The sequence below is a fragment of the Acomys russatus genome, chromosome 24 (assembly GCF_903995435.1).
Source record: "Acomys russatus chromosome 24, mAcoRus1.1, whole genome shotgun sequence".
NCBI classification, from domain to species: Eukaryota; Metazoa; Chordata; class Mammalia; order Rodentia; family Muridae; genus Acomys; species Acomys russatus.
Genome location: NC_067160.1, coordinates 32,460,267 through 32,529,630, shown reverse-complemented (window position 1 = coordinate 32,529,630; position 69,364 = coordinate 32,460,267). Strand labels below are relative to the sequence as shown.

The 69,364-nt window shown below is 40.9% G+C and overlaps 1 protein-coding gene across 1 annotated transcript; it reads right to left on the bottom strand.

Moving 5' to 3' along the window:
- Positions 1-15,304: 15,304 nt before the first annotated feature.
- On the bottom strand, positions 15,305-53,814 carry Stam2 (signal transducing adaptor molecule 2). The gene is made up of 14 exons (XM_051166167.1): positions 53,662-53,814; positions 38,390-38,474; positions 37,431-37,506; positions 37,224-37,322; positions 36,148-36,294; positions 34,961-35,030; positions 34,021-34,207; positions 27,817-27,911; positions 25,768-25,850; positions 25,546-25,633; positions 24,056-24,110; positions 21,463-21,625; positions 18,329-18,495; positions 15,305-16,382 (listed from the first exon to the last, which is right to left on the bottom strand). The coding sequence occupies exons 1-14, from the start codon at positions 53,699-53,701 to the stop codon at positions 16,154-16,156; spliced, it is 1,584 nt and encodes a 527-aa protein (XP_051022124.1). The 5' UTR covers positions 53,702-53,814; the 3' UTR covers positions 15,305-16,153.
- Positions 53,815-69,364: the final 15,550 nt, after the last annotated feature.

Below are 69,364 nucleotides of genomic sequence, written 5' to 3'. Positions count from 1 at the left end.
TCAAGACCTAGCCGATGAACATGATATTCTCCACAGTTGAGTGGAGAGTGAGATCTGACTCACACGAACTCTGGTGCCCCTTTTCTGACCACGTCCCCTGGATGGGGAGGCCTGGCGGCACTCAGAGGAAGGATAGCAAGTTACCAAGAAGAGACTCGATATTCTAAGAGCATATATAGGGGGAGGAGGTCTCCCTCAATCACAGACATAGGGGAGGGGAGAAGGGGGGAAGTGGGAGGGAGGGAGGAATGCGAGGAAACAGGGGAAGGGCTAACAATCTAAATGTAATATGAATAAATTAATAAAAAATGTAAAAAAAAATCAGGGTTATAAAAAAACAAGATTTAAAACTATGCTTGGTTAATGGGTTATTAAAGCTGCACCTCCATGTGTGCAGATAACAGAACTTTTCTTGCAGGCAATAAACTTTATAACACTAAAACAACACACTTGGTATTGATTTAGAGACACTGAATTGTTTACACTGTTCAAGTTTGGTTTTTGTCTTCTAGAATTTACAATTATGCTCTATGGCTTCACTGTTTTAAAAGGTACTTTATTTTTGATATTGCAAAAAGAGCTTTTAAAAATATTTACATTTATAAGGCTATGGGACATTTTAAAGTTTATCAGGTATTTTATTATAATGTCTTTATTGATATATGATCTTGAGGAATAAATAAACCAATTAAAAACTAAAAATGTGGGCCACAGCTAAATACCAGAGATTAAAGAATTCCTGTCTTATGGTGCAATGAGACAATGACCTTAAGATCTAACAAAGAACTTAAAACAGTTTCTCAGCCTTTTGGGGGAAGTCAAAAGACCTTTTTATGGGGTTAGCCTAGGATGCCTACAAATCAGGTGTTTATTTTATGACCGATGTTGCCACAACAACAACAGAAATGCATATATTAAAAAGTTACACATTTAAAGGGAAATAAAAATCACTGTTCATGAGGCTAACAGAGACAGATTTAAAGATGTATATATTTGGCAACCTTGTTTTTACCATCATTATTAGAAGAGCATTTTTTATAAGTTGGGCCATACAGGAAAGTTATGTTCTATAATGATATGCCATATGGAGGCCAGGGAAGTTCCCAGACTCTGTGTTTAGGGATTTTGATGTTGATGAATCTTCAATTCAGTGGTTGTCATTTTATTAAGATGATTGAGACATGCAAGTTAAATGTTGGTTGCCTCATGAATGATTGTATTCTTTGGAATATTCATGACTGTGACTGTGTTTATTGTCATGATTGACTGTCAGGGTAGGCTTTATTTGGCCATTTATATTTTTTTTCTTTCTTTCTTTTCCTTGGTTTTTTTTTTTTTTTTTTTGAGACAGGGTTTCTCTGTGTAGTCTTGGCTGGCCTGGAGTCGCTTTGTAGACCAGGCTGGCCTGGAACTCAGAGACCCACCTGCCACTGCCTCCCAAGTGCTGGGATTAAAGGCGTGCACCACCACGCCCGGCTCTTGTTTTCAAAGTTAAACAATAACTAAATTATTGCAGATTGTTGAGGCTAACCAGGAAATTCAAGTTGATGATCAGCCACCTTATGGACATCAGGTTGTTTAATACATTCAGAAGTATATTTATAATGAAGTCATGCTAAGAACTGATGCAGGTAATTACAAGATTGAGCTTTATGTAGTCTCTTGTTTTATGCTTTCATGGTTAAGTCTAGAATGGGTACCTACATACATACACCATTTGTTTAACTCAGCTATACTTAATAGACTATAGTCCTCAAACCTGTCAGAGAATCTGTAGAATATGGCATTTAAATGTTTAATGAAAAAACTTACTGTGACAGAGACCCCTAGCTCCTAGTGGTGACCCTAAAGTCTCCAAGAAAATAGGGACACAACGTCAAAGGACTCCGCCTGTATTGTGGTGCACTAACTACCGGGAATGATTAACCCAATGCCTTGCCCACTGCCAGGGCCCTGCCTAAACCACGGACAAGTAAGACACCAGAGATGCCTCATTTTGCCTAGGTTAAGTAAGGTCCATCTCCCCAGTTACTCCTCCACAGAGAAGCCTCTCAGATTTGCTGGGCCTGGCAGCTGAAGACTGATGCTGCCCCGGGACCTACGCCCACAACGAAACAATTGACACCACATGAGCCTAATAGGATGGCCAGCTAGGTAATAAATTAGGTACATAGCCCATTTGAATTATTTTTCCTGCTATAATTTATCGTTTTCAGGTCGCTGATGTGTTGAGGTCTAGACTAATAAAAGAAATAACTTTTTACTGTTCCTTTATCTAAAATGAACTCATTTTACTGCTTCTGGTAATCAACCACCTGTGTCTCACAGTAAATAGCTGTATGAATGCATACATATTTATTTATATAGTGAGTTATAAAACTTAAGGAAATTATAAGGATATAAAAATTTAGGGTGTAAAAAGATGTTTTAAGGTTGATAAATACAAATTATAAATATTGTGGATGTAAAAAAATTCAATGACGATAACTTAGTTAAGGTATTGTTATATTAAGACTGTTCAGAGCTTTAACATTAATCAAATTCAAAATTTTTCCCCAAGTCAATCTTTTTCCTTCTGTAAACTTAAAAAGATTCTTATAAGATTCAGAGAATGACTTGAATCCACCTGCCACAGGTCAAACGGATTCCAGATAAGTACACCTACCTATTCCTGAAAATGGGATTTTTTTTTTCCACCTTGGTCATGGGATTCTTCACCTTTCCCAGTTACTAGAAAATGTTAATTCTGTACCTAGTCTATTTTTGTCTTGGCAGGTTTTCACTTGGCTGACAGACTCTATCCAGGGATCACCTGTGAACTAAAATCCTGCTGAGCTCTGGGCTTCCTGAAAGCTGATACAAACCAATCCAGCCGATGTGGTTACTCTCTGCCTTCAACTGGATCAGCTAATCAGATGCTCCTGATAACTGCCCAGATTCTGACTAGCATTTCATTTTTCCTGGGCCCCAGTAACAATGTCCTAGTGTCTGATACAAAAGAGACATAAGGGAGAAATAAGTACCTATAATGCCACTGACTTGCCACCCTCATCACGAGTCTGATAGGGACCCCTCGTCCTGTTCCTCCTGGTTATGCTCTATGCCATCTTGGGTGATACACTCCATTTCATGCTTCATTCAAGACAGTATTAAGAGCTGGGCATGGTGGCGCATGCCTGTCATCCCAGCACTTGGGAGGCAGAGGCAGGTGGATTTTTGCGAGTCTACAGAATGAATTCCAGACAGCCAAGGCTACACAGAAAAACCCTGTCTCAAAAAATGAAAACAAAACAAAATTATTAGTACTGTCAAACTTACTATAGTAAAAACACAGTATAACCCCCTAGCTTCAGAAAAACTTAAGTCAATGATTTGACTTACGGCAAGAACGCAAGTGGAAAATGTTGAGACCTGCTTTAGCCTTTAGCCTAACTATAGCCATTTTGTCTTCGGTCTCCATTTTGATCCTAAGAGGAAATTAAGTTCAGGTTTGCAGGCTCTGCCTCCCAATGATTAACATGCTGACACATTGTAAGGTCAGGATAACCTCTTGTCATGTCTCTATGGTTTCATTTACCAAACTTTGTATATGCTGTTGCCTTGATATTCTGTAAAGCCCTCAACTGCAGGACCAATCAAATTAAAGGTCAGTTAAAAATGATTTGTCTAGCTAGTCAAAATGATGTAATGCTGCCCTCCCCTAGCCTTCTACACCTGGTTGCAGTGTTACTTATAAAAAGCCTGCCTTAGAAGAGGACCAGCCTCAGAGTTTGGTTCCCAAATCCACTGTGTCTCTGACCATGATCAGTGCTGGGGTGTGTGTTCAATAAACCATCCATATCTGACTAAGACTGGTGTCTGAATAGTTTGTGTTGGACTACAACAGAAATCATTCACAAGAAGTCGCAGATTGTATGATTCCTTTTCTCTAAAATGTCCAGAATAAGAACAATCCATAGACAGAAAATAGGTTAGAGATTGCTTAAGACAGGAGAGCTTCAATAAATAGCTGCCAGGTTGTCAGGTTCCCTTTGTTTGTATGTGTATGTATAGTGTGTGTGGTGTGTGCACGTTATGTGCTCTACTGTGTGGGAAAAGTGCACGTGGAAGCCTAACATTCAGTGTCTTCCTCAAGTTTTCTCCACTTTATCTACCGAGGCACAGTCTCTTGCTACACCCAAAGATCACGGAGTCAGCTAATTAGCTAGAAAGCCTGGCCCAGAAGCCCCGTCTCTGCCTCCTGTGCTCTACTTCCATGTGGGTGCTAGGGATCGGAATTTTGGCCCTCATGCTTGTCCAGCAAGCATTTTATCCACTGAGCCATATCCCTGGCATCCAAGGGCTAAATATTATAAAGATGAATGTCGTCATTATTGCATACATGTACGTATACTAAAAGCCATTGAATCATCTGGGCACTGTGGCACACTCAGAAACCAGAGGCAAGATAAGTGTTTGAGTGTTTGAATTTGAGAGCAGCCTGGACGACACACATTGTTTTGAACAAAACAAAAGTCTCAAATTGTATTCTTTAAAATGGATAAATTTCAAAGTATGTGAATTCTACTAGTTAAGCTGTTATTAATTCTTCAGATCTTAAAAAATAACTCAGAGCTAAGAGCAAACAGAAGACAAACCACCTCTAACGCAAAATGTACCTACTTTGGGTGTAATGAGGTTTTTAGATACACAAGGCTAAAGCATGCCTGATCCAAGAAAGCAAAACACTGCTTTGGGGGCTAACTTTACATTAAAGCCTACTTGGTGACAGAATTTGGGTTTTGATTAAAATTCAATTAACATTTAATTTCAAAACTTTTTATCAAATTTTTGAGAATTTCATACAGTGTTATTTTGGTCATATTCAACCCTCCTCAGCCCCTTCCAAATCTAACCCTTTCCTTTACCCAACTTTGTATCTTTTATTTATTTATTTTATTTTAACCATAGAGTTCAATTTGTGCTCTTAGAGGTGTGGGCCTGAAAACTGATTGACCTACTAAGGGCAACACCCTTAAACACACTCCCTCCCCTCCCCCTCCCCCCTCTCCTGACAGGTGTCGGTTGCCAACAGCTCCTCGGCTAAAAGTGGGTTCACATCCACTTGGCCACTCTGTGCTGGAACTGTCTAGCTTGAGCTTGCCCTGTTCCACTGCTGTGAGTTCATATGTACCACTGTCCTGTTATACCCAGAAAACATGGCTTGCTTTCTTTTGTTCCTTTCCTTTGTAAGAGTTGACATGGTCATGGTGTCTCTCCGCAGCAGTGACACTCTAAGGCACATGTGCAGTACAATATCATAGTTTCTGATACTATATTCTAAGAAATGAAACCAGGGCACCTAGGAAAATTGCTGATTCTAGGACTGGGACAGAAAATACAACAAATAATCTTGGAATGTCTCGTGGTACCAGATGGTAAGGGAGTATTTTAAAAACAAAAGCTCAAAGCCAGGCATGGTGGCACATGCCTTTAATCTCAGCACTCAGGAGGCAGAGACAAGCGGGTCATTGTGAGTTTGAGGTCGGCCTGGTCTACAAAGCAAGTCCAGGGTAAACAAGGCTACACAGAGAGACCCTGTCTCACAAAACCAAAATATAAAAAATAAAAATGAAAACACCAGAACTACAATGATGGGATCAAGGGGATGCAGGAACAACCTAAGATCTCTCAGAGGTCAGTGATGGGACAATATGAGCAATAAAATAAAACAGGATTGAATTAGGCATGATGACAGACACCGGTCACTACAGCACTCGGGAGGCTGAGTCAGGAGAACCGTCATGAATCAAGGGCCAGCCCAGGCTAGAATGTAATGTAACCCTGAGTGTAAAATAGTCCTTCAAGACATAATAAATGGTTCAATAAATGAATATGTAAGAGACAAAAGAAATCTTCAACACAGAGCTACAGACAAATGCAGCAGGCTAAGGTACTACCCTTGTGTAGGAAACTAGGTAATGAAAGTCTCTGAATTACCTTCATAATAGTTCTATGACTCTATTTTATTTATTTTTGTTTTTTTGAGACCGGTTTCTCTGTGTAGCCTTGGCTGTCCTGGACTTGCTTTGTAGGCCAGGCTGGCCTCAAATGCAGAAATCCTTCTGCCTGACTGCTGGGATTACAGGTATGCGCCACTGCACCCAGCTCTGTATGACCCCCTTTAAAAATTTTTATTTATTATGTATACAGTATGATCAGATCACATTATAGATGGTTGTGAGCCACCATGTGTTTGCTGGGAATTGAACTCAGGACCTCTGGAAAAGCAGTCAGTGATCTTAACCACTGTGCCATCTCTCCAGCCCCTATGGCCCTATTTTTAAAACAAAACTTATTTTTAAAATTTTAGAATTGCAAGAGAGTTTAGTAACTTGTTTAGAACAAATTTCACAGTTGGGACACTGGGAACCTGGGACAAAGAGATGGAATTACTCAAGAGCAAGGGCAAGCTACTGTTTTATCAGGACATGGGATGCTGCTGGAGCACGGTCACCTTTTCCTCACACTGTCCCAAGTGCTTCCTGGAGCCCAAGTACCAGTCGAGGTACTTTATATAACAAGATGGTGATGATGATGACGACAATAGAGACAGCTCAGCAGTGAAGAGCACGGGCTGTTTCTTCCAGAGGACCCAAGTTTAATTCCCAGCACCCACATGGCAATTCACAACTGTCTGTAACTCCAGTTCCAGGGGATCCAACACTGTCACACAGGCATACATGCACATGAAACATCAATGCACATAATTAAAAAAAATAAAACAAATGAGCAAATAAAGTATTTGTAGAACAAAGCCTAGGGTAATAAGATGACTGTAGATTTATATTTAAAAAATCAAACCCTATTTTGTCTGGGGCCTATGGACTTAGAATACTGTTTGCTATGGTTTGGATCTGAAATGTCTCAGCCAGGTGCATGTGTTAATAAGCACTTGGTCTCCAGCTGGCAGTGGTGTTTGGGGATGTGCAACCTTTTTAGATCTAGAAGTAGCCAGGACCCACCTAAGAGTGGGTGTAAGTCACTACAGTGGGCCCTTGAGGACTATAGGCCACTCCCCAATTTAGGTCTGGCTCCCGATTCATGAAATAACAGCGAGCTGTGCTGCAAGCTGCTTGCACCTCGGATGGAGTACAGTTTGATGCCATCTTACATCTTATATACTGAGCCCAAGCAAAATTCTTTCTCCCTTAAACCGTTCTGCCATGCATAGTTTCACAGTAATAGATTCTAGAGAAAATGCACACCAAGGAGCGGGTCGGCTGCTGAGGTACATTTGACCATGTGGTCTGCAGGAAGAATGGGGCAGAAACCAGAGCATAAGAAACTCAGAAATACTGTGACTCCATCAGTCACTCTGGTGAGAGTGAGAAAGACAAGAATGTAACAGACTCTGCACAGGCTGGTGGGCGGGCTCAGCTAGTGAAAACGCTGCGTATTATGGTTTTGTATGGCCTTTTACATTTATGGCCAAACGCTACATAAATGTCCAGAACTTTTGTCTTTCTTTTTTTCTTTCTTTCATTCTTTCTTTTTAAGCAGGGCACAGAATAGGGTTTTATATCATATAGCATAGGCTGGACTTAAACCCAGTGCAATCCTCCTGCCTCAGCCCCCAAATTCTGGGATTGTAAGGTATGAAGCATCATACCCAGCTCTCTTGTTCTTTCTTACTCAAAAATTTTTCTAAGATTATTCTGCTCCAGTGCTTTGATCCACATATTGAAATTCTGTTTAAAAGGTACAAAAGCTATGGATGTTCACAATATTAAAGATTACTATCATGAAAATGAGTGACACTTTTCTTTAAAGCTTTCTGTACATTTTATTAGCAGATATTAATTGTACAAAAGGTTTTTTTCCCTGACATTTCCTACAGGTATTTTGATTGTATTCACCCACTTCCCATAACCCTCTTTTGTGTCCCTCTTTCCTTCTGTTGATACCTCCTCAGGCCTGAAAATCCCACCCATGTGAAAACATTCTTCCCTGAGTGTAATTTTGAAGGGTAGAATGATTCAGGCGGCTATGGAAACACAGCTCAAACTAAGTTGTTAGCAGAATCACTGTGAAGATGAGCAACACGCATCTCTTAAGTGATGGCTTCTATTTAGGTGCTACCTACTAGCTAACTTAACTATTTTACCCTGTATTTCTCTCAGCCAGCACGTTTCGCAGTGTTTTTTTTCTGGTAGTCATACTGTGTGTCCTGGATTGTAGTCTACTCTGTGGCTCTGACATATTCCCTGGCCCAGGCTGAAGCAGCAGCTACAGTCTAGGACATACTGACTCTAGAGAGGGCTGACACCAGAGAAATATCAGACACTTATGCCACCTACTAAGCTTCTGATCAGACGTAGGCAAAAAAAGAGGGAGCAAAGAAATCATACCATTAACTACGTAAAATCACCTATAGTCCACACATTATACAGACTGAGCCGGCTCTATATATATTTAGGAATACACTTGCACACCACCTAATGAAAAAGAGAGTCCATTAAGTTGAAAGTGACCAAGGAAAGATATAAGGGAGGGCTTGGAAGGAGGAAAGGGAAAATGATTTTAATCTCAAAGAAGAAAGATAATTGAAAAGACGGCAAATAATACCTTTAGCAAGAGCAACTTGCTCAGACAAGCCAGTCCTAACATCTGATCCCGTCCTGTACACCTGTCTTGCACACTTGTTCTCCACATAGTCATTCTGCCATTTTAGGTGTTTATTGTTTTATGTTAATGACTTCTATAATATTTAGATATATATTTATAAAAATGCTAAGATAGAGAATGATGTAAAAATGTCAAGGAATAACATTCTATTTTCCTGAGGCTGGAGAGATGACTCAGTGGTTTGGAGCACTGGCTACTCTTTAAGGCACAGGGATTCAATTCCCAGCATCTAAATGGTGGCTCACAACTGTTACCAGTGCCAGGGCGTCTGACACCCTTTTGTAGCCTCTGTGGGCACCAGGCACACACATGGTTCACAGACATGCATGCAGGCAAAAACACTAATACACATTAAAAAAATAAAATAAAAAATAAAGTTGTAGTTTTCCTAGTCTTCTGTGATGTACATTTCCTGCCACTGGTCAGAAAGAAGTGTGCACTCTGCTGCTTTCTGCCTTGGCTGCCACTCTCAGGCTTGGAAGAGAGAGTGGCATTGTTGGACAAACACTGGAACCAGCAAGGCGCATTAAAAACAAGGCATTGTCAGGCGTGGTGGCGCACGCCTTTAATCCCAGCACTTGGGAGGCAGAGGCAGGCAGATTGCTGAGTTCGAGGCCAGCCTGGTCTACAAAGTGAGTCCAGGACAGCAAGGCTAACACAGACAGACCCTGTCTCGAAAAACCAAAAACAAACAAACATAAAAACAAGGCATTGGTTTTCTTGAGCCTTAAGCTGAAGCCTGGCCCCCTTTTTTCTTCTTAAAAGGTCTTTATTAGTATTGTGTATGCATGATGTGGGGAGGTTATGTGTACCACAGCATGGGTATAAGGGTCAGAAGTCTTCGTTGTGGAGTTGTTTTCTTCTTCTACCTTTTAAGTGGGTTCTGGGGCTAGAACTCAGGTCATTAGGCTTGTGCAGCAAGCACCTGTAGCTGCTGAGCCTACTTCTATTTTAAGTGCATTGGTGTTTTGCTTGGATGGATGTCTGTGTGAGGTCGGGTGGAACTGGAGCCACAGACAGTTTTGAGCTGACATGTGGGTGCTAGGAATTGAACCCGAGTTCTTTGGGGGAAAAAAAACAAAACAAAACAAAACAAAAAAAACAGCCAGTGCTCTTACCCACTGAGCCATCTCTCCAGCCTGCCAAATGGAATTTTAAGATGTATCATAGAGCAAATATCTTTAGGCCAAATGAAATGAAATTCTACAATAAATTGTGAAATGTGAAAATGGGGGCTGGCAAGATAGCTCACAAAACGAAAGCACTTGCCACCAGGACTGAGGACCTGAGTTCTATGCCCTGACCCCACATTGGTCGAAGAACTGACTCCCCTAAGTTGTCACCTGACCTCTACATGCATGCCGTGGCATATCGATCTCCTTCCAACCACACATACAAAGAAAATGTAATAAAAAATTGCAATTAGACGCCAATAAGCAATCACATGGATAAGAGAAGGATCCCAGGCCTTGGAAAACGCCATGCAGGTCCTGGCTAAGTTCTGTTTCAATCTTCATTTCAGAATATTACACATCTGTGCCAAGCCCTAGGAATACCACTAAAATATGGCTCTGCATTCAGAAGGCTTCTGCAGACCTATGTAAGCTAGAAGCTTCAGGAGCAAATCCCTACCTCACAGGCAGTTGGCAGATAAGCTGGCAGAGAAGATCTTGAATTCTCACTCATGAAGTGACACGGCCATTCAGAGATGCTACCATTCTAAGTCATTAGGACTTTACCACAGTATTATTGCTTTATCTCCTGGCATGGAATCTGTGAGGCCAAAGCTTTTCTTTGTAAACTTTTTTCTCTCCTCCTAGGAATACCGTCCTAAGACCTGTGACCTAAATCTCATTGGGTCAAAAACTATGCATGTGGTCACCTCTGGCTGCAAAGGAGTCTGGGAAGGCAATTACCATTATTTTTGTTTACTAACTTCGATACAGAATAATTTAAATGAGGTGAGTGATTGGGAACACATATTAAGTAAAACAAATTATATTGTCCACTACAGACAGACAGACAGACAGACAGACAGACACACACACACACACACACACACACGCGCGCGCGCGCACCACCAAAAAAGTGGAAACTGCTTGAACATAGTTACGAATGAGATGCTTCAAAAGCACAGCATTGTTTGGGGCCAATGACATTAGGGCCGACCATTTAACTCATGAAATGGGCAAAAGAATTTCAGTAAGGAGAAAAATGTAACATGACCAAACAACTGTGGCATGAGGGATTTTGGGGGTATGGGTCAGTCTAGCATACAGAGGTGGAACAACAGGGAAAGAAGGCTGCATACAATCAGTGTTGAATATGGAGTCCTACGTGCTTGCCCCTTCCATACCCCTGCACCACACTCACACACACACACAGCCTTTTGTATGAAGACACACAGGCTGTGGGTGCATCTGCTTCAACACAGACCCTCTCTACTCAGAACCGGATATGCCTTGCTATCACCAATACTACGTCAGAGAGCAGTGCTGGCTACACTTTGCTGAGCTCGTTTCACTGGTGTTGGAGCTATAATCTGTGTGACAGACCCACACAATCTCAGAGCACCCATCCATTGCCATCCAATTGTGATATCAGAACCAGGTTTAATCTAAGCACTTAAAGGTGAACAGGAAAGATCTCGACTGTGAAGACAGCCTGGGCTACTAAGTTAAATCCTGTTTTAGCTGTGGTGTGTTTGTGCGTTGCAGTGTATAGCATTATCTAGCTATAAAAAGACGTGAAGCAGTGATAAATGCTATAGAGGAAGTAAACAGCAAAACCATCAAGCTTAGCCCAGTGGCAAAGCACCTAACAATCCCAGGATCTAGGCATGATCAAAGTAACACAAACAAAAATAAACACACAAAAAACATTACATTAAGTTAAAGTTGCTATGTGGAAAAGTTAAAACACAAAAATGTCTAGTTTTCAGACTCAAGGTGACTTGTAAATGTATATACTTAACTTCCATTAAAAGTATTTGCTCTAAAATGGTTAACTTTATTATGTGAATTTCACATCAATTAAAAACAAACAAACAAACTAACAACAACAAACGCCAGGCATGGTGGCAGCACCTGTAATCCCAATACTCGGGGAAGCAGAGGGAGGCAAATGTCTGAGTTTGAGACCAGCTGGTTCTGCAAAGAGAGTCCAGGACAGCCAAGGCTACCCAGAGAAACCCAAAAACCAGCCAACCCACCCCCCGATCCATATACCTAATGTCAAGTAGGGAGTTTCTTGCTTTGAAGGTTTTTTTTTTAACTTTCCTTAAAAAAAAAAAAAAAAAATCATAAATCTCCTTTGTCACCAAGCTCTGCCACTGTTTGTCTTTATATTCATGATGGGCAGAGGAGTGTACAGTAAATGCAAAAGCAAGTGACTGAGTTACTTGCAAACATTCTGCATAAAGGGACCCAATACTTAAATACAGATATGGGGAAACAAGTCATTAAAATGGGATTATAGGTTAGGAGTTTTAGATTCATCTATCATCATACGTTTTCATTATGATTTAGCACAAGTTAAAAAAACAAAAAAACAAAAACTGTCCACTGGACTACATGCACTTTTCACAATTCATATGCCAACACAAGTTAAGTAATCTTAAGATGTTCCCAATACAAGGTGCCCCTAGAACTGGCAGGGTGTGTTGTCTGTTTGCTAATTTCCCAGGACTTTGTGTTGAAGGATACATATTTTCTCCCAGTTCTGGAGGCTGAAAGTCTGTCACTGCGGCACTCACACAGCATGCTCCACCACAGGCTGGGGGAGGATATAGTCTTGTCCCTGACCCGGCATCTATGGTCCCAGGCAGTGCTTCCTTTCCTCATGTGCGCACAGCCTGTCTCCTCCTCCATGTGAGCTTGTACCCTGGGTCCTGCCTGCCCTTTCATTTTCTTGTGAAGACCCCACATAGACTCAGGCTGTACCATGTGGGAATGGTTTCTGCTCACAACCCTTAGCTAACTTTACTTCAGACTGTTTCAAGTAAGGTCACATATGACATTCAAAGTAAACATGAGTTTGGGGCAAAAGGAACACTTCACCTCACTCTCTTGCGTAAGCCACATCATTTCTTTTCTTCTTTATGGGGAGGAGGGAATGGGGGTTTCAAGACAGAGTTTCTCTGTAGCTTTGGCTGTCCTGGAACTCAATCTGTAGTCAAAGTCAGAGATCTACCTGCCTCTGCCTCTCGAGTGCTGGGATTAAAAGTGTCTGCCACCACTGCCTAACCACGTAATTTCTTTTTAAGACCCAGTTAATATTAAAAACAAACAAAGAAAGAAAAAAACAAATTAAAAACAAACAAAAACCCTCAAATTTAAACTTAGCTTCACAAATTGATAGCAATTTTTCCTCTGAGGAAAAACAAAAACCCAGAAACTTTACTAAGTATAAGATAAAGTGAAAAAACCTACAAAATCAAACTGAGTCCTCCCTTCTATCTATGAGCTAAAACCGAAGTAAATAAAGAAGAAAATCGTCTTTTGGTAGACTCATTAAGCCAATGCTATATTAATTATAATTCATTAGCCTTACAAACAGCACTGGTGGTACACCGCGACCACAGTTCAATAAACCCTGTCCTAGAACTCAGGAACCTTGCACTTTGTTTTCTCACTAAGAAAAGCTTTAAAAGAGACTCGGGTGGAGAGATGGATGAACTCTGGAGGGCCCAGTTCAACTGCTCGAACACACGGCAGCTCACAGCCTTCTCTAGCTCCAGTCTTGGGGGATCTGATGCTCTCTTCTGGCCTGAGGGCACCAGGCAAGCATGTGGTGTACAGACGTACATGTAGACAAACACCTATGTACATAAAACATGTAAGTTATTTTTAAAGAAAGGTCCCTAAGGCCATCTTCCCCCACTTTGCAATGTTGGGGTAAAATTTAAACCCTTCCACATGCGAAGAACAAACTCTACCACTGAGTTACCGCCCTAGACCGCCACATTTACAATTATTTTTCAAAGTGTGGATGAAACTTTATTATCTTCAGTATACAGTACAATCATTAGTCGAATATCAAGTACTTGAAATAGTATAATGGAAATCCATCTTTAAATGCTAAGTAAAAAGATGTGTAGGTAATTTCGTAAACAAATTACCAAATAAAAAGACAACATTGGCTGACTTTGATTTTCCAAACATATCCCACTTTAACACTCAGGAAATGTTTTATACCATAAATTCTATATATTTTTAGGATTTTTCTAATATATCAAGATTTATATGAAAAATGAAAATTAAAAATTTTTGTTAGAAAACATTAAATATGAACCCAATGTAGAAATCTGAAGGTAGACTATTCCTTTGGCAGAAAATAAATAACTACAAACATCTTAAAATAAGTACAGTTCATAGGATCATGGAAAGAAAAATATATCTTTACATTTTGCATTAATACTGAAACCAGATCAATACAGATTTAATATCATGTTATGCTATCAATAACTGCAACACAAATTTATGAATGGAAAAAATAAAATCATTTTGAGGAGGAAGAAATTTCTGCATATATTAAACTTCACAGACACCAATATACACGATTTATATACAGGTCATGTTGCATGTCTTATTATTCCAAAACAGCTGAGCTTTACTGGCGGGTCCCCATTTAAGGAGTATGCAGTATTTACACTGACTTAAAGGCTTCAACTGAATAAAGCTTTTATAATTTAGACAAGAACTAAACAGGAGAGTCGCAGATGCTAAAATAAGCTTATTAAACACAGTTTTGAAGAGAAAGGTAAGATGTGTTCATATATGCAAACGTTATCAAGAGCAGCTCTGGATTTCTAAGTTTATTTACTTAATTTTTAAAGAACAGCAAGTTTGTTTCAAAACAGTAAGGTGCCGTGTTGCAGTACACTCCTATAACTACATAACTGGATTCCCCTGAAAGGAAAATGTTGTGTGAAAACAGAACATGAGGGCTAAAGGCTGGACATGTCTGAAAACCAGACATTCATAAAACACAGGATCCCAGGCACTACTTGCTCTCCCTTCAGTGCTGGCTACTTTATGCAGCAGTATGTTTTAGAATAGTTTCTTTGAAAAAAGAACACTTATAATCAAATATCTTTAAATAGATAAATGACAAATTTTCCAAATTGTCTTCCAATGGAGTTTTAATAGAAAGATTAAGTGCTTAAAAATATAGAGAGTAAGTGCATTCATGCAAAAAAATTTAATATTAAAAAATTAAGCTTAGAACATTTTCTTAGTCCAAATATCATGTATCTGAAGCATGTGTATTTATTTTCTAGTTTGTGTTATGTAAAAAGTTGGCACGATAAAGTAGTGTGCGAAGTTTTAAGAGAAAATTGCTATGAGTTTACCCCCAGCTCTCACAGTATATGGGACACTGCACGATGACCTAATTAAAAACGTGAGCCCCTGAAAAACAGCCTGGCCGCTGTCCTGTCAGTCCTAGTCTACTGGACCACAGCTTGCTGTTGCTGCAAAGGCTCAAAACTACCTCTGAGGGAATGCACAATTCTTTCATGACGACCTGTGAAAGCTTGGCACGATGACAGCTTACCAATGCAGTGTCAATCACTCTGTAAGAAAGTCACACGCCCACCTCACACTTAACATCCAGGATGGTTTCTGTCACATCAGATTATGAGGACTGTCTCCTGACTCAAATAATCCCTAAGAAGGAACATGGCAGGAAGGAAAGCTAAAGGACAGCACCTTCATTAGACACCCAGCAAAGTCCTCGAAAAGGTCAGCAGCCATAACTCCAAATACTAGGGACAAGTGACACAGCACACTTTTTCTCAGGGAAGGCTAACACTGGGTGGGGCATCCCCAAAGATGTCAGAGGAGTGGCTAATTGTTTTGCCATATTTGCATTGACATGATTTTCACTGTTAATAACAGAAAACATTTTTGTACCTTCCAAATTGCTCTGGCTTCTATAGACAATTATATGCTAATTATTACTCAGCGTAACACTGAGAGCAAAACTGACAGTACTGAAAACACAACTGTAATTTAAGGAGCCAAAAGGAAATATGCTGGCAAGCTAAAGACTTACACTAAAAGATGTTCGCCTTTTAAAATAACAGGGTGTGGGAAATTCGAAAAAAGAAAAAAGTGCAGACAAAAATGTTTAAAGGTCTTTAGTGCTCCTCAAAATCACATCTTAGAGGAAACAAGGTTTCTTTAAAGAGAAAACTTCACACTCCTACCTCATACCACGTAGTGTCATAAGGCTACTCAGTGAGGGCCCAGAGAGTACAACAGAACTAATGGGATACATCTTTAAGCTGCCTTTGATCAAAAGATCAGCTTCAAGCAAACTAGACTGAAAAATCTTTTATGGCCTTCAGAGTGAGGTGGGGTTTTGTGCTTTATTTATTCATGGGTCTTTTTGACTGAGAGGGGAAAGTTTTAATATTTCAGATTAGAGTCCCCTAGGTTGAGTGACACAGCTATGAAGATGTTCAGCAGGCCCTGGCATGTCTCTAAAGGAGAGGCTGCTGATGGTAACTTGCTTGCGGCTGTGCGGCTGAAGGTGCAGGAACTGCCACTGGAAAGCCAGCCAGCTGTGGCAAACCGGACGCCGTGTTCTGGAAAGAAGACACATCTGCTGACATGCCCATGGGCTGTGTGTAAGCAGCTGTACCAGCAGCTGCCTGAAGATGAGGGCTCTGGTTCACGTAAGAAGGATGGGAAACAGTGTCCTGTCCAGTGCTGCAAATAAAATTTTACAAAGAAAATCACTTTAACTTTTGCTCAAGTAATGGCAATAGACCATCATGAAAACATGCCCTTTCATCTTCTTTTCAAGCTTATGTAGTCACCATACTGTTAACATAATTTTTTTTGTCTATTTGGTAGGTTTTTTGATATAGAGTTTCTGTGGGTAGCCTTGACTGTGCTGGAACTCATTCAGTAGAGCTAGCTGACCACCAACTCACAGAGCTCTGCCTGCCTCGGCCTCCCAGTGCTGCCTGGCAGGATGGAGAGCTGTTTACTATGGGAATATGAGGACCTAATGAATCCCCAGCCGAGCCCAGGTCAGGGCTACAGCACAGGCTTCAGATTCAGTGAGAAACTGGTGAAAACACGAGGTGGATGGTACTCGAGAGAGAGCTCAGCAATTCAGAGCACTGGCTGCTCTTCCAGAAGAGCCAGCGTGCTTCCCAGCACCCACATGACAGTTCACAACCATCTGCCACTCTAGGATCAGAGGACCTCATATCCTGTTTTGGCTTTGGAAGGCAGCAGGCACAGCAACAGTGCACAGACACTCGTGCTGACAAAACACCCATACACATACAATTTAAAACAAATAAATAGTGAAGATGAGACGGAAGAAGGGCCCCACACATGTGCAGCAAACTGGCAAGGTAAATACACCCACATAAACATACCTACACCACACACAAAAATAAAAAAGAAAGGAGAGAGTGGTGGCAGGCACAAGATCAAGGAGATGGGTGAGGAGAATAAGGCTTTCAAACAAACAGTGAAGAAACTCAGGGAGCTAACAATGAAGGCACAGAGAAAGGCCTAGCTACAAGTGGAAGTAAGAAATCTGATGAAAGACAAGCTGTTCCTTCTACCTGAGATGATGGTGAGCACTTATTAACTGATTGATTGATTGACTGATTGATTGATTGGTCTTATACTCACAGGGATCTGCCTGCCTCTGCTTCAAAGTACTAAGATTTTACAATTTTTCTATTTAGACCTCAAGGTTGCATGCAGTAGTTAAAATGAAGTGTTCTCTTGAGGTCTCTTATACATTATAATAGACTAAAAAATTTTAAAAAAGAGAAAAAGTGCTCACAAAGCAACAAAATATAAGACTATAAAGCTTAATTTAACTTGCTTTCTCCAAAACCTCTCACTCAAAGTACTGAAAACACTGGCAATGCAAACTGTTGTTGTCTGTGGCTCATTTACTTTCCAGGTACTCTTTAAGCTTCCTACTCATGGACTTTAAGATGAAAAGGGACCTTACAGGACAACTAATACTGAATACATATTTTCTGTGATAAAGTAAATAGGAAGATTTAAAATATGACTCTCAGAGAAATGCTTGTATAAAAATATTAAACCGCAGTCACCATCCAACCTTACCTCCTTTTATAGGTGAAAGCAGTAACTTTTTGTCATTGTTTTTAAATATTTAGGAGCACATACAGGTATATGTCTCTGGCATTACTTCATTAAGCTAACTAACCAGAGCAAGTGCTAAGACCACTACGCATCAGGCCCTATGAAGGACCACTACAGATAAAGACTTTGTCTAAGATCCTCAATTAAGAGTTAAATCTTAGCAACCAACAAGGTACTAGGTGAGGTAAAGCAGCACATTCTACTCAGTGAGAGCAGTAATGGCCATTTCAGCAACTCCACCTTAAGAGTAAGAACAGGAGAGCTGGGCACGCAGCACACACTTTTGATTCTAGTACTCAGGAGGCAGAGGCAGATGAATCTCTAACTACACAGTGAATTCTAAGACAGATACAGCTATGAAGACAGACTGTCTCAAACAAACAAACAAACAAACAAGCAAACAAGCACGCAACACAACAAAATTAAAAATTGGAAATATTACTGTAAGGAGAAGAGTCTATAGGTTCTCACTCTAAAACTAAGGAAAATTAACACAGCTCTCTAAAACTTACCTTAAATATGGAGTTTGGATGCTGTGTGCTGTTACTGAACTCATATTTGGAGGCAGAGATCTCAGCGAGCCCATAGGATCTGGCCCTAGGTTATAGCTCTGGGCAACAGATACTTGATGAATGCTAGGACCCAGGTAGTGCCCACCATGCGACTGGACTGGGTATGTCTATTAATCAAAGAGAAAACATTGATGCCTTGACCTGTCAATCATTTACTAATCTTATCTGAAACTTTAAGACATAAAGGAAATAAAATGCTTAATTATTTGGGGAACAATCTGATTCTACCAATTTTTCTACACGAACAAAAAGTGGAGAGCTTCCAACTCATGATGTCAAATCAATGAACATTTACAATGTGCTTAATTGTTCTTTGATTTTGCAGGAGTTTAGGGGGAAAGTGGGGGCTGCATCTTTCAGCAGAAGGCTGCAATCTATCAGGAGTGTTGCCACAGAGCCTTCCCTAGAAGGGAAGCCCATGATTATCCCAGGTCACTGTGAGAATGGCTTCTCCAGCTCCTCCCTGTTGGAGGAGAGGGTGATGGAGTCCAGTCTGTCTTGGGTACCCTATCCCCTGCTGTGCTGGTTTGAATGAAAATAGACCCATAGGCTCCCAGGGAGTGGCCCTATTAGGAAGTGTGGACCTGTTGGAGAAGCTGTGTCACTGGGGGTGGGCTTGGAGGTTTCAGATGTTCAAGCCTGGCCCAGTGTCTTTCTCTTCCTGACTTCTGTCAATCCAGATATAGAACTCTCAGTTCGTTTTCCAGGACCATGTCTGCCTGGGTGCCACCAAGCTTCCTGCCATGGTGACAATGAACTAAACCTCTGAACCTGTAAGCCCACTCCAATTAAAAGCTTTCCTTCATAAGAGTTGATGTGGTCATGGTGTCTTTCCACAGGAATAAAACCCTAACTAAGAAACCTGCCTTCAGAAGATAAAGAGAAAAAAGGAATTGTGAGGATAAAACAAAAAGCATCCTCAGGAAACTGCGAAAGGTCACTGGATGCTTGTGTCTACCTGTACAGCTTTCACAGTAACAGTTACCTGCTTATTCATAACGCATTCAAAAGCAATCGTGTTTTTAATGAATGCCATACAGTAGTAATCACTGCTCCAGTTTTGTTTAAAGCAAAGATCACATTAAAATCTAGAATAATAGGAATGCCAAATAAACTACATTAGGTGCAATGGCAGGCAACCCACGGCCAAAAGGCAGAGACTGTGGGAAAAGACTTTTGCAATTCACTGCTTGTGTCAGACGTAACTAAGGATGTTACAGCCCTATCCACTCTTAGGATATAATGTTTTTCAAAACAACAGGAATTTCTGATTATTTCAACTAAACTCACACATGAATTAATACAGTAAGATGCTGTGTGAAAAAGTAAACCTCAGAAAGCCTTCAGAAGGAAAAGAAGACCAGCTGTACAGACTGCAACATGGAGACCTGGCACAGGGACAAGCACCCTTTACTGATACAAAGCAGACACAAGTTGGGGTACAGTGGAGCACACATTTCTACTTCTCTCTACTTTCACAGCAGCAAAAACAGAAGTCATAATGAATAAACTTCAGGCATCTTTTTTCTTTTTCTTTCTCTGTCACGCCCCCCCCCCCCCAGAAAGCCTTTCTAAGCTCATATGTAATTTTCAAAAAGTTCAGAGCATGGCATATTTGATAAATGCTTCTTGTCTGGTATGACAGTTACCACAGTAACCATTTAAAAAAAAAAACTTAGCAATTACATTGTGTTACATCATCTAATTTATGCACCCACATTCTAGTTTTTCTCCTTGGTGTCTCCTTCACACACTCCAATGAATACCAGTTTTCGTAAATTAACATGAATTTTGCGCATCCATGCTTAATTTAAATTTAATTGGCCAAAATTTGAAAGATGCTTCAGAATGAGGATACTGAAAAAATGAAGTATTCGCATGTCAGCTGGCAGGCTCAGAAACACGGAAGATGCTGCTGCTAATGGGTAGCTCCTGGCCTCACGGCTGTAGCAGCGCTTCATTACATAGACTTTTAAGTCATGAGTCTAAGAAATGTAAAGCATATACAGGGGGAGGAGGTCACCCTCAGTCACAGGGGGAGGGGAGTAGGGGGAAAGTGCGAGGGAGGGAGGAATGGGAGGATACAAGGGATGGGCTAACAATTGAAATGTAATATGAATAAATTAATAAAATATTAAAAAAAAAGAAAATGTAAAGCATGCTGAGACTAAAAAAGCACATTAACTAGTCTTTAAATAATTACCTAAGACAAATCTTGAACGAGGTTTTTAAAGAAATATTTGACCTCCTTGTTGAATAGTGCCCAGAGGATTTACACAGCAGGCCCTATGTGAAAGGGTCCATACTTTAGAATAAAGGACCTACATGTACAGAGGTAAAGATTTATACCCCATACGTAGTACAAAGGCATACGAAGACAGAAATCCCCTAATATGCCTAACGGTCTTCTTAACGTGTTAAAAATGAACTAGAATGCATTTGTGAAATATTATATCTAATCTTTATGGCAAAGTGTCTAGACAATACTTCCTAAAACCATCAAAGTTCATGTCAAGGTCTGCATATGAAGAGCCCCCCTCCCACACACCAAAGGTTTGTGTGCTGGGAGGGCTGGCTTTCATCACGTGCTTGGTGCTGACTCTGCCAATGAACCAAGCCATCAGCGAGTCCACAGGTGAATGCTGTAAGAGCTGAGGACTTGCTGGAGACACAGGCCACTGGGGGCTTCTCAAGGTCATTTTGCTGCCAGACCTTCACTTCTCTGCTTGCCACCTGCCATGAGGACAGAACGGCTCTGCTCTACCACATGCCTTTTCAGGCCCAGGGCAACTGAACCAGCTGCCCACAAACAGACATCTGGAATCACAAAGCCAAATAACCTTCTTCCTTTTAGTTGATTTTCCTCAGGTACTCTGTCACAGTGAAGGAAACAGACACAGTTCCCAGTATTATCTTTTGGGGGCGGGGGGGGTTGTAAGCCTAACCTTTAACAGCTGAGCCATCTTTCTAGGCCTAGTTTTATAATTTTATTCATGGACAACAGCTCTTTAATATTATGCTCTTAAACATTTAACTTTTAAAAACATGGATATTCTCACAAAAGTGATGCTCACCTGCCCTGGGACTCCCGCCGAGGTAGCTGAGTACTGTGCTGAGTGCTGTGCTGGGTGGAGCTTTGAATAGACTGAATACACAGGCCCTTCATTCAGCAGCTTGTTATACAGGTCCAGAGCTTCCAACACCTTCACATTCAACTCCGACAGCTCTGAGTGCCTCCTAATGAAGAGCAAAGCATTTTCATGCAAATGTAACGACTGTTTAAGTTTAGTACATTTCTGTCCATACTTCAAAAGGCTCTTTTCACACACAGTGAAAGGACAGTCACAAAGGGTCCACAGTGAGGCTGATAAGTCTCCTAATAATATGGAAAAGTCAGAGCTACACCTCATAAATTACAATCAATTCATAATTCTGTTGCTAGAATTTAGTTTAATACTTTATAGACTTCTGTTGAAAATTCAATTACAAAAAGTCTATATTTCAGTAAAAGTCTATGCCTTAATTATAAACCTCACTAACACAGTATGCATGTGAAACCGATGTGACTTAAGTAATCAATCATGCACATTTTAACTTGCTTACATCCATGAAAGGACCAACTAAAAAGTATTTAAATATTATCAAGAAAACACAGGTAAAGCCAACATACACACAAGCTAGTCTCCACTGTTCTTTACTTATTTAGGAAAGGCAGTAGAAAATCAGATTCCAATGGTCTGGAACATAGAACAAGACAGCAGTATGAAATTTCAGTCTTTGTGATGACAAAGTGAAGCGGAGAATTTAATTTTCTAACAAGAGAGTTTTATTCTCACTCTCACCCCCCATAGGAATAGCATGCTGTTGCTGATTCATTCAAGGAAAAAATGGTTTATATTTATCTTTCAATTCCTGACAGGAACAAACAGCCAGTGAGACTGTACAGCGCTGCTCAGCACAGGAGCTGCATGCGTATGCACGGCTATGAAACACTGACAGCAGCTCGCCAACTGACTTGTAACAACCAGCTGTCATTCAACGGGAACTGACATCAGAAACAAGAGCTGAGTTGTAATTCCTTTAGCCATTTTTCTCTAGTGAGATTCTTTTTATTTAACAAAAGTAATGTTATACTGTCATATTTTCCATTTACAAATGACGTCATTGCATCCACAAGTGATTATCAATGGCAATGATTTCTACTATGAACACAGAATGCTTAATTTTGAAAGCCAATTTCACACTGAAAGGCATGTTAGCTATCTGCATTTTTATGGTCATAAATAGCACCATGCTGAATATCACAATATCTGATCACTATATATATATATATATATATATATATATATATATATATATATATATATATCCTCATATATATTCAGTATGCACTTCAAATGGCTTGGGTAAAGAATATATTTAGGTCCAGAAAAACGTGGCCTATAATCTGAATGGTCATTTTCTTTCTCAACTTTCCCGATCTGATTACTCACTAATCGTTAATAGCAGATGTATAAAACAGGTGTGTGAAGCTTTCTCCAAAACTATCATCTACTGCTAATTACCTTGTTTTTGTAAAATTTCAAAAGATTTGTAAAAGTTCGCTGGAGAGGAGCTGGAGAGATGGCGCAATGGTTAAGAGCACTGGCTGCTCTCCCTACGGAGCCAGGTTTGATTCTCAGTTCACAACCACCTGTAACTCCAGTGTGAGGGGCTCTATGCCCTCTTCTGGCCTTTGGAGGCACCAGGCACAGATGTGGTGCAGACAGATGTGAAGGCAAAACACTTACACACATGAAATAAAATAAAAATAGGTTATGGAGCAAACCATTTTTTCCTCAAATGATTCATCATGTTTGACATTCCTACCAAACCAAACCAAACCAAACCAAACAAACAAACAACAACAAAACTATTAGAAAATGTAACAAGCTAATTCCTTTCTTCTTGCATTACTTATACAGCAGTTCAAGCACTAGGGGCAAGAATGGAGAGCAACTCCTTCCCTTTGGACTTCATTCCTCAAGCTTCTCCTTCCAAATTCAGAGTGCATGGGGGAATGGCAGAGTAGCTCGGAACCCCGTCCACCACCAGCGCTGCTGCCCCATCTCAAGAGCAGCAAAACCAGGAAGACAGGGAACTGACAAGGCAACAGGAGAAGAGACAAGAGAGAAAGCAGAAGTTGCTGTACTGCACTTATCTTCTCAAATTAGGGAAATTTAATTTGTTATGTTGCCAAATGTCAGTCTTGGGTCTGCAGCCAGTCAATGCTTACCTAAAACACCCACTTTCATTGTCCTCGATTCACTTTATTCTTTTTGGTTTTTCGAAACAGGGTTTCTCTGGACTCACTTTGTAGACCAGGCTGGCCTCAAACTCACAGAGATCCACCTGCCTCTGCCTTCCAAGTGCTGGGATTAAAGGTGTGCGCCACCACCACCCCTTACTCTTTATTACTCAATTCCAGCCCCCAAAATACAGCGCCTAGTGTGATAAAATGCAAGAGTCCATGGCTCTATGCATGCCACATTACTCCCATTGATGAAAACAACTAACACTACCAGCCAGCAGTTAAGAGTTTGTAGTAACTGTAAGAGTAAACAGCAACTGCAGTAGACGGCCCAGTCCCACGAGTGGTAAGCCTGCTCAGAACAGGGAAGACCTCACCTATCAATCTCTTCAAGTTTTTCATCTATCATTGGACCCATCTGTTGGCAAACATCTGTAATACAGAATTACATATAAAGAAATAATGCAGCTTAAGTCAGTTTCAACAACCTTTAAACAAGAGAATATGCATCGTTATAGCTTATGCTAGAGAACATATGATAAAAGATCTCTTTTTAACATTCACAGCATCTTTACTATTATATATTACTGTCACAGACCAAAAGCAAGGTCAAAATTGGACTAAAGAACTCAGCATGATCCTGGAGCCATCAACCAAGTTTAAGGGCTGTGGTGGTCTTTACAAAGTGTAAAGAGTACCTACGTAACTATTAGCTGAGTAAAGCGAACTATGTGCACGTGTGCACAGACATTAAATAGGAACACTTTTCACGTATTTAAGACTTTCAAATGCAGGGCTGATAGGACAGCTCAGCAGAAAAAGGAGCCTGCTACGCAAACCTGGTAACCTGAGTTTGATGCTATGGACTCACATATGCAGCAGGGAACCAGCTCCACAGTGATCTTCTCTGGCTTCTAAATGTACACATGGCATGCTCACCCACACATACACCATGCACATACATGTATGTGTGTGCATGCACTCACTAATAAAAATATAAACGATTCATATATTTTCATATGTAAAAACAAACATAATGGGAAAATACTCCATATCTATAACTAAGCTTTCTTTTATTAAAAAAAAAAAAAGATTTGCCTATTTACTATATCTTTCCACAAAGGTAATTGTTTAGTTTTGTGGGGGTTTGGACAGGCTCTTACTCCATAGTCCAGACCAGCCTTGAACTAATGGCAATCTCCTGTGTTAGCCTTCTTTGTGCAGGAATTATATATGTGCACAATGCCTCCTGCCCATGCGCAGATCCCCAAATACTAGGGGGTAGGTTGTTTCTTTGGTTGATTGGTTGGTTGATTTTTGGTTAGAAACCCAAGATGGGTTCTTAACACACAACACAATTTCTGTTTTTGCTTTAAACTCTAAGAAACTGAAGGACACACAGTCAGAAGGCCGTTAGACAAAAAGAAGCCTTTTTATACTTTGATTTGATTAATACAATGTGACTTTTTTGTTTTGTTTTGTTGTTTGTTTTCACGACAGAGTTCTCTGTGTAGCCCTGACTGTCCTGAAACTTGTTGTGTGACCCACCTGCCTCTGCCTCCCGAGTGCTGGGATTAAAGACATGCACCACCACCACCTGGCTAGGCTGTTATTTCCAATCCTGCTTTTTCTTTGGCCAAGTTCACCAGTGATCTTACAGAAATACAAGACCCCCATCATGAAGTGGAGATGGAGTGTGACAATATCTTTCAAGTGACACTTACACCACTTTATTATACAGGTCTATTTCTCATCAGAATTTCAAATCTCAAAAAGCAAACAGGAGGCAGGAAAAAAACTTGGAGACATTCCAACAGTTCATATATATGCTAAGCAGCTTTAGGATGAGCTCATGACAACTAAGTACCTTCTAAATCCAAGAGGTCTTGGGAGTCGGGTTTTGAGTCTTTTGGGTCTATGCTCTGAAGAACCCGCAGGGCTCTATCCATTTTATCCTAAAAAGCAATAGGAGACACTAAGGAGTCCAAAGAATTAACTTCAGTGGATGGAAAGGCACTGTTCGCAGGCTTTCCCAAAGATAGCACATTTTTAAAAAATCTTGGTAGTTTATTAAACAAAAGGACAATACCTCATCTATATAAACAGGCTCAGGCTCTGATTTCTTAATCTCCTCCACATCATCATCAATTACATTCAATTTGTCCACCGTTGCTATGGAAACAAAATGAGTTTTAAGTTCAACATTTACTTTGGCAATTCAGTAGTTAATTTCTAAGTGGCCTATTATTATCCATAGGAAAAAGTGGAAGCTCCTTAGTCATCACACTTCACAATCAGTCATTCATTCACGCCACAATGATTACTCAGCACTCAGTGTGCCAAACCACCCCTCCCGGAACTTAGATACACACCAGTGAATAGATCTGAGAATCTGGTGTTTGTGGAACTTACATTCAAGAGGGATAATGCGCAGCATTTGTGAGCACTGTCAATACAGCCACTTTCCTGAAAACTGAATGTTATCACTGGGCGAAAAAATATATAAGCGATTTTTATCATTAAGCCAGTTTCACTTGTAACTGTAAGTTCCATCTACACCCTGACCTTCTATATCTATAAATAGAAAACTCAGCCTGTACTACCTATTTGAACAAAATAATAGACCTGACTTAACCTAACTTTGACAGTTAATATAGTACAAAGCTACAACAACAACAAAAGTATCTCATAAAGAAGATGTTAAAAAATAATTTATAACTATACGTATCCTGAAAACTATCTAATACAAGTTCCTTGGAGCACTGCTAGAATGTACCCAACTTTAATTATATTTTGATGGAAACTACATTATTATAAAAAACAATGTAACTAAATGAGGTCCAACAGACACTCTGATAAGTATTTGGCTACCTTTGAATCATATGCAAAGAGAGTTCAAGAAAACACAGGGGTAGAAGGAGAATCAAGACCATCTTTTTTTACTATTTAAAGACATGTTACTGAAGAGAGGTTGGGATCAAACTTAGAACTTTGCACATACTAGGAAATCATTTTACACCACACTCCTAGCTAAATATTTCACTGTTAAAACAGTACGTCAGCCTCTCCCGAGTATGGCAGGGGAAAACTCACTATATGGGGTGTCTTCTGTTTTATAAATTTATCTGAAAAGTTCCCAAGTTCCTAATGCACTAAGAAAGCCAGAGAGAAAGCAATGCACTCTGCATCTACATGAGTAAGTCTCCCCTCACCCAACTTCATTTCTCTGAATGCTTCACTCTACACATGTAAACACTGTACATGGTGCATGAAATTTCCCCCACATTCTTTCTGTAGAATGGGGAGGGTTGGCTCTGCCTCAGCAGCAGTTTGAGTGCAACCTAAAGCCAGACTGGAAGCTAGGACTCTGGCTCTCCCACTTAGCAAACAAGTTCCTCCACCTCAGCCTCCTTCATCAGGGCAGCAACAGGACTGACTTCACAGGCAGTGAACAATGTGCTGACGGTTGACCCAGCCAGCCGTCATCACCAGCAATACTCTGCAGTACTCTAAGATGCTTCTGTACACTTCAGCATGCTGCAGAGCAAACCCCTGTGCTCTCAGTGTGGCTGACTACACAATTTATAGTTACAGGTGCAGGTCATATTGAGACCGAGTAACATTTAAACCTTAAGCACTCACAAGGCCTGTCATCTTGCCCAACACTTGCTGACGAGGGCCTATGTGCTTCCCACCTTCACTATGGTTCCAAAACCATTTTTGTACAGATCAGATACAAATTGCTTCTCAAGTAATTTAAATACTAATTTTACACAATCATCACTACATACATCAGCACTCAAAGGATTTGAAATACAAGGTAAGAGCTCCTGGGCCTGACATGAGATAAATTAGTTCCTTCATCTAGTTAAGAAGCTGCAAAGACTATAGACACACAAATAAAGGGAAAGTAAATACAAATCTACTCTTTTTTTCTAGGAACTCACTACGTAGACTAGGTGCACCATGAATTTACAGAAGCAGATGTCTGCCTCCGCCTCCCAAGTGCTGGGATTCAATGTATGTGCCACCACGCCCAGCTCCCATCTACTCTTAAATGCCAATAATAAAATCCAAGGGAAAAGAACTTCAACAGATTGATGTTTCTCTGAGGAACCGAAACCCTTTGCTAACTTACCTGCGTCAGCTTCCACGTCTAGGTTGGCTGTTACGAAGTTAGAGGGGAAGAGACCCACTCCTCTGTGACTCTCCCCTTTCCACCAGTTGGCATCACTGAAAACAGAGGATGAGAACAGTCATTTGCAGTTCTCCATCCTGTCAAGAGAAAACTAAGAACACTTACAGTCCTTTCACAGTTTAGTTTCCATCTGGCTATACATGAAAGTTGTTTTTCTTCCCCTAGACAGTGGGACAGACCTATAATTCTAACCCAGAAAGGCAGAAATATTTTTTCCTCAATTAATGAAAACATAGTTTAAAAATACAAATCAAAGTAAATCTGTATCTCCATACCTAAAATTTGAAGCAATCGTCAGTGACTAAACCCCAAGCTAAACTTCCACACTAGCAGCATCTGAACTAGTTGGCAGCTTCTTCATCTGCCTATTTTCCATCCTTTCACACATAAAAAACAACTAACCTGACACTTGTGTGGATACACGTTACCCTAGAAACAGCTTTTTAGATTTATGATTAGAACTTCTGACCCTGTTCATCCCTGTTACAGTTCTATCACAAGTGCATATCACATTTAACTTACTCATTTCTGTGAAGACGAACTTTCATAGGTTATTCTAGATCACCCCCAGTCTCCCAATATTATAAACACTGAATACTCCAAAAGAGGTGGTGGTGGATGCTTTGGGGACATAGAGGCAGATGCCTCTCTGATTTTGAGGCCAGTCTGATCTATAGAGCAAGTTCTAGGGCAGCTAGGGCTACATAGAGAAACCCTGAGACTCCAGAAAACAAAAGCAAACAAACAGAAAGGACTGACCAGTAACCATTCTGGATTAGAGGGCCCATAAACAACAACTGCTCTAGGCTTGTTCAGGATAATGACCTGTAGGCTGGGTGTGATCCACGTATGTCTATACTTCTTCCTTCTTGGAAAGAACTGCATGAGTCCAGGAGTGCAAGACCAGTGCAAGACAAAATGCCAAAACAAAGAAACTGTCTCCAAAAAAAATTGATGGATGTGGGGTGGGAAAGAGGACAGGTATACAAATAAAATCACTGCTGGCTCACGGGATATAAACATGCTAAACTTTACAGATATTGTCAAATGTTCAGTAGAAAGACTGTGGGAGTTCACATTCCTTCTTCCCCAAGGAGCAAGTGAGGAAGTCATTGTTCTCCACACTTGGTAACTAACTGTCCACGCCTGCAACTCACAGCAGAGATCATACTCATCACGCTCATCTGCATTTGCCAAGCAAGCATCCGCTTGTAGGACACTGTCTCTTCCTCAAACTTGTTACTTTTTTTTTTTTTTTTTTTTGAGACAGGGTTTCTCTGTGTAGCCTTGACACTCCTGGAACTTGCTCTCTAAACTGCTTATTCTTATCTTTGCCCATTTAGCTTTGCCTACTGGATCACAGGTATTTTTTTCCACAGATTGCAATTCTTTATGCTCTTAGAATGGCAACTGCTTGTCTCAATTAAGACCACCGCGCTCTCAGACCAATTTGGTAATCCTTTCTCTGTGTCTTACGTGGTTATGCATCTTTCTCTGCCCTAAGTTACTGAGCCTATTCACCCACGGATTTGTCTAATAGTTCAGATTTTCTTTTCTGTCCATCCCCATGTTTAAGTCATTAATTCATCTGGAATCAAACTGCATGTACTGTGTGAATCAAACTTTATTTTATTATATGAATAGCCAATCAGTGCAACAAAAATTACTAAAAGTTCGACTTAAAAAAAAAAAAACCCTAATTAATAATACTCTGTCAAACAGTAAGTTGCATCTGCTCATGAGCCCATTTCAGTATCTCACTCTATTCCAACAGTCATAGAGGAATTCATTATCTACAGTTTTGTTTTCTGTGGCTTCAGTTACTTGGTCCAAACTACAGTCACAGTCCAAAACTGCTTTGTTTTTTGTTTTCTTTTGTTTTTCTGAGATAAGGTTTCTCTGTGTAGCCTTGGCTGTCCTGGACTCGCTTTGTAGACCAGGCTGCCTCTGCCTCCCAAGTGCTGGTATTAAAGGCGTGTGCCACCACGCCCAGCTCCCAAAACTACTTTGGACCATTCAATTTGTAAGTTTTAAATTACATGTCAGCCAGGTGTCATGGCGCACGCCTTTAATCCCAGCACTCGGGAGGCAGAATCAGGCGGATCGCTGTGAGTTCAAGGCCAGCCTGGTCTACAAAGCGAGTCCAGGACCGCCAAGGCTACACAGAGAAACCCTGTCTCGAAAACTAAAATAAATAAATAAATAAATAAATAAATAAATTCCATGTCATCTCCCTAGGAAGTGAATCATATGTCAATCCATCCATGAAGAGTCCATAGCCCTGCTGTTGTCATGTTAGTTTATTTACTGCATACCATCACATTTCCAAATTTTGGGGGAAATTTTTTCAAAAGGAGTTTAAATTGAAATGCAGATAATTTATGTGATACAAGAAAACCTAAATATTTACAATACTAAAGTTTATCATCTATTTGTATGTTTATAAATATAATGTGTATTTTTTATTTCTTAACTTTTAAAGAATTGTATATTTTCTCCATAAATGCCTTACCTACCTTCGCAGGTTATTCATTACTAGATCACTTTATTTCTTTTCTAGTAAGTGTGTGTGTGTGAGTATATATATGTGCATCAAATGCATGCAAGGAGGCCAAGGAGGAGAGAAGAGGCACTGTACCTTCTACAGTGGAGCTACGAATGGTTGTGAGTGGCTACACTGATCCATCGAGCAAACCCAGGTTCTCTCTAAATCCTCACAACTGCTGAGGACAATTTTTGTTACTATTGTGAATGACATCTTCTCTACATTTTCTAAGCATTCCACTGATTTTTGTACATTAAGTTTGTACCTAATAACCCTAACATAAACTTAGCTGTTTACTAATACCACTGATTCTCTTAGACTCTCTACATGATCTGTCATAGTCAGCTAGAAATAACCCTTTTTGTTTACTTTCTAGAAATTTCATGTGCTGAACTGTGGTTCTTTTATTAGTTCTTGTTTTTTTGTTTTGTTTTGTTTTGTTTTGTTTTTCAAGACAGGGTCTCTCTGTGTTAGCCTTGGCTATCCCAGACTCACTTTGTAGACCTGGCTGGCTTCAAACTCTCAGCAATCCACCTGCCTCGAGTGCTAGGATTAAAGGCGTGCGCCACTATGCCCAGCTTGAACTTGGTTCTTAAGGATGCTTTTGGTTTCCTTTTTCTCTTTGGTAGGACTAGGAACTATATCCAAAGCTTTTTCATGCTAAAAAAATTAAAATAAAAATAATTTTTAAAAAGCCCTTAACACTGAGCTGCCCAATAAGGAAGAATCTTAGGATTAACACTGAAGCAATCTCTGGGACTCTGAAGCATTTCATTTACTGAGTTTCACAAAGATATAAAAGAGTTATCCGTTACCTAAATTCTTTTTTTTTTTAAGATTTATTTATTTATTATGTACACAGTATTCTGTCTGCATGTACTCCTGCAGGCCAGAAGAAAGCACCAGATCTCATTATAGAGGTTGTGAGCTACCATGTGGTTGCTGTGAATTGAACTCAGGACCTTTGGAAGAGTCCTGAGCAGCCAATGCTCTTAACCTCTGAGCCATCTCTCTAGCCCTACCTAAATTCTTAAGATCAGGAAGTGCTGAGATGTTATATACGCTAATTTCCACATGAGAAGACTCTCAGTGAAAACAGGCCTCTTCACTTGTATATGTCTGGTCCTTGGCTATAGCAAAGAGAAAACTAACCAAGACAGGTAGCTTCTAAAGACTGAAGCTGACACTTGTCAAGATGAAAGGAAATTAGGCTGTTAAAATAAAAACTGACATTTTCCTGCATTCATTATAGAAAAATAACAGGGTGGTGGTGGCACACACCTTTAGTCCCAGCACTCAGGAGGCAGAGGCAGATGGATCTCTGAGTTTGAGGCCAGCCTGGTCTACAGAGTGAATTTCAGGACAACCAAAGGCGACACAGGAAAACCCTGTCTCCTAAAAAGAAACTGGTCATCATCATCATCATCATCTACCTTTTGTATTCTGAGATTTAAGAAGAGGGAGAGATTAAGGTTTTCCCATCTAGTTTTAGGTCTTGGGCTGGAGCTTAGCTTATTTAAAAGAGCTTCCCAAGCCTGACATCTGAGTTTGATCCCTAGGACCCAGCTGTGGAAGGAAAAAACTAACCATCTAGCCATCATACACATGACATGGCACACATGTGCCCCTCCCATAAATAAGTAAATAAATAAATAAATAAATGCGTTTAAGTCTCAGAATCAAGAGAACTTGAGCCTTTCTCTTTCTCTTCAGCTATGAACTCTAACAAAATAACTCCCCTGATGACTGTCACAATGACAGTGGCGAAAGGAAAGCAACTGCCCTTGATGGATAAAATCTCACCTAAGAAAATTATGTCTACCATAAGCAAAGAAGCAAAATCCCAGAAACTGTAGTGATACTGTCCCAATTACTTTCTTTTTGTTTTTTGTTTTGTTGTTGTTGTTTTTTCGAGAAAGGGTTTCTCTTGTAGCCTTGGCTGTCCTGGACTCACTTTGTAGACCAGGCTGACCTCTGCCTCTTGAGTGCCAGGATTAAAGGCGTGCGCCACCGTGGCCAGCCCCCAATCATTTTCTTAAAGCTTCTCTTTTACTTTGTAATCAACCCTCTGCTTAGGGCCCAGATTCCTTTCAGTATCTCACAATTTGTTTTTTAAAGTCAACCCAAGGGGCTAGGACATAACTCAGTGGCAAAGCACTACCCTGAATGCACAAGGCCTGGGTTTAATCTTTAGTGGTGAAAAACATGGAACAAAAACACTGCAAGATTGATCTGAAATAAAGCAGCTCCTGGGCAAGCCTCCTCTACCACATGTCTACACCAAATGAAGACTGGCTCTCCGTGCCCTGAGATAGCCTCTCTCATGGTTCTGTCTTGCATATCAATGTCTACAGAGTCATTTTAACTCCCTTACTTACCTAAAGTTTCACAAAGAGAGAACTGTGTCCTCATTCAATTTTTATTGTAAGTAGTCTATTACATAACATTTTCTCTATAAATAATTACAGCAGCGAAGCAAAACCATATGTATGTAGCCACTTAAAAATAGGCTAGACTGGGGCCAGCAGGATGGCTCAGCGGGTTCAGTGGAAGACGACAGTTTGCGTTTGATCCCAGAACCACAGGATAGAGGCTGACTCTCGCAAGTTGTCCTCTAAGTGCCACACCACACAGTGGTTGTATGGGCATACACAAATTCATGCACACATGTGTGTGTGTGAACAAATAAATAAATGTACTTAAACATTAAAACTATTTATCTTTACTTTAGTAGTATAGGAAAACAGGTACATGTGCAATCTCTGTTCACAGCAACAAGCTGTCTGGTTGCAAAGTTTCACCAACTTAAAAAAATGATTACATTTCTCTCTCTCTCTCTCTCTCTCTCTCTCTCTCTCTCTCTCTCTCTCTCTCTCTCTCTGTGTGTGTGTGTGTGTGTGTGTGTGTGTGTGTGTGTGTGTGTAGGTCAGAGGACAACTTGCAAGAGGCAGTGCCCTCCTTTCAGCATGTGGGTCCCAGGGACTGAACTCAGGTCCTCAGGCTTAAAGACTAAAGTCCTGACCCACCGAGCCAATCTGCAAGACCATATCCACTTCTTTGAAAAGTACAAATAAAGTTCATACAGAAATTTCAATTCTCATGCCGGGCATGATGGAGCACGCCTTTAATCCCTGCACTCTGGAGGCAGATGGACTGATTTGAGTTCGAGGCCAGTCTGGTCTATAAAGTCCAGGAGAGCTAAGTTTATAGAAAGAAACTCTGTCTCGAAAAACAAAAAACAAAAAAGAAAATTCAATTCTCTATAACCTCAACATTTGGGAAATTAAGACAGTAGCCTTAGGAGCCAGGCCAGCCTGGGCCACAGAGTGAGAACCTGTCTCTGAAAACAAACCAAAAAGACTAAAGAACAGAATTGGGCTCAAAGCAGATGTACCTATTTTTTTTTTCTTAGAATTATAAATGATAAAGAAATGAGGGGAATGCAGCAATAATATGTGAAGACTGAGGAGGATCCAGGCATGGCTTTTGATTACTTTGACCAAGGTTCTCATTGCCTGCTCTAATCTTCAAGAAGGATACTGCATATTTTCAGAATATTACACACGCACACACATAACACACAAAAAAGTAAAAGATACCTGTCATCCAAAACAACAATAATTTCACCATGTTTAAAGGTGAGTTCGTTGTCCTCCACAGCTTCAAAGTCGTACAAAGCTCTGACCCTCCGTGTGGTCTTGTTATTTAACTGACTCTCTGAAGGTGGGTACAAAGCTCTTGTCTCTGTACACTGCTGCTTCTGCTCTTGCAATGATAATTCGATAGCTAGTTGGAAAAATTTAAATGCAAAGACATCTAGAATTAATGTTAACATCTAAAGAGCTTTTAAGAAAATTAGATAATGTGTTATCTTGTTTAAATTCTAGCAAGTTAAAATCTTGTTTCCAATTATATAACAATAAAAATATATTCTTAAAATATATTTAACAATAAATCAGCTATGCATTTCTTTTTATCGAGACAGGGTCTCATGTAGCTTTGAGCTTTCTAAGTAGCTGAAAATGACCTTTAACTCCTGATCCTGATCTCTGCCCCTCAAGTGCTGGGACTTCAGGCATATACCACTAAGCCTGTCCAAACAAATACTAAACGGTTAAATTCACGAGGGAACAAGGACACGTGACTTTTTTTAAATAACATTTCTGCTCATCCCTTGTTGTCACAGTCCGCAATGTACAGCAGCTGTTATTTCTGTAGCAAACAGACTGTGTCATTATAATATGGGTTAGCTTTCCGTATAGGACAAACCATGAACACATTTCTGTGCTTGAGTCATAACTCTGGCATTACGAAAAGGTGAAATGTAATCTCTCCAAAGGTAGAAGATTAAAAATACTAACAAATGAATTAGGTTCATCTTATATCATGCCAATGGTTTTCCTGACTTTTAAGACCCTACTGCTTTTAGACTTGAGAAGAATTAAAAGCCTACTAGTCTTTTTTATAATTTTTCTTTCAATAAAACTTACTGGTGAAGCTATTTTCAGCAGCACCAAATTATCATGCTCCATCACTTACCTTTAGCTATGTCCTCATCCTCTTTGTTTTTGTTCAATGATGTACCATTTTTGGCAGCAGCCGAGGCAGTCTGTAAGCGTATGAGTAAAATGAGCACAACCACCCTTTCAAAGGAAGCACAAGCTCTATAATTACATGTGGATGCTAATTTAAAGATACTGATAACTCAACTCCATTTAAAAGTGAGGTTCTCCATGATCATTTAAGTAGCTGTTTTGAAACACTAACACTAAACATCAGCTTTCAAGAAAACATAAGTGCACTAAAGACACACAGTGACTACTATTTTACATAGATCTAAGTATCTGACATAGAATTTGGAATAAAGACCATGGACTGTTGACGGTCTCTTATTCAGGGGAGGCATCAGGAGCTCTTGGCTCAGAGCTGACAGGAAGAGGGTACATCGACTGGGGTCCACCTCAAGTTCTCTGCTGCTCCCTGCGGTTGGTGAGGAGCAGCCTTTCTTACTACAGAGGACTAGAGAAGGCCCTCTTGAGTGTGACGGCACCTAAGACAGTGTCCAGCACTCTGAGCCATCAACACTCAGCAGTCATTTTTTTTTTTCTCCTAAGACAGGATTTCTCTGTGTAGCCTTGGCTGTCCTGGACTCATCTGTAGATCAAGCTGGCCTCAAACTCACAGCAATCTGCCTACCTCTGCCTCCCGAGTGCTGAGATGAAAAGAATGCGCCACCATGCCCGGCCCATCATTAACTTCTTAAGCATAAGGCTAACTTGAACATCCTACACTTTTCACATGATTCCAGACTTTAGAGTACCATTTCAAACATTTTTTTTGTATCTGATGCACTTTTTAAATTTCTGGCATTTACAAGAAAAAGACTGAATGTAGTTTTCCTAGATGCATACAACGTAACTGCTACATTAGACAGGCTCTCAGGGATGCAGAGGGGAAATAATAAGACACTTCTTGCTACGAGCAAGATAGCTCAGCAGGTGCTTAACCCACTGCCAAGCCTGATGGCCTGAGTTACACCCCCAGGAACCACATAGTAGGAGGAGGGAGCCAACTCCCACAAAGTGTCCTCTGACCAGCACTCTCTTGCTTTGACACATACACACATGCGCGCATGCGCGTGCAAATACAACCCACATTCTTTGCTAGATTTTATATAAGATATGTACCTTCAAACAGTAGAACCATGTTCTGAAATAATCGCTCACCTGGGAACCTGCTGAAGGAAATGTAACTCCTTCTTCTTTCATAGCTTTAATAGTTGCAGATATGAGACTGAACTGGGGGTCCTTCTGGAATTCTTCTGACCATTCCACCATTAGAGATTTTAGTTTTTCACATACTTTAGGATGAGCCTTTTAAAGAAGTGTTAAAGAAAAGGGAATAAAACAAACAAAAAACCCATGTCGTTCAAGTAAGCACTTACATTCATCAAGAGGATTGGCAAGATGGCTTAGCAGATAAAAATGCTTGCTGCCAAGTCTGACACCCTGAGTTTGACCCACAGAACCACACAAAGAAAAGCAACTCCCCACAAGCTCTCCTCCAGCCTCTGCACATGCACTCTGCCATGTGCTTGAGTGCACATACATGTACATACACTCACAAAATAAATGAAAACACTTAATTTAGTAACAGAGAGTCACCACCAAAATTCTCTTTAAGTACATAAAGCATAAAGTGAAATCATCTCTAAACTAGTTGAGTACTTGAAAGATGCTTGTTCACATTTTCAGATATAGTTGCTTTGTGAGAAAAAACAAAACAAAACACTCTTCCAGAATACTTCTTGCTCAAATGACTAGAAATATTTTATACCAAAGACCACTTGCTCTGTTCTCTTAATATTCTCCTTATGAGATTAGGATTTTTGCATGAACATGAATAGCAGCATGAGAATGTTGCTTTAGAGTTTATGTTTCAAAAAACCCAGAAAGTGTCCTTTGCTCTAACATGAACACCCCCTTTCTTCACCAACTCCAGTGGGAGTCAGCGTCTGGATCAAGACCCACAGACACCAGATCTGAGTCTCAACTATGCTACTTTCTAGCTGTGTGACCTTGACAACGCCAAGCTTCAAGAGAGGTTAAAAATGAAGCAGTGACCAGACCTTAGCCAATAATTACGTACATATGGAAGAAAACAGCCAGGGTGCTATAACTGTCAAAAATCAAGGACAAGAAATTTTACCTTATTTAAAAGTGGTTTCATCGGTAATGCAACTTTATTATACATAATTAAAATAATGCACAGAACATTTATTGTGCAACGACTTAAACTTTACCTTATTTTTTATCACAGCACGTACTTCCGTTGCAAAATCACGGGAACATACTTCTAAGTGAAATATCTTTCCACAGTTTGCCACACAAGCTCCAAGAAGCTATCAAATAAAATAAAACCAACTATATAAACATCAAAGTGTTTGCAGACTAAGTTACTGAGGTGAAAGCATTTTTTAACGGGGTCAATTGACATGACATTTACTCACAGTTAACGCCTGCAGAGCAACATGAGGGACCTTATGGTTTACCCTTTTCATTATGGCTTTCAGGCAATCTTTTGCACTGAAGAAAAAAAAAAAAGAAAGAAAAAGGAGAAAGTTAAGAATTTTCTGATAGTTTCAATTCAAATATTAAAAATAAAATGTATTTCCTAACTAAAAGCTTTAAAAATAAAATTCTGCAAACATCTTTTTTAAGTATGATTTTACATACTATGGTTCACAGATGTTAAAAAAACTACATGTGTATTCCAATATCAAGAGAAAAATCACTTAACCACAAAGCTAGTCAACAAAGAGAACTATACTGTACAAATGCTTTCTCCCAACAGAGTTTCCACCAGCAAATTCTCATCTTAAAAGGCTCACTGGAACATGTGAATGCAGTATGAAAGCAGGATGCTAGCACACACACAGCACATTACCCTCTGCTAGAAGAAACCAGAGCAGCTTAACAGCTGTGTCCTATACAAAGGCACTTGTTTTTTTAATTTCACTTTTCACTGTGTTACCTGCTGCATTTTAAAAGGTTCACATAAAAGTCTGAGTCACAGGGAAACTCCTCCAATAGCCAATGTATTATGGTTAGCATGCATCCCTGCTATGAAAGCCTTTAGTTTTCTATGTAAACACAGATCAGATTTTCTTTTGGGGGGTGTGAGGTTTTGAGACATGGTTTCTCCGTGTAGCTCCAGCTCAGAGATTCGCCTGCCTCTACCTCCCGAGTGAAAGGATGAAAGGCATGTACCACAACCACCCAGCACAGATCAGATTTTCTCAGGACAAAGTCAATGCAAAACCCAGCCTACTGGATCTCTTTATTTCTATCTCCCTGAACCAAACAGCTAGTTAAGTGTTACAAAGTAAATTTAAATAAATGTTTCTATTAAAACTAGCATGTCAGCATCGTTCCAAATTAACCAACTCCTTATCCATGAACACCTTACCCATTGGGGGTGCTTCCAACCCTGTCACAGATGTCCATAATCAGACTCCAGTCCTCTGCAGTGTTGTACTCATTTGTAGCTTTTTCTGTAAGATATATTAACATATATAAAAATTAGAACATATCTTTAAAAAGACATTAAGATAACAATGAAGCCCAACAGTTAAGAATCTACCTTTTGGGGCTGGAGAGATGGCTCAGAGATTAAGAGCACTGACTGTGTGTGTAAAAACAGACACATTAAAGCCTTACCCTGCCAAGAGCTGGGATTACAGACATGAGCTGCCAGGACCAACTTAACTGCAGTTTTAAACTGTATCCTATAATGACATGAACTAAAACTAGCTAACTGTTCTCAGATATACCAGTAAAATGTCTTCTAAAATGAATTATCAAAACTCTACCAATCCTAGTTTGGAACAAATTGTTGTTTCTAGTACATCAAACAGTACCTAAGGCCGGCGGTAAACACCAATATGATTCCATGAATAAACGAATGGTGTACTGGATGCACTTCTATATCCCATGATGCTACTGCAATGGCTGCCATGTGTTGCACAGCTGCGGATGAGAACATAATCTTAAAGAGCCTGAAAGGTAATGCCCAACATGGCCCTAGTGAATCTTAGATTAGCGTGAGCTTTACTGCTGAGCAAACACTCAGTCTGCTTGCTCAAACTTATGCAGGAGACAAAATGGAGAAGCAAAGGCCTTAGAGGGCTTCAAAGAACCTCTCGAATATGTATAACTTTATCCTCTGGGCCTGAGGAATAAAGCACACATATTATGATGGCTTTGTGTTGTGACAGTTTTACTTATTTATACTACGACAGAAGCTACTTCTTTTCCTTGTATGATATATTATGCCATAAAATTTGAACTACTATACTTGAAACTTAATATTCACTCATATTCTTTTGTATACCTATTATTTCTTTCTTATTTATAAGCCTGAAGACTTATATGTATATTTGTATGTATATCTTAACCTTGTTTAGTATACAGTATAAGCCAGGAATAGAAAAATATTTTCATAAAATTTTTTAAACATCTCCAACATTCAAGAATCTGTCCTGGCACTGGAGAGATGGCTAGGTGGTTAAAAGCACTTGTTACTCTTACGCTTTGATTCCCAGACCCATATACTGACTCACAACCATCTGTAACTCAGTTTCAGAGGATCCAACGGACTCACATGGTACACATACATGCATGCGAACAAAATATTCATACACACAATGTAAATAAATAAAAACTTTAGAAAAAAAATCTGTCCTTTCTCAGGGCCAGACATGGTGGTTCACATCTTTACTCCCAGGAGGCAAAGGCAGGAGGATATCTGAGTTCAAGGCCAGCCTGTTCTCAGCCTAGACTACACAGGGAAAACCTGCCTCAAAAACAAACAAAAGACTCTGTCTTGACTCACTAATCTGAGCAGTTGGCACTTTTTTGACTGCCCCTATGTATAGTAGACACAAACACTGCTCAGTCATTTAACCTACATATCTGTCAGGTCCAGTCTTGGACCATCTAAGTAGTTCTGCTACAACACAACTTTTCATGCTTATTTTTCACGTTTTGGTTATGTACTCCAAAGAGGTACACAGCCTATTATGATACCTCCAAAATCCAACCAATAACACAGAAAGAAACTACTCTTTTACTTGATTTGAATTCCACAGAAAATGGAAGTATTCTGATTTGAATATTTCATCAAGGCTAGTTTACTCTGTATAAATAGAGGACTCACAATTATTCTTTTAAAAATGTGAAGACTTTATAATGGCCTGCCAAAATGGATTTCATTTTTCAAGTGAACTAAATAACAGTTAAATATGTGCTTAGGAATATTTAAAACTCCTGGAAATTTTTAAATATTATAATTAGAAAACCTTTCTTTTACAGCATGTCACTCTGCCCAGTGCTGGAGCCGCATCTTATATTATCCAGTGTCAAATGCATAGAGGGGAGAGGACTCAAAGAGCTCGCCTGGGGTCTAAATGCTAAACTTCCAGAGTTTGGTGGGTGTAAGTCGTAACACTTCATCACCAGGGTTTGATTACTGTACAGAGAGAACCTCAAATACACGATGAAAGAGTTCAGAAAGACTCTAACAATATCCTAAGAAGCACTCCTTCAATACCTACAAGGAACAAAGAGTCCTCTCTACAAAGTCCATTATGTTCACAGCATGGCTTTGAAAAACATCCAAGTCTATCCACAAAACTTTTAATACAACAGGCTGATTCAGTAACAGAACATGAACTGTATAAAACCAGAGCTTCACAAGAAATCATTAAAGCTCCTCCTCCTGTTTGCAAATAAGAACTTGTGACTGGTCTTTGTGACAGAAAAAAAATCTGGCATCAATTTGCTACACTACTAAAAACAGCGCTAAGTAAGATAGAATGTGAGACAACTTCTGCAGGAAATGAGTAATAGGCTGAACAGTTCCGAGGTCTTTGATGGCAGAGAATGTGGAGCAAGCCTTGTGATGGCCCCAACTTTCTGTATGGAGATGCTAGGCCAAGACTAACTAGCCCAAGTGGGGAAGTGGGGAAAAGACAAGACTTTTGCACACAGGTCCTGGGAAGGGCTGAGCTGGGCACAGGTAAGGTGAAGCACCATGAATCCAGCAAAGGCTATACAGTGCTTGGAGTTTCCAGCCTTTAAAACTGAATACTTCTACCACACCCATAATTGAGATGCTGAAGCCCTACACCTGGGACGGCAGGATCTGGAGATGGAGCCACTATGTTACAGGATGAAGCCCTGATGCTACAAGGGTAGTGTCCTTTTATGAACAGTCACTCAAGAACTAGAAAATAGATGTCTGCAACCCAAGGATAGCTTTCACCAGAAACCAACCCTACTGGCACTTTCATTTGGCCCAAATCATTTCTGCTCTGGAAGCCACCTGGACTATGGCGTTTTGTTGTGGCAGCCTACACAGATTAGCAAACAATAAAGAGAACACTTTATACCTTCAGCTCGGAGCTCCAAAAAGCCACATCTTAAAATAGTCCTTTAGAATATAAATTTCGAAATCAAAATTATGACCAAGCAAACAAGACCTTCATTAATATAACTGCCGGGCAGAACAAAGAGTAAATACAACATCTAGCAAAATATAAAAGAGCACCAGACCCACTATGATTACTCCAAAGATACAACTGAAGTCAATTAAAGATGATGTCTACACAATCCAAAACAGTAGTTACTATTCACATTTCTAAGAATTGAAAGCAAAGATGGTCATAATAAAAGAGTAGGCAACATGTCTTTGGCAGAAGCCAGGAACTGAGTTTCTTAACTAAAACGTAAAGTACATCAACTGAAAAACTCAGTAAGGGCTAGGACTATAGCTCAGTGGTAGAGCACTTGCACAGCACAGATAAGGCTCTAAGTTCAACTGCAAGCACTACAAAATAAAACAAACAAACAAAAACAACAGAAAACAAAACCCTCAGACTTAAAAAGTAAATTTAATAATGGAAACATGGGGTTAAGAAATAGGGATGGAAGTTATAATATTTTAAACAAGCAAATAATCAGAACCTCAACTGTATGAGGCTTTTAAGCTTACCATGGAACAACCTGACACAAAGTGAACAACTGAGAACACTACAGGGCGGAGGCAGGTAGACGCACGTAAGTGCAAGGACAGCTTCAGCCACATAGTGAGTTCAGGCCATCCAGGGTTACATAGTGAGTATGTGTTTCAAAAACAAACAAACAAAAACAAAAACCTGTACACACTGTTAGCTAAGGGTTCTGCAGTTTAAAATGCCAGCAAGTTCTAAATTCTATGCCCAGAGAGGCATGAAGCTTATTTTTAGGATGCTGGTTTTGCTGAACTGAATCACTATAATTAAATACAAATGTATTAGAACCAAATGGTAAGGACTGCTTGTACATTAATTCAGTTTAAATCTTTTACTAAGTGAGGATGAACTATTACAACTGGAAACAATCTACAGTGTATACAGTTAGTTCTCTAAACGTGTTTTTAAAAAATTGACAGTCTCAGGCGGCTGTGGTGGTGCACGCCTTTAATCCCAGCACTCAGGAGGCAGAGGCAGGCAGATCGCTGTGAGTTCAAGGCCAGCCTGGTCTACAAAGTGAGTCCAGGACAGCCAAGGCTAACACAGAGAAACCCTGTCTTGAAAAACGAAAAAAACGAAACAAACAAACAAACAAATAAAAAGGCTTATAGCCTGTGCAACCTCAATGGCCCTGCTATGCAGCCAAGGATGACGGTCTACGCCAGGCTTCCTGCCTCCACTTCCCAGGTGGCAGGATTACAGGTGCGCACCACCATACCCAGTTTGTGCAGTGCTGGGGATTGAACCCAGAGCCTTGTCCATGCTACTCAAGTATTTTACCAAGAGAGCTAAACCCACAGCCAAACACAATATACCTTACAACCTCCAATCATGTGGTCATTAACGACTAGGATATATAGACAAAAGACAGTTACAGAAAGCAATGAAAATGCTTATTATGATTAAAATACTACATATCAAAGCCAGGCACGGTGGTACACACCTTTAATCCCAGCATGCTTGATAAAGAGGCAGGCACTGACTGGACTGCTCTGAGTCCGAGGCCAGCCAGGTCTACACAGTGAATCCCAGGCCAGCTAGAGTTACACTGGGTCCTGGACACTGACAAGTTCTCCTGCCAGCTGGGGCTGGAACTTGGACCTCTTTCAATTAAATGTGCATCAGCTTTCTACTGTTGATTGTTTGCTCCAGAGGTGAAGCTTATCTTTAATTCCTTTTCACAAATTGGAGGCTTAGCTGGGTGGAGTCTTGCCCTGAGGTCACCACACCCTTTCTTTCATTCAGCATCAGGCTTTTCTTTAAGCTTTATGTCCTTGAGCACTAGAATTGGCTCCATTACACTTCCTTCTGTTCCTTTCCTCCTCAGACTGTACATTTTGTATTTCTATTTGTCCAGTAGGCTCTTTTTCATTATAGATCTGCATAAGAGTGATCACTAATAACTACATAACAAATCCAATACTAGGCTGTCTTGAGATCTCCTCTGCCAACACCATCAATCCAAAACTCTTCAATTTACCTCCAGGCAGATCTTTTGGACAAGGGGCAAAAGCAGCCACATTCTTTGCCAAAACACCACAACACTGGTCTCTAGGCCACTTATGTATCCTTTCCCTCTGAAACTGGGCTGGGCTGTCAATATTTGACACTGCTTTCTGCACCACTGTCTCCCATGCTCCTACTAGAAGAACCTGATGCAAATTAGGGCGTTCAACGACTTCTCTAGTACAAAGTCACAAAGCCCACATTGCTGCAACAAGCAGCACAATCAGGGATATCACAGTAATACCCTAGTCGCTGGTACCAATGTCTGTCTTGGTCGCTGTTCTGCTGCAAAGAGACACCATGACCAAGGCAATGCATATAGGACCAGGTATGTAACTGGGGGCTTACTTATAGTTTCAGAGGGTTAGTCCATCCTCATCTTGGTGGAAAGCACGGCAGCCAGCAGACGTGGAGCAGTACATCCTGATGCATAAGCACAGTTGGGGGGGGGGGGGTCGCTAGCATGGATTGCTTGGTTTTTTTCCTTTTGAGACAGGGTTTCACTGTTTAGCCTTGGATGTTCTAACAATCTATAGTGCAGGCTCCACCTCCCTCTGCCTCTCAAGAGCCAGGATTAAAGGTGTGTGCCGGGATTAAAGGTGTGTGCCACCTGGTTGTTGCCGGCATTTGAAACCACAAAGTCCACCCCCACTCCATGACATACTTCCTCCAACAAGACCAAATGCTTCTAATCCTTCTCAGATAGTGCCACTCCCTGATAACTAAACATTCAGTGATATGAGCCAATAGGGGCCATTCTTACTCAAACCACCACATGTGGTGAGACTACATCTCAAAACGTCAAGCTGAACAACAACAAAGAAATAAGGATCAATATCTTTGGACCTGATCACAGTATTGTTAATTCATTTTCTGTTACTATGCACAATAACAACAACAACAACAAAAAGAAATTTTTATCTCTCACATTCCTGGAGGCTGAGAATCTAAGCCGAAATGAAAGCATATGGAAAAACACTTTCCTGTTACTTCTTTATATGGCAGAAGGTGGGGCTCAAGAGAGCAAATCCATCCCCATCCCCATACAACCCTCTAATGTCTTTGAAAGTATTTATGTATTTATCTGTGTGTATGGGGGTGGGGCAGAGGCAGACAGAACCAGGGGTGGCATCCATGTGATAGTCAACTCTGGAATCCCACTTTGCTAAGTAGGTCTCTCTTGTTCTTGCTGCTGCACTGCATACTCCAGACTGAAGGCCCACAAGCCATAAGCCTTTAAAGAATTTATTTTTTATTGTGTGTATACATGATGTATATATGTAAGTGTATAAGCCACAGTGCATACATGGAAGTCAGAGGTCAACTCTGAAGAATTGTTTTCTCCATCCACCTTTTATCAGTTCCAGGGTCAAACTGAGGTTAATGGGCTTGCACAGCAAGCACCTTTACTCACTGAGCCATAGTGCCAGCCTATAAGGCTTTTAAATTTATTTTTAAGATATATTTTATATATATACATATTTTGCCTTCATGCATGCATGTGTAACCAACTCCAAAAATTATATTGAGTAAGGAGACTACAGGACTAGTGAGGTGGCTCAGCTGGTAAAGGAGTTTACCACCAAGCCTGATGACCTGAGTCACATCCCTGGAAGCCACATGGTGAAAAAAGGACAAACTTCCTCAAATTGTCCTCTGACAAGCACAGACTTATTGTAGTACATGCATGTTCCCCCCTCAAATAAGTATAAATAAATGTGAAATTTATTTACATTTCTTTTTTCTTAATATTTTTGTTTTGTTTTTGATTGTCTGTTTTTTCAAGACATTTCTCTGTGTATCCCTGGCTGTCCTGGAACTCTCTTTGTAGATCATGCTGGCCTTGAATTTACAGAGATCCACCTGCCTCTGCCTCCACAATGCCCAGCTAAATTTAAAGTTTTTTGTTTTGGTTTGGTTAAAAATTTTAAGATAAAAATTATTCATTTTATTTTATTGACACATAGGAAGCTTATGTTTTTTCTCCAAGATTGCTGTGATTGAATGTGCCCTTTAGTTTTATAATCTCCAGTATAACAACATTGGAAGATCCTTGGGGAAGTATTTCGCTCCTTAGGGCTCTACTGCCTGAAAGAATTAATGCTAGTTTTTGTGGAGGAGGGGGGGGAAAGCCTGGGAGCTAGCAAGATGATTCGGCCACTAAGAGAACCTACTACTTTTCCTGAGGTTCAGTTTCCAGCATCAGCTTGGCAGCTGACAGCTGCTTTACTCCAGTTCCAGAGGGTCTGCTGCCTTCTATCCTCTATGAGCATCTTGTTGTGTCTTGGCCTGGGCTAACACTGAACAACTGGGCTAAATGTCTCCCTGCCTTAACTACTTGAGTACTGGGTCTACACTATGTATCACAACATAATTCACTAAGTTATTTAAGCATTATACTGGAAGGTCAAGTGGCGCCCATCTATAATCCCAGAAGCCAGGAGAATCCAGAGTCTGAAACCAGCCAGTACTACATTACAAGACCCTGTCTCAAAATAAATAAAAATGACATTAAACATGCCAGGCACAGTGGTCATGCCTATAATCTCAGCTGTTCGGAAAGCTTAGTCAAGAAGAGAGTTTGAGGTCAGTCTAAGCAACATGGTGAACCCACGCCTCAAAACACCTCCTGTGCTGTCTCCCCCTTCCCATAATGCATTTTTAGCACTGGCCTGTAGTCCCAGCACCCAGGAAGCTAAGAAAGGAAGATCACCTGACCTTGGAATGCAAAGCTAGCCTCGGCAAAACATGGTTCAAAGCTAGCCTCGGCAAAACATGGTGAGATAATGTGTCAAAAAACAAAACAAAACACTGAATTAAGAAGACAGAAAAACGTAACTTTAAAAACCTGTAGTGGCGCATGCCTTTAATCCCAGCACTTAGGAGGGAGAAGTAGGTGGATCGCTGTGAGTTCGAGGCCAGCCTGGTCTACAAAGTGAGTTCAGACAGCCAAGGCTACACAGAGAAACCTTGTCTGGAAACACAAAAAAACCAAACAAAACAAAACAAAAAACACCTGTATCAGCATAGCTTCCCTCACGCCTTTTAGTTTTGTTTGGCAGTGCTCTGCATCCATCAAACATAGGATATGACTTTGCTAAGCAAGCAGAATCTACCCAGCCACAACCCCAGGCCCGCGCCTTCTTAAGTGTCACAGCAGTAGGCACTCTGAGTCACATCAACAGTCAGTCCCAACCAGAATTACATTACAGGGTACTCCACTTTCATCATCCCTCAACTGCAAATCAAATGGAGGCTTTCTGAAACCCAAAGTGCTAGCCACAAGGTCTCTACACTAAAGAACTCTTCCCCTGGTATGGTGGACAGGGATGGTACAGGGATCCTTCAAGCACTGGCAGCTACAAATCCATGAAAATGTTAAGGGCACTTTACAAGATGGAGCAATAGTTACAACGCCTGGAAGAGCTGAAGATGCCAGTAAGCAATGTGAAACTCGGCTCAAAAACAGAAATGCTGCTGGGTGTGGTGGTGCACGCCTTTAATCCCAGCACTCAGGCAGAGGCAGGCGGATCACTGTAGGTTCAAGGCCAGGCAGGTCTACAAAGCAAGTCCAGGACAGCCGAGACTACACAGAGAAACCCTGTCTTGAAAAACCAAAACAAAAAACAAACAAACAAAAACACACGTGCTGTATAGGGTGTAGTAGTGCAGACTTGTAATCCCAGCACTTGAAAAGGAACAAGAAACAGGAAGATTGCCAAGTTCAAGGCCACTCTCAGGTTCCAGGCTAGCCTGGGCTATAAAAAAGATCCTATCTCCAAATAACAAAATATGGAGGCTGGAGAGATGCTCGGTGTTCAAGGCCATATGTTATTCTTACAGAGGAGCCAAGTTCAGTTCCCAGCACCAGATGGCAGTTCACAACCATCACTCCAGTTTCAGAGGATTCAATGCTCTCTTCTGTGAAGACAGGCGCCAGGTACACAAGTGGTACACATACATATATGCAGGCAAACCATTCATGCAAAGAAATCTAAAAATATTTACGCTAACAAAAATAAAGGCTAAGGGGAAAGAATGTAAAGGCAATATCAGATGCCCTGGTTTCTAGAACAATACTTGTTTTAGCAAAGGATTACTTTCAAAATCTTTGTTACTCAGGGTTGGAAAGATACTGAGAGACTGAGTGTACACTACTAGGCTGGGCACAGTGGCGCAAGCCTTTAATCCCAGCACTCAGGATGCAGAGACAGGCGGATCTTGTTGAGTATAAGGCCACTCTAGTCTACTAAGTGAGTTCCAGGACAGCCAGAGGCACATAGTGAAACCATATCTCAAAAAATTAGAGAAATAATAGACAGAAGATAGAAAGCTGGGAGCAGTAGCGCACACCTTAACTCCCAACACTCAGGAGGCAGAGGTAGGTGGATTGCTGTGAATGAGGCCAGTCTGATCTACAAAGCTAGTCCAGGACAGCCAGGGCTACAGAAAAACCCTATCTTGAAAAAGCAAAATAAATAAATATAAAGAAGATAGACAGATAACATGTACATAAACCTAACAGAAGACTAGAGTTCAGGTCCCAGCACCCAGCACCACTGTCTCATGACTAGCTGTAACTACAGCTCCCAAAAGTGATCCAATGTCCTCTTGCTTTTGTGAGCACATGTACTCAAATGCACATACACACAGAGACACAAATACACATAATTAGAAATAAATAAAATGTATGTTTAAAAAAAGTTTCTAACTAGACAGGCATAGTGGTGACTGCAGTCTTAGCACTGGAAAACCTGATCTAGGTATGTCACAAGTCCAAGACCAGACAGGTTTATGAGGGCAGCCTGGCTACTCAAAAACACGTTGTAACTAGAAATGGAGGAAGGCAAAAAAAGAATCATTAGTGGCTCCTGCCTCTAGCTTACCTGGGAGGGTGAAGCAGGAGTTTTGGAAGAGAGAAAGTGACTCCATCTCTTTAAACAGATGTCAGACTTAGGAACAGCAGGCAACCAAGGAAAGAGGACAGGAGTGTAGCAGAGTGGTAGAGGACTTGTCTGCTATTATGAGACTCTGAGATTTGCAGCAGAAAGGAAAAGAGAAAAGGAAGGAAAGACGGCAACACGGAGGGAAACATAATAGGAAATAAAGAAAAAAGAAAATAGCCCTGTAAGTTTTATTGTGATATGGCAAATGGCTAGAACTATCATTGTCCATTACCCAGGGTTTGACATCTGCACCATACATCTGCAAAGTCTGTTCTTAGTGATTACATAATAAATGCCTCTGAAGGTCTTATTTGTTTGTTTTAAAGGCAGATGTTCACTATGCAGTGACACACTTCCCATGTAGGCAGTGCTGGCCTGAAACAGGAAGTGATCTTCCAGCTTCTGCTTCCCATGGCCAACCATTACAGGCATGCACTACATGTCTCTCTTAAGGTCTTTATTTAAACAAACAAACAAACAAACAAACAAGCAGTAACTGATAAATTAAACACTACTACTAGAAAATCTTCATTTCACACAATTGCCTTATTCTCAAACTATAAGCATGCCCATACATAGCAGCCTTCATAAAAGCCACCCAGTATTCATAGTCACACAGCAGACATACAGCCAACACAGCAATATAACATCTAACAACTGCCTATGACAAAAGTTGCGGGCAAAAAATATTACTCTAATGAAGTTTGAAAACACACAAAAATGTATATAGTGTACTTCTATATGTAATACCCGCATTTACCAAACAGAACTTTGTTTCTGGAGAGTGCTGAGCTCTGTGGAGGGAGAAGAGTGGACAGCTCTAAGAATATATTCTACAGTACCCTGACCATGCTTTCAAAAGATCAAACATGTCGTGGTATTAGGAACTGACAGAGCTGGCTGCCTGGCAAGAATGGGAGTTCATGTTGTGTTTTATATACTATGTTCAAAATAGTTCTCATTTCAAAAAACCGTCAAAGATACTAAACTTTCAAATTATCTGAAAGTATGAGCATTTTGGAACTATGCAAACAAAACAAGATATGGGGTTTTTTTTTTTTAATTACATTACCAAAAAGAAAAAAGCTATGTTCATCCAAACCAAATTTTTCAAAAATTTACAAATATTACAACAACCAAGTTCAAAGACTAAACTAAATAAATGTTATATATTTAAATGTACAAAACCAATTTGTATTATTAGAATGCTTCTATTTTTATATTGATGTTTCTTACAAATTTCCATTGGAGTAAAAATTGCCTGATTGAAATCTCTAAGTTACTTTTCTTAAGGTCTTATAAAAACAAAAGCAAAAAGAGGGAAATTCACACACCAACCTATCTTCTCAGAAGACATTTTTTCTGGAGTAAAATAAAAGCCCAGCTTTGTGGGACACAAACAAATATACCTTTTAAAAAAAGATTTATTTATTTATTATGTATACAGTACTGTGCCTGCATGTATACCTGTAGGCCAGAAGAGGGTATCATATCACATTATAGATGCTTATAAGCCAGGACCTCTGGAAGAGCAGTCAGTGATCTTAACCTGAGCCATCTCTCCAGCCCCCAAATATATCTTTTAAGAATGGATGGAGATGGCAAATGAGAAGACAAATATTTATATCAGGCATGATAGCATTTTCCTAAATACCCAGCCTTCAGAAAGCTAAGGCAAGATCTTGAGTTCAAAGCCAGACTAGGCTACATGAGAGTTCCAGGCAGACCGAGTCACATATTATGACACCATCTCATTAAAGAAATAAAACAGGGCTGGAGAGATGGCTCAGAGGTTAAGAGCACTGGCTGTTCTTCCAGAGGTCCTGAGTTCAACTCCCAGCAACCACATGGAGGCTCACAACCATCTATAATGTGAATCTGGTGCCCTATTCTGGTGTTCAGGAAGAATATTGTATACATAATAATAAATGAATAAATCTTTTAAAAAAGAAATAAAACAATGGCCAGAAAGATGGCTCAGCAGATAAAAGCAGTTGTCTCAGAAGCCTGATGATCAGCGTTCACACCCTATAAACCATGTATAAAGCCAGATGCAGTGAGCGGTACACAACCCAGCACTCCTTTGGAAAGTTATTCCAGGGACTCAGACGCTCACTGGCCAGCCAAGAGAATACAGCAAGGCAGAAACAAGAGAGCCTGTCTCAACAAGGAAGTTTCTATTTTCTACCACATGTTCCTCATGGCATATGTACATCCAAACACACAATTATATGTAAAATTTAAAATATCACACACATTTCGCAATGAGCACAGATGATTAGCCTGGCTTGAGCAATGGGGAAAAAGCGCACCAACAAGCACGGGGGTTGAGGCTTAAAGCAGCCAAGCAATGACTTCTTACTGAAAGTAACAAGCCTGGTACTGAATATAAGCAAATAGCACACACAAGGTTCTCTTTCACTTAAACAGTCTTAAAGTAAGTTGTATATAGAATTCCTCTACTCCTGCACTTGCCCTTTTCCCCTTCCTGTTTGGCTAGACTCGGCTTTCTGTGGCAGGATTTTCTTTTGTTTGTTTTGTTTGCAGCCTTTGTCCACCTTTAGCCTAGTGACAATCATCTTGCTGGGGTAAATGCCCACATGGACAGCTGTGCCATTAGCCTCTTCTCCCTGCACCCATTCAGCGAAGGGCCATGCTTCTTCCTGTACTTCTGGACCACTCTGCCAATCTGCTGACCTTTGCACTGTCCTCGTACAACCTGAACTTTATCATCCAGGCATTATCCTCCTGTCCCAGCTCTTTGGGAAGAGGGGGAAACATGATCTTCCTCTGAATGTGAGAAGGTAAACCGAAATGCCTTCACAGTTCTTGCTTGTCAGAAGTCACAAAGGGACTGAACTGCGTTTTGGCAGCTGCCTTTCTGGTTGGTGGCTGCTGCAAGAGAGGAGAGGCCTACAAGCCATGCCAGTATCTTCTTTTAACACTAGCCACTCCATCCTCCCCGCAAGTCCTTCATGTTTGCTTTCTCCTTGGAAACACTCCAGCCTGTGCCCTATTGTACATAATGGAAGACGTGGCTGTTTCCTACTGAAGAAACGCTGTCAGGAACTGCCTCCCTGACACTGATGCTTGCCTTGCCTTCAGAGACAGCAACCTTTAGGCAAAAGGAAGAGTATATACCATCTTATGCAACCCTCATAACTTAACATACTACATTAATCACATTATACTACAACTATCTACTTGAGCCTGTGTCCTTCCTTATACTTGAGTGTTTTGTGAGCAAGAACTCAGTATATTTATTAACTCCTGCCATTATAGAACTTAGCGCCGTGCCTGACACACAGTATTTATCCCATGCATTTTTGTTGAATGAAGACTGAACACTGGTAACACACACATGCAAATAGTAATACAAATAATGCTGAAAAAAAGGACAAGGAACATTGCTGTAAAATGCTCAAGGCAGCTAACGACTTTCTTTGTATTATCTAACTCTTTTTACATTAAGAGTCCTTAATATCTGAAAATTACAACATAAAATTTTCCTCTGATTTTGTACGTTTCAGAGCTGGAGCTCCTTAGAATTTCATTCCATTTGTTCTAGAGGATTTTTTGTTTGTTTGTTTGTTTGCATGTTTGTTTGTTTGTTTCTCTGTCTAATAGCCCTGGCTGTCCTGGAACTCTCTTTGTAGACCAGGCTGGCCTCGAACTCAGCCTGCCTCTGCCTCCCGAGTGCTGGGATTAAAGGCGTGCACCACAAACGCCCAGCTATTTTTTTTTTTTTTTTAAACCAAGCATGGTAGCACACACTCTTAATCCCAGCAGTCCAGAGGCAGAGGTAGGTGGATCTCTGAGTTCAAGGCCAGCCTGGTCTACAAAGTGAGTTCCAAGACAGGCAAGGCTACACACACACACACACACACACACACACACACACACACACACACACACACACAGAAACCCTGTCTAAAAAAAGGGGGGAGCAAAAAAAAGTCCACAAGTTTGATATTGTAAGTAATCTGTCTTGGGGTAGAGAAATGGCTCAGTTAAGAGCACTCCCTGCTCTTCCCAACACCCACCTGGTGGCTGACATCTGTTCCAGGTGATCTGACAGTCTTCTGGCCTCCTCAGGCCCAGCACACAAATTACAAACAACACGCAGACAAAACACCCACACGTATAAATAACAAAACAATAAAGAAAAATAAAATAACTTCTTCTGTTTTGCTTTTTCTTATTCTCAAGATGGTGGAAACTCAGATCTGGAATGCCAGAGTTCTAGATACCAAAACAGGAATTTGGGAAACCAGAGATTCGGAACTAATCTGGACTATATAGAGACTGTACTCTGTCTCAAAACTAAATCAACTCAATAAAAATTAAAAGGTACAATGTCTCTCATAGGTAAAGCTTCAAAAGAGCACTTAAATATTCCTTAACAGCCACTAAGGCTCAACATGCTTCCTATATTAGACTCTCACTTGACCGGAACAAGTTTTTCAGATTCACAACAAAACGAGGCATTCTCTGGTCTTTTCCTTTTTTAGTTATTTATCTATTTTGACTTTATGTGCATTGATGTTTTGCCTGCGTGTATGTATGTTAAGTGTCAGATCCAGGAGTTACAGAGAGATGTGAGCTGCCATATGAGGGCTGGGAATTGAACCTGAGTTCTCTGGAGGAACAACCAGTGCTCTTGACCACTGAGCCATCTCTCAGCCCCTCTAGTCTTTTCTTTCTTTCTTTTTAAGACAGGGTTTCTCTTTGTTAACCTTGGCTGTCCGGGACTCAATTTGTAGATCAGGCTGGCCTCGAACTCACAGAGACCCGTCTGCCTTCAAAACCGCCAACAAATACTGAAACTGCAACCATCAGGGCTTAGATGTGTGCGTTAAGAAACGATGAGAGTTAAACCTGGTAAGTCTAGGTCTCTAGTTCGAGACTGCTCTAGGCATCAATCAGGGCGTCCACTACTGCACCTTCTTCCAAGGGGAAGGGTGTTACCCAGGTCTAGAGAAAGCAGGAAGTTTGTATCAGCAACTGGCTTTTCCCCACTCCTGCTCTGGGTGACGGGAGCTGGCTTACTCGGCACCCCAATTTGTGTCACGCAGGAGACGGCCGGACCAGCGAGGTATGGAGGCCGCCCCCCGCCGTCGAGAGCGGCGCCGCCCCTTCGCTCTACGCCGGGTTTCAAGGAACCAGGGCCGCCGCCCACTTTCCCCTACACAGAGGGCACCGGGCACCCCACTCACCCACGTCTTGCTCGAACGGGTTGGCAGTGAACAGAGGCATCGCGCCGGCACCCGAGACGGAACCGCGACGCTCTGGCGGGGCTCCGACTGCTCCCGCTTGGCCGACCCGGCGCGGCTTCCTAGACGGCTCGCCAAGCCGTGCCTTCACTTCCGCCGTCGCGCCTGCCCCGCGCGCGCCTGCGCGGTCCGTGCCCCGCCGCCCTCCGCTCCAGCCCCGCCGCCGGGGAAGCGCGACACACAGCCGAGTGCTAGCACCCGGCAGGGCCCTCACCGCTGCCCTAAGGACCGAGCATCCCTTAGCCCGACACCTGCTAAGGCACGGCGGCCGCCACGGCCACCTTTCTGCAGCGAGGACCAGGGCGAGCCATTGAGCCAGGGGTCCTTCGAGGCCGGAAGTTGTCGCAGCTGGAGGCTCCGGAGCCCCACGAGCTGGCTGCGCCCCGGAGGCGAGGCCGGTGTTCTGCCTCGATGTGTCTCTCCCTCAACCTCAGGCTGTAACATCTGCTCTTCTCTCACCGGAGCACTTCCTGGGTACCTGGTCAGGTCTTGGCCACTAGGACCCTCCGCGTGCTCCGCGTCCTGGTTGCTATGGAAACCAATCCGCTGGCCTATAGGAGGCGTTGAGAATCTGTCTATTTCTGCCTAGGTTGCTGATGCTTATAGGAGCTTTCGGTTAACCAAGCCGAAATAGTCACCCAGGAAAACGACTGTGGCCTCTTTGCTTCTTACCTCTCCTTCATGAAAACACAGTTTGGACAACAGAATACAAAGATGATTGAAGGGGCTGGAGAGATGGCTCAGCATTTAAAAGCACTTGTTGCTTATGCAAAATTCGATTTTCATATTCATGGGGACACGAAGGTTTGGAGAAACTTGTAAAGCCAAATTCCAGAGAATCTGACACCCTCTTCTGGCCTCCGTGGGAATCTACGGCCATGTGCACATAACACACACGCAAACATATAATAAAATTCGTGTGCTGGGACCTGAAGAGATGGCTACTCTTCTAGAGGACCCGGGTTCAATTCCCAATACTTACATGTCAGTTCACAACTGTCTGTAACTCCAGATCCAGGGGGATCTGACAACCTCCCACCTATAAAATAAAACTAAATAAATTTTAAAAGGGGGGGAGGCGGGGATGCCAGGCATTGTGGCACACGCCGTTAATCCCAGCACTTGGGAGGCAGAGGCAGGAGGATCACTGAGTAACCTTCGAAGATGAATAAAGGACACTCTCGCTTTTGACTTACTCAAGCTTTACAGAGCAAAAAACCGTAATGATTTAGTTATTTATAAGAGTCATAAACAGGTTCCCACCAGATCCAGCCAGGCATGTAGATGAATGTAAGTGTGCAATCAATCACTCTCCCTGCAACTTTTATTCATATCTTTTATTCCTCTCTAAGGTACAACTTAATTGTGGTATCTTTATTCATTCAATATAAATCCCATGAGTTTTGTTGACTACTGTGAACCCAGGATTCAAAAAACAAAAAGCCAACCAAACAAACAAACATCAGTATCTGGCAAACAGGTGTTCAATAAATACTTTTAAAATGGAGCCCTGGCTTTTTAATTGAAAAGTGCACATCTAAAGCTGGTGCATTGAGCCAACAAAATAGCTCAGCTGTTAAAGCCCTCCCAGGCCAAGCCTGAAGAGTGATGGTCAATTCCTTGAAGCCACCGTGGAAGGAACCAACTCTTGACCCCACCCTTACTCCACCCACACACATCATAAAGACACATAATTTTTTTTTAATTTAAAATATCTTTAGGGCTGGGCATGGTGGTACAGACAGGTGGATCTATATACATATTGAGTTCCAAACCAGGCAGGGATGCATACTCAGACCCTGTCTCAAGTAATTAATTAAAATAAATACCTTTAAACTAAAGCTGACAGCTATGAGTAAACTTCAGCCATTCATTGAAGTATGATTCCTTCTCGGACTCACAAGTTTTTTCAGTTATTTTTAAATTTTGAGAATTATTTCAACATTTAATGGTGTTTATATGGATCCTTGTTTCAGTTTTGAGATAGGATTTTCTGTAGCCCAGGCTGGCCTCAAATTCTCTGTGTGGTGGAAGATTACCCTGCATATCTACATTATAGACAAGCAAAAATTATCTTCCAACTTCTCTATTCTAAGGAGATAACATAATCCTCCTATGTGAAGCAATCTGGAACGGTGAACACATTATCTGCTATAAAGTTATGTTCAGAAATGAGATGGAAATATTTGTGGTTTAATGGACTAGTTTTTTAAAAAGCATCTGAACCTAGGGTATTCAGGATATGTTTGGACAAGCTCAGTGTTAGAATGTAAAACAAGCTACCTAGAGATGAGGCAGAACTTATTAATAAGTTTTAATTCTAGCATATAAATCATTTGGCATTCATTTAGAAATATTCAGGTAACTGAGGCCAATTTGGAATGTAATCTGATATCAATTTGCATGTGAGTAGGAGTGCCAGGCCTGTTAGGATGCTATCAAAGCACTCAAAGACCACAGAAGGTAACTCAGAAGCACTTGTATTAAGAGCAAAGGGTTAAGGGTTACCCTTTGGAAATAGTCATTTTAGAGGAGGCCTGCTCCTGCTGTGTAGTGGTGAGAACGCTCAAGTACCTGCGTTTACCTGCCAGCATATGTATTTAGTTAGTGAGTTCCTCTGACTGACAACAGTTTTAGGAGTGACCAGGAGCAAACCCTATGTTAGCAACAGTGGATTCTGAGGTAACTGGCAAATTTGGATGCGCAAAGTAATTTGACTTCTTATTTTTCCTTTTGTGTGTGTGTGTGTGTGTGTGTGTGTGTGTGTGTGTGTGTGTGGTTTTTTGAGACACGGTTTCTCTGTGTAGCCTTGGCTGTCCTGGACTCACTTTGTAGACCAGGCTGACCTCGAACTCACATCAATCTGCCTGCCTCTGCCTCCCTGAGTACGGAGATTAAAGGAGTGTGCCACCACCATGCCTGGTGTCTTCATTTTTCTCAATACAATCTCCTGAGTACTTATCTCCCTGGTGACAGGAAATAGGATCAATTTCAGACGAATCCAGTTTCCATGTTTTTCTTGGTTACTTGGGTTACAATCAAAAAAATTTATGATAACTTTACCTTAGGCCACTTACTCATGCATGCACCAAGATCCATCTTCAGGTATGTTCTGATTCTGCCAGCACACGCCTTTGGCGTTATCTTTATTATTCCACAACAGGCAGACACTGACAGAGGTGAGTCGACTTGTTGGTTAAAAAGCACCAAAGGCAGTGTGCTAAATCTTGAAAGAGGAGGAGGCGTATTAGAAGCCAGCTTTCTCAGGTGAGATTTCTGCATGGTCTTCAGGCAAAGGAGGCCATTGTCTTCTGGCTAGGAGAAGTAGGTCACTTGTGTTCACAGCATCAAGGGAAAATCTGTCAGCTCCAAGTGCCAAAGGAAGGTTATGCATCCAGAGAGCCCCCTTCTGGAGTCAACAAACAAGCCGAGTGTGATGCAGATTCCTTCCTCCTAACTTCCAGCGCCCATCACTGTTTACCTGGAGTGGGATGAAATGAGGCAAACAGCACAGAGTTCGCTGTTTAACACCCCCTCCCGTTTGCCTTCCCTATCTTCATGGTTGTTGCACAGTGATTTATGCTACTCATTGTTTGTTTGTTAACACTGCCTACTGAATGCCATATACTAGGGGTAGGGCACTAGGAGGCACATAATTGGTAGGCACAGATCAATGGGGCACCAAAAAAAATGATGAAATGACTGATTTCAAGGAGTTGTCATCAGACAAGGAAAGAACGGCTTATGCGAATACTAGGAGAGAATACATAAGAAAAAATGTGGGCAATGCCCAGGTATAGCCCCCATACACAGCAATGATATCTTGGTATAGACCCATTTAAAGTTGGACACTATGATGAATGCTCATAATCCCAGCACTCAAAAGGTTGAAGGTGGTCTACAAAGAAAGCCCAAGACAGCCAAGGCTACACAGAGAAACCCTGTCTCAAAAAAAAAAAAAAAAAAAAAAAAAAGTTGAAGTCAGCCTGGGCTACATAGTGAGTCCCTGACTCACAAGCACAAAAATAAGTAAATAAATCATGTATGGGCACTGTAAGAGAATATAGTAATTTTGGTAATTGGCTTTTGTACAATATAAGCTGGGTAAGTAAATAATGAATAGAAATTATTTTTTTTAAAGGTTGTTAAAAGATTTGTCACCTGGGCACAGTGATGCATGCCTGTAGTACCAATACTCAGGAGGCAGAGACAGGTGGATCTCTGTGAGTTTGAGGCCAGCCTGGTCTACAAAGTGAGTCAAAGACAGTCAAAGCTACACAGAGAAACCATGCCTCAAAAAAAAAAAAAAAAAATCAAATCAAATCAAAGATTAAATTCAATAATTTGTATGTTTGCATATGTTCATCTATGCTTTTTTTTCCCCTTTATGAGACAGAGTCTTTCTGTGTAGTTTCAGCTGGCCCGGAATATTCTCTGTAGACCAGGCTGGCCTCCCGAATGCTGGGACCAAAGGTGTGCACCACCACTGCCTGGTGCATCTATGCTGTAAAGGAATTAGCTTTTTAAAGTCCTCAAAACCTCATATCACTGGACTCCTAGAAGAGCTGGTTGATTTAACTGAGTAAGTTTTTACTGCCAGCCAAACTCTAGAGGGTTGTGCTGTGTAGAGGGACTAGCTTAATTTTACTTCATGGTTTATTAAACACTGAGGTTTTTTTTTTTTATCATTGTCATACCACAGTCTGCACAGAAGATGGCGACATTGGTTCACCTCAGAATCAGCTTCTCCAGAAAACACGCAAACTTTGAAACAAATACCTGGGTAGACCTAATTTGTCCAAAATTAAAAGCATCTCCTTCTCTTTCTACCTTCCAAAGGCAATGAATACTACACCATTGTGATATGCCAACCTATAACAAATGCCAGTAGTTTATAGTGAGCAACAAAAGTAGTTTCTAATAAGTCACTTTGCTAAGGAATGTCTGTGTTCTGGGCGGTAATATACACCTAATCATCATCTTCATCCAGACTTTTTAGTTTTAATATAAAAATGGGTAATTTTTTGTTTGTTTATTATTATGTATACAGTGGTCTGCCTGCATGTACGCTTACAGGCCAGAAGAGGGCGTCAGATCACATTATAGATGGTTGTGAGCCATCATGTGGTTGCTGGGAATTGAACTCAGGACCTCTGTAAAAGCCGTCAGTTCTCTTAACCTCTGAGCCATCTCTTCAGCCCATAAAAATGGGTATTTATTTAGACTTAATTTTGTGTGTGAAAGTCAGCAATTTTGATTTAAAAAACCAAGAACCAAAAACTATTCTGATAAGAACCCCCTGAAGCTAGGCAGTAGTGTTGCACACATTTAATCCCAGCACTTGGGAGGCAGAGGCAGGTGGATCTCTGTGGGTTCGAGGCCAGCCTGGTTTACAAAGCGAGTCCAGGACAGTCGAGGCTGTTACACAGAGAAACCCTGTCTCAAAACAAAAACAAAACAAGAACCCGATGAAACTGAGGCTGGAGAGACACTGTGTCTTGCTGGCTAAGAGCACTCACTACTACTCGTCCACGGGACCTGAGTCTGGTTCCCAGTACCCATGTTGAGTGGCCCCATAACTCCAATTTCTGGAGATCTGGCACCCTCTTCTGGCCTCTCCGGGCACCAAGCGCACATGGCATATTTGATTCTATATGCAGAGAAATGTTGTCTCTGCTTTTGAATAATTAGATTCAGGCAGACGCATAAATAAAAAAGAAGGAAGACCGTGAGTCTCTGCAGAACAGTTGCTTGTGTGGGACCTCAGAGATGGAGGAAAACCACATCACACATGATTTAAAACCACTCTGACGGAGTGTTTATCCTTATAACTTATGTAAACAAGCTATGGAGTAATTTTCAACCATACGAATCTTCCCCTCCTACCTTTGAGGCATAATTTGAAATTCAGAATGTAGTCAAAAACCTGTGCTCATCTTTCAGTCTTTATAAAGAAGATACATGTTTTTAAAGTCTGTGGCTAAACAGTGGAGTTCAGGGTTAGAGTACATGAAGCCACAGGGTTAACCTCCAGCACCAAAGCCAAAAACACTGGTATTTATCCCTCAGTTGACTGGATTCCCTTTCTAGGTTTTTATTGGTTTTGAGCCTTTTGTTTGGTTTGGTGTTTTGTTTTCTTTTTTGTTTTTGTTGTTGTTGGTTTTGTTTGTTTGTTTTTTGGTGTTTGGTTTTTTGAGACAAGGTTTCTCTGTGTAGCCTTGGTTGTCCTAGACTTGCTTTGTAGACCAGGCTGGCCTCGAACTCACAGTGATCCGCCTGCCTCTGCCTCCCGAGTGCTGGGCATAAAGGCGTGCACCACCACGCCCTGCTGGTTTTGAGCCTTTTGGAGAAGCCTTACTTTGCATGAAACACCCCAAGAAGGTAGTTTTAGACCAGTCAGGATTATGTTTCTCATGTTGGTTCCTGGTAATTTTTTAAGGATACCAAGAATAACCTGTTAACTTTCAAAACTGACTTCAAAATCCAAAATCCTTTCCTTGGGCATAATTGATTCTTTCTAAGCCAGCATGTTATTAATACTATGGAACTTAGGCTTCTTCCCCCACGTGGATAAGCTTATTCTTACTCCTGCTATTCTGTTCTTTGTAATCAAGGGAAATTGACAGTAGTGTGTCAGGTTCAGGATGCTGGGCTGTGTAGAACTCTACTAGCCTGCATGGGGTTCTAGGATCCATTTCCAGCACTTACAAAACGAAAGGAAAAATTTCCAATTGGCTATGGTGGTGCCAGCCTGTAAGTCCAGCTATATGGGAGAATCTCGTAAGTTCTGGAAATTAAATTCAGCTCACCAGGTATGATGGCAAGTGTCTTTACCCTCATGTCCATCTTCCCTGCCTTCAAAGATTTATATAAAAGAAAACAAATTACCAAAAAAAAAGTTAAAAAAAAAAAAAAAAGCAGGGCACGGTGGTACACACCTTTAATCTCAGCATGGGGGGGTGGGAGGGGGAGAGGCAGGCAGATTGCTGTGAATTCAAGGCCAGCATGGTCTACAAAGGGAGTCCAGGACAGCCAAGGCTACACAGAGAAACCCTGTCTCAAAAAATCAAAAAAATAAAAAATAAATAAATAAAGAAAGAAAGAAAGAAAGAAAGAAAAGAAAAGAAAGGGGGAGGTGGGCACTGGTGACACGGCACGCCACTCACAAACAGAACAAACAAATAAAATTTAATAAGCCATAAGAAATCCACTTATTGCAGAGTTTCACCACATTTTCCACAAGTATGTTTACTTTTTTACTTTTTTCTTTGAGACACGGTCTCAGGCTATCACTATGTACTCCTGGCTGCCCTAGAATTGTCATGCAGACCAGATAGTCCTGGAATTGAAGAGCTCCGATTCCTCTTCTCCTGAGTGCTGGTGTTGAAGGCATTTGCCCAGCTGTATTTTTTTTTTTTTTCTAAAATGTACTTTTAAGTCACAGTTTTATCTCAGAGACAAAGTACCCTAAGAGGATTTAAATTTTGTTTACCTCTCAAAAATTAATACCAAATATATCAACGTAGTAGATATGATGGCTCTGTTTTGTTTGTTACCTCTGCCTGACTTGGTGGACTTGTAGTTAGTCTTGGCTAACAAGTGCATATGAACAGTACTGGTGCCCTGAGCAGTTCAGGTTCATCACCACACAGGCCTAGGTTCCCTTATTACAAGTCTCTGTAGAGCCTAGAACTTTATGAAGAATCTGTGTGGGCATCTCCTTCCTGCCTCTGCATAAGCATCAGCTAGGTCTATTTGTTAACACCAACTACTTCTTCTTCTTCTCCTTCTTCTTCTCCTTCTTCTTCTTCTTTTTTTTTTTTTTTTTTTTTTTTTTTTTTTTGTCTTTCTCTGCACCCTCCTCACTTTGGTATCTTTCTGATTGATAGTTCTGCCTAATGGCTTGCTTCCACTTTGCTAACAGGTCTGCCTTTCAGCTCTTCCTGAGCACCCACAGCTCAACCCATCCAAACGTCTCAGTGTGGGGCCCCCGAGCTCTCACTGGGTCCAGGAGGGAGAGGCAGTAAAGCTTGGGAATCACAGAATGAACCAGCATGTGGTTTTTTGTTTTAAGATTAAAAAAAAAAAATTATTGTGTATATATATGTGTACACACACACACACACACACACACACACGCACACACACACACACATATATATATATATATATTCGCACAATGTGAATGTGTGAATGCCTGGCACCCAGAGAAGGCAGGAAGGAGAATCAAGTCCTCCAGTGCTGGAATTCCTGCGAGTTGTGAGCTGACTCGTGGTTGATGGGAACTGAACCCGGGTCCTTTACCAGAGCAGCAAGGATTCTTAACCTTCTCTCAGCCATCTCTTCAGGCCCTAGAGTCAGTTTTTAAGGTTTAGGCTAATTGGAGCTCTCAAACAATATCAAGCTAAGTATTCAGTTTATATATACATAAGGAAAATATGGAAATATAGAATAATAGAAGATAGAGGATGGTATTATAGACATGGGATAGACAAGGCATCCCCCACTGTCAGCGTTAGAGCAGATCCTTACACACTGAAAACGAGCATTACTATTGGGAGCTAACTTTTTTTTTTTTTTTTTTTTTTTTTTTTTTTTTTTGAGACAGGGTTTCTCTGTGTAGCCCTGGCTGTCCTGGACTGGCTTTGTAGACAGGCTGGCCTTGAACTCACAGAGATCCGCCTGCCTCTGCCTCCCACGTGCTGGGATTTAAGGTGTGCACCGCCACTGCCCAGCAGGAGCTAACCTTTAATCATAAGATCACATGTTCTACTTAATCAAAAGGAAAACAACGTTTGCCTTTCAAACGAGTTAGAATACTGACAGACTCCAGCCTGATCTCTTATTAGAGGATGAACAAATGAAACCATACGTCCCAGTCAGCAGGTAAAGGAGCTTGCCATGCAAGCCTGACAGCCTGAGAGCTGCATCACCAGAACGCAAGGGATGAATGAGCCACATCTCGAAAGTCCTTTTCTGCCCTCTACACATACGATGCAACTTATGCACAGCTGCCTCACATCACACACACACTTTATAATAATAATGATAAATAGTAATAAACAATAACACTATAAGTGTGCCAGATAAATGATTATACATACGAACGCTGAACACCTGTTTCTGGCTTTACCTTGTGTTAGAAAAAAATATGTTGGGCCTCTGGCTTCCTGTGTTTTCCAGTTAGGGGGGTGGAATCCAGCGATAGCCTTGACTCAGTCTTGGTGGTCTGGGGACCATTTGCATCTTATTGGAGCCCTTCTCTGTGGTCACACTCTGGGGGAAACTGTCACTGGGAGAGTACTCTGGCGATGTCCTTTGCTCTGGGAGAGTACCAGCGTACCTCATTCTTGAACCTGCTAGACTGGCATCATCTGGCTAGCAACCTACAGGAGAGGTCACCTCCTGATATTTGTGTGTTTTTTTTTTTTTTTAAAGATTTATTTATTTATTATTTATTATTATGTATACAGTGCTCTGCTTGCATGTACTCCTGCAAGCCAGAAGAGGGCGCCATATCACATTATAGATGGTTGTGAGCCACCATGTGGTTGCTGGGAATTGAACTCAGGACCTTTAGAAGAGCAGGCGGCGCTCTTAACCACTGAGCCATCTCTCCAGCCCCTGATATTTGTGTTTTTTACTGTGTCTCATTCGGCCCAGTTTTCTGGAGGTCTCCAATGAGGACAGGTGATCTTCTGAGCCACTGTTGAGTGAGATGGGCCAGCGACTGCCTATTGTAAGTAAACTGAGAACCCTGCCATTCCCCCCTATTCTCACTGTTCCCACAAGGACTTGGTGGGGGTGGAGGTCTGACCCCTGATTAATGCAGAGAAGAGTGTGTCTCCTACTTTCCACCCTTGGTCCCTTCTGTGTTTTGGGGGGACCAACTCACAGCACCTCCGGACTTCTGGCACATTTAAATTCAAGCCTGGGGTGCTAGAGAGATGGCTCAGAGATTAAGGGCACTGACTGTTCATCCAGAGGTCCTGTTCAATTCCCAGCAACCACATGGTGGCTCACAACTATCTATAATGTGATCTGATGCCCTCTTCTGGCCTGCAGGTGTACATGCAGCTAGAGTACAGTATACATAACAATAAATAAATAAATCGTTAAATTCAAGTCTGGTTCTTTCTTAGAGAGAGCCAAAAATTGATTAACTTAAACTCCTTACTGGAAAGCAAGCAAGCAAGCAAGAAAGAAAGAAAGAAAGAAAGAAAGAAAGAAAGAAAGAAAGAATTTATATTTTTGTATTTATAAAGGGATCTGGGACTTGAACAAGTGAAAAAAAAAGAACTCTTTTTCTTTGGATAGCCCTCACATACCTGGTTTTGTTTGCTTCTTTTTTGTTGTTGTTGTTGAACCAATGAGGTTTATTGGAGTTGCTAACAAAAATATGGGGAAAGAGTTGCTTACCTTAGTACAAGGGACTCAAAGACAGTTGCTGTCATGAAACTTGAAAACAGCCATGTATATGGTTTGGTGTTTTGTTTTGTTTTGTTTTGTTTTTTAAAGTCCCATAAACTGTCACTAGCTCTAGGACAAATCAAGTTGTAATACTGAATCAGCTACAAAAGAATAAGTTCTAAAACTTCCACAATAATCTTTTGGTTGGTATATTTTTTCAGTTATGACATTCATGAGATGTCAACATTTGCTTCATATTACTCTTTCAAGTAAAATTCATTGAGCCAAGTCAAATAAAGCTGATATGACTTTCAAGCCTTCTTATCGGGGAGTGGGAAGTGGGCATCTGGAGATTAAACCTAGGGCCTCACAGTGACTTATGTATGATAGGTCAATACTGTATAATTGAGTTATGACTTGGTCCTCAAGTTTCTTTTAGGCAAAGACTTTTAGGACATGATAGACAATGAAAGCAAAGTGTTTAGATATCTTAATGAATTATTTTAAAGTTACTACAACACAAAGAAGGGTTAAAAAAAATCTGAAGAAGCTTTTTAAGGTGATGATTATTGAGCTATGTGGAGATGGTTCAGGGGTTAAGAGTGTGAACTGCTCTTGCCCTGGACCTGGGTTTGATTCCTGGTATCTACAGTCAGGCAACTCAGAACTGCCTGTAACTCTGGCTACAGAGGATCTAGCTCCCTCTTTTGGCCTCTTCAGAAATTGCACTCACATGCACATACCCACATACAGACACACACTTATGCACATAATTAAAAATAAAAAAGATAAACCTCTAAAGAGGTGATTATTTCAATGACACCATCAAGAAAGAAAATTTTCAAAGTACTTTAAAAGGTGATTAAAAAGACATTGAAACCATGACTCCACACAAATTTGTAAGAGGTCCACAACTCTAACTCTTCCTACAACTCAAAGGGAAATTGAAGAAGGAGCTCATAATATGTGTGGAGTCAATGTAGCCAGAAGCTAATAGAAGTGTAGACTGTAGCTAAGAAGTAGAGGGAAGGGCATCATCAAAGGAGCAATGATAAGCACCCATCTAATCCAAAGGGAAGGACCACAGGGACACCCAAGTGAGTAAAGAGCCAGGGAGATGGGAGCAGCCCAGCAAGATGGAGCAAGAGTGCTAGAGGCTTATTCCTACATGATGGCTACAGGCTTACTCAATAAAGACAAACATCTGGAGGATTTGGACAGTGTTGAATCTTATGTATACCGCAAGGTTGCTGAACTCAAGAAACTGTCCAGCTGGAGAAAGCTTATACCGTGGAAAGTTAAATGGCCATATGAGACAAATTTAAGTAGTGTTTCAAAACAATACATGGTTTTCAAATCATGAAGAAAGTTCAAAGTAAAGAGGAGCTTGGAGCACAGTTTTTGATGGATGATAAGAGTTCAAAGGGATAAAACAAATATAAGGCTTAACAATTAATGAAAATGGAAGGAGAAATATCTCTGGTAAATTATGAAAAATCAATGAAACCAACCTGAGGGGGTTATAATCACGGTTTTCATTTTTTATATTATATGATGTTTTGAAAAGTTGTAGCCTTGCCAGACCCAGGCAGGCCTGCCCATTGTAGAAGTGTCCAGCTCCTAAAGATAGCAAACAACACACCTATAGGCATGCCTTTGATGTAGAACACCCAGTCTTAAGTCCAGGCAAGCCCCTGCCTGCCTTCCTCCCCTGACACAAATTGCCCTGGTACTCCCCTTCTAGACTTATATTGAACTAAGTTGCCTCTTTACTTTCAAGCTATAAAAACAAACTTTCTTTTCCCTTGTTCATCTTCCTCCATCCCTTCTTTTAAAAACCAAGTTGGCCTCAGTTTCTGGGCTGCAGTAATTTTACCTCAGCTTACTGAGTATCTGGAATTTACAGGTGCATTTCTACTTTTCAGTGGTGATAATCTCATGGTTATTTGCACTTGCCATTCCTGAAAGAAAGGTAAAATTCCAAGTACATTTTCAAAACAAGAAATATAGAAGGTTTGCATAGAACAATGCTTCTCGGAATATAGTCTTGGGCATGCTGAGGTTCCTGAAACCTGTTGGGGAATATGTACAAACAAAATCAAATCCTCCCAGAAAGCAAAAAAGCCAAATGAGTTTTCATGACACAATATGAAATGACTATTGATAGGAGTCTGAAAAATATTTGTATTTTTAATTATGTGTATATGCGCGTGGGGTGTGTGTGTGTGTGTGTGTGTGTGTGTGTGTGTGTGTGTGTGTGTATGAGTGCAGTGCCTGAGGAGGCCAGAAGAAGGCATCTGATATCTGATGCACTGAAATTGGACTTAGAGTCAGCCACTTGGGTACTAGAATTAAAGTCTCATCCTCAGCTCTTTTTCTTGTTTGTTTTCTTTTTTCTTTTTTCAGAGTCTCACTATCTATTCTTGGCTTTGGAGCTTTCTGTGAAGACCAGGCTAGCCTTAGATTTACAGAGAGCCATCTACCTGGGCCTCCCTGCTAGGATTAAAGTCATGCATCACCACACCCACCCAGTATAGAGCTCGTAAAGGGTTAACCATCTCTCCAGTCCTTGAGAAGGTTTGGAGTCCTTATTGTTGCTTACTTTTGGAAAACTGACAGTTGCATTTCTAGTTTTCCGTAAAGCTTTTCAAATACTCCTTTTTTCCAACTAGATATTTGAGAGAGGACAGATTTTCCTCATTTGCTTGAACCAAAATAACACATTTACCACATATTGAATGCAAATGATGTGAAATTTCTCAAAAAAAATGTAAAGATGATTTTTATTTACTAAATTTGTTTAATTTTGAATTTTTTGTAAAAACTTACTGTGCTGACATACAATGTGCTAATTGCTTTTTAATGAATCAGTATGTAAATATTTTTAACCTTTCTCCATTTAGTTTCAGATATAAAGTCTCAGTAATTCTTGGGGACAAAACATTACTGAGCTCACATTTTTTAAAGTGCAATAAAAATCCATTTAAAAGACTTTTCTGGCCTGGTGTTGTAGCTCACACCTTTAATCCCAGAACTCAGGAGGCAGAGGCAGGTGGATCACTGTGTTTTTTTCTGAAACAAACTTTTTAAGAGCAGTGTATGTGACCCTATTATCGCTGTTTTGCCAAATGACTGTGCTGTTAAACTGTCTCCTCAGTGTGTTTGTATCCATAGATTTGTGCTGTTCCCAGCCTTAATCACAGAAGCTTCTTTGTGCAGTGGGCAGCAGTCAATGCAGAAACTCATAACTGGTGAAAAGTAGTGAGAACAAAGTCTTGTTGAGTGCTCAGCCCTAACTGGAACATCTACATGAAGCCCCAACCTAGCTAAGGCTCGGGGCGGGCCACAGGAAAGGGGAAAGGATGTAACAGTGAGAGGATGGGAAGGAATGCTGTAAACTGCAACCTTCTGGTCAGGACGTGATCTTCACACTCAGGAGCTCACAGCAGCGGTGGCTGATTGCCTGCACCAGATCAAGCCCATCAGGATTCCAGCCTGAGTGAGGGCAGAGACTCTGGAGGCTAGACTCCTCCTAGCTGCGTAGTTGTTGGCACGTGATGGCTGGGGGGAAAGGAGAGACCTTCTTCTTTCGGGGTACCGCCACTGATAAATTATCCATTTCCAGTAGATGGCCCATACCCATATGCAGTGGGTAGCACTAAGGAAGGAAGGAAGGCAGGAAGGTAGGAAGGCAGGAAGGCAGGAAGGAAGGAAGGAAGAAGGATAAGAAGTTGGAAGAGGGTTATGTTCAGGGACAGGGAGACTAGGGTGGATATGTAGGGGTAGATGTGATCAAAATACATTGCATATATGTATCACATTCTAAATAATAAATACCACACACATTTTAAAAAAAGAATCTTCTCGTGGAGTCATTAGGGACTCTTGCGTATCAGATCTGTTACCTACAGAAGTACATCATCTGCAAGTAGAGCTGCTTTGACTTGTTTTCTGATTTGTAGCCCTTCTTGTTTCTCCTACATTATTTCTCTGGCTAAAACTTTAGTTCTATATTGAAGAAGAGTTAAGATGAACATTCTTACCTTGTTCCTGATTAGTGGAAATGCTTTGAGTTTTCCCTCATTAAAAATGTCAGTTGTAGGTTTGTCATATATAATAACTTTTATAGTATTGAGATGCGGTCCTTTTGAGTTTCTTAAGGGCTTTTTTCCCCCTTTGAGACGGGTAGCTCTGGCTATCCCGAATCTTCTTGCCATGTGGACCAGGCTGGCCTCCAACTCATGGAGATAGACCAGCCTCTGCCTCTCAAATGCTGGCATCAAAGGCGTGCTTTACCACACCCTGAGATTTTATCAAAAGCCTTTTCTGTATCTGCTGAGATAATAATGTGAGTTCTGTCCTTGAGTCCATTAGTGAAATTTGCAACTTTTGTGGATTTCCGTATATAGAGCCATATGTCCATCTCTGGGATAAAAACCAACTTGATCATGGTGAATGATCTTTTTTATGTTATCTTAGTCAGTGCTCTATGGCTGAGAAGAGACACCATAACCACAGCAACTCTCATTTTTTAAAAAAGCGTTTAACTGGGGCTTGCGTCACATCATCAGCATAGCAGAAAGTGTGGAGGCACACAGGCAGAGGTGGTACTGGAGGAGTCCCTGAGAGTGCCACATCCAGATCATAGGCAGCAGGAAGAGGGGAAAAAATGCCACTGGGCCTGACTTCTAAATTTTCAGAGCTCACCCCCAGTGACACAAGTCTTCCAACAAGGCCACATCTACACCAACAAGGCGACACCCCCTAATCCTTCCAAATAGTATCACTCCCTGATAATATTAAAACATATGAGTCTATAGGGGCCATTCTTACTCAACCGTCACAGATGCCTTCTTGAATTTGGTTTGCAAGTATTTTGTTGGGACATTTTGCCTCTATGTTCATTAGGGAAATTGATCTGTCCTTCTCTCTGTTTTTGATATGATTACTACTAGCTTCATAAAAAGGACATGGTAGTGTTCTTTCCTTTGCGACTTGTGGATTAGTTTGAGAAGCATTGCTGTTAGCTCTTCCTTTAAATATTTGGTAATACTCACTAGTCAAATCTACCTGGGCCTGGATCTTTTTTAGTTGGGTGATTTTTAATTACTGCACGAATCTCACTACTTCTTGTCGATGTGTTTAAATGGTTATTTTTTAAAGATTTATTTTTATTTGTGTGTGTGTGTGTGGTTTGTGTGTAGGCACATGCTATAGCATGCAGGTGTTAATAGAA

Bases quoted from the DNA above. Each gene is read 5' to 3' on its own strand.
- Stam2 (XM_051166167.1), bottom strand. From the start codon at position 53,701: ATGCCTCTGTTCACTGCCAACCCGTTCGAGCAAGACGTGG. The intron at 27,912-34,020 runs GTATCTTTTACT...CTCTGTTTTCAG, and splicing joins ATTGTTGTTTTGGATGACAG to TGATGCCAACTGGTGGAAAG. The intron at 24,111-25,545 runs GTACTTAGTTGT...TCTGTATTACAG, and splicing joins AGACCTCTTGGATTTAGAAG to ATGTTTGCCAACAGATGGGT.